General features: G+C 32.1%; 1 protein-coding gene across 1 annotated transcript; it reads right to left on the bottom strand.

The window, feature by feature from the left end:
• Nucleotides 1-3,121: 3,121 nt before the first annotated feature.
• LOC145290610 (uncharacterized) lies at nt 3,122-53,929 on the bottom strand. Its single transcript, XM_080136498.1, has 4 exons — nt 53,373-53,929; nt 16,750-17,147; nt 8,282-8,402; nt 3,122-4,569 (listed from the first exon to the last, which is right to left on the bottom strand). Exons 2-4 carry the CDS (start codon nt 17,112-17,114, stop codon nt 3,655-3,657), a joined length of 1,401 nt encoding a protein of 466 aa, XP_079992624.1. The 5' UTR covers nt 17,115-17,147; nt 53,373-53,929; the 3' UTR covers nt 3,122-3,654.
• Between the last annotated feature and the right edge of the window lie 18,160 nt (nt 53,930-72,089).

Here is a 72,089-nt window from a genome sequence, read left to right on the forward strand (position 1 = left end):
CCTGAAGATGTCCTCTGAAATAAGGACGAAACGTTGATTATTTTAATAATTTCATTCGGTTTTTTCTATTTTTCTCAAAACATATATATATATATATATATATATATATATATATATATATATATATATATATATATATATATACAATGCCAGGAAAATAATAAAAAGTTAGTCGAAAGCTTAGAAAATAAAGATATTTCAAGATAAGACGTCTTTCTCGATTCTCAAGGTTGATCTACTCGGTTGACAGAATTAGCTGCTCGTAGTTATATGGTAATGTGTGAAGTTAAATGTTCATATTTCTCTCCTACGTATCAGCTGCAATTAGGCACAACACATACAGGAAAAACAACAGCAATGTTGCTCGAACGACTTATGTTCCTCCATGTTTTAATTTTCTATTCTCTCACATGAACGCAAAAGTTACACATAAGCTTTCCATTGTCCCCCACCGAAGAGGAGATAAATAAAACAAAGTTTCGAAAATCTGCGACTGAAAACAATCAACTTATCTGCCAAAGAATGATAATTTCCCTCTCTTCCTCCTTACGTGTCATTTAAGACTCAACTTCCTGTACACGTATATCTTATACTACTTTTACCTTTAAAGGAAATTATGTAATACTAAACTTATGTGGAAACTGGCTAAACTAATTCTATCTTACAAAACGGCATTTAAATACAATTACACTTGCTTTGAAGAAAAGAATTTATTTACTTTGCATAAATTCGTTAGAATTTTTGGAAGAATGATGAACATATCTGATAAACTTATTCAATTTAAATTTCTTTGATTAAAATGAGATTCTATTTAACTACAATTTACTTTAAATCCAGAGTTAACAGTTAGGAGTTAGTGGCAGTCATTTTCTTGTGTTTTTCAGACACTACGACCCCACGTGATTTGTACCCATTTAGAATTTTTCGGTTGTCGAAAAAGTACTTCATACACCCGACATAACAAGCCTCAATCGGGTGGTTGCACATATATTTTTTAATTATTTTTTCGCTGAAGATGAGGTATACCTAAAAAATTCAAAAACATAACAAAACAATACCACCCTGGTTCGACACGTTCGTAAATAAGAAAATTATTGAAAATATTTCAGTATTGTCATTATTTTTTTTTTACCTTGTCTCGTACTTAACGGTGTTTTTCTTGAAATCTGCATTGTCATAGCCTTCAAACATAACTCCTTACACAGCATGCACAATGTTTTAAGCAAACTACAGTATCCCCTTCATATATATATATATATATATATATATATATATATATATATATATATATATATATATAACAAGTTAAAACCAAAAGTTATGTAACTGTTCAACGAATTTTTTTCTATATGTGCTAAAACGTTCCATATTTTAAAATAACTTCTTTGGGGCAAGACTTTATATATATATATATATATATATATATATATATATATATATATATATATATAGAGAGAGAGAGAGAGAGAGAGAGAGAGAGAGAGAGGGGGGGGAGAGAGTAACCGAGCGAGAGTCATGCGATCTACAAAATTTAAAGCAAGAAACTTATTCGCCGTGAGCTTGTTGACTGTATTCGAACATACATTTACATACGTTTTTTTTTCACGGATACTGAACACTGTCAATCTACAAATATAACAACTATTATAACGATATCTATCTATATATCTATAAAAACAGAGATGTGTGTGCCACAGACGATTTCTGATTGGTTAATCCAATAATCACATCTCCTAAAAAAGTATAGTTCTTACGCTCTTAACTTTACCATAAAATATTTTGGTCTTATTTATTGTCCATCTTGGAAGGGTTTAATTTTTTTCTAACTTGCGATTTACAACTTAAAAAAATACGAAACTAACTTACAATCTAACAATCGAACCTCCGACACCACGGCCGCCATTATGAAACTAAACTAAAAAAAAAAAATACGCGCGTTCACTCGTTTTTTTGTGCATTTTTTTTTTGGGGGGGGGGGCTAATTTAGCATAATAGTGTCCATTTAATAGTATTATCTTGAAAAAATAAAAAAATAAGGAAAATTACCAAAAAAACAAACAAGAACAACAAAAGTGTGCCGTATTTTTAAAAGTTTTAATGCGTTATTTTTATTTGCTTTTTTTATTTCATCGGTGAAGAAAATGGCCAAACAGAAATTTTGAAGGCCAAATTTCGCGAATTTGGCCTTTTTTTTTAAGCAGTTTGGCCTTCAAAATTTCTGTTTGGCCATTTTCTTCACCGATGAAATAAAAAAAGCAAATAAAAACAACGCAATAAAACTTTTAAAAATACGGCACACTTTTGTTGTTCTTGTTTGTTTTTTTTGGTAATTTTCCTTATTTTTTTATTTTTACAAGAAAATACTATTAAATGGACACTATTATGCCAAATTAGCCCCCCCCCCCCCAAAAAAAAAATGCACAAAAATTCGAGATTTATGGTTTTGACGAGATAATTTAGCGAATTGTCCGGACTATTGCGAGATAACCATCCATTAGTTTTTCCTTAAATTTTGCCACAAATTGTATTTCATTACATAGATGTGCATAGTAACAACATTTTTTTGCCGAAAATTCCCGTTGCGTCTCCAGATTACATCGGTGAAGAAAAAGGCCAAACAGAAATTTTGAAGGCCAAACTGCTTTAAAAAAGGGCCAAATTCGCGATTTGGGAAAATCGATGTGATAGGTTTTCGACAGAAATTTGGCGATTAAGTGGTCAATATTCAACGATTTGACCTTTGAGAACTCTACCAAACTCCTCCTACAATTCTGGGTCTAAACAGTAAACACTTGATATTTTAGATATAGATTCCTTGGACATTGATCTAACTTATTAACTTTACTTGATCCCTAAACAATAAATGTTAAGAGGTCATAATAGGGGTCAAAGTTTTAAAAAATTGACCGTTTTTTTTTTTTCTCAGCATTAACCTCAAAACACCTGGGCAACGCCGGGCACCGATTGCTAGTATTTCGATAAATTAGCACATGTTCTCTACTCGGTCTTGACTAAAGTTATCTGACGGGCTTACTTTAGTGAAACCAAAGTAGTCAATTCTGCATATTTATTTGAATGCATATTGACCTCAGCGTATTTTATGTATGAGCACTTTATTGTATTTCTTTATTTTTGCAGCTCTCTAATTCATTCTTTTTCAGAGAGTTGTCTAATACATTATTGTATGGAATCATTTTTCTAACGGAATAGATTTCCTCTAGTTTTATCGTCTTGATATTTATACTATAAGAATCATCTATTTAAAAAATATTTCATGCATAAGTGCAATGCTTATTGTAAACAATTCATTGAAGACTATGTCCCATTTTACCGATGCTGTGAAGACATTTGGATCCACACTTATTTACCTATTGACATTTGGGAGAATATAATAATCTCGATATGAATTAAACATCGATTTTGTAGTTCATGTTGGTAACTCGTCGTTTTCGGCTTCGTGTTCATAAAGTCAGACATTATTACATCATTACATATAAAATTAAGAACTGTGTATAGCGTTATTCATTTGTGCAAATTGTAATTATTAATTTAGATCTGGTTTAGTTTATCGGATAAGCCATTTTAGGCACACAACACCTATTAATTATTAATTGAACGCGTGTTTCATACTTGATCCTAGCTCGTATAGAGCAGTTAGATCTGTAAGTTTCCTTTATGTACGACGAGTATCGGTCTACCATCACTGAATGTGTTCGAATTGATCCTTGGTCGATGACCCTCGTAGAGTTTCATCCGGTGAGCAGAATTATGGTAAACCTGCTCAATGGGTTTCGAGACGTACGTGTTAACATACTGTATTTGGTGAAAACTGTGGGGGCGCATTTTCGCCCGAGGGTTTTTCTTCGTTGATCCATTTTGCGCATTAATCGACCAGTTATCGAACTTAACCATGCGAGGTGGAACAGCTGGCAGTGTCGTGGCGTCTTCGTTGGCTTTATTGGTCTCTTCGTTGACTGAATCTGTCTTGAGAACTCTCTTCTTCACCACTTGTGCATAGACTGGCTCTTCGGAGGGTTCAGTTTTATTGGGAACTGACTCATTAACTGGGGCAGTTATGTCGGCGGTGTGTTCCGTGGTCGTTTTAGCATTTCTTGGCAGTGTCGATGCTTTCGCTTCTTCGTTTTCTTTATTCGTATGCCGGATCAAACTCGAAGGTGCCCTTCTTTGCATAAAGATAGGCACTTTAGTGTTGTCTGCTGTTCCTGCACGTGTCCGCACAGCTGGTGTTAACGTGCCATCGTTATTGACAAAGTAATATCTGTATCTGGATGGGTTTTTCGATGAAGCGTTGACCACGGTATACCGTCGGTTGTTCTGTTTAGTCACCTCCGTTGCGAACTGATGAACCTTTTCGTGGGCGTCAATATACTCCTGACGACTAATGGTGGCCGGGTGTTTCTTTAGCGTTTTTTGCTGGATTTCATTCACTTCCTCTGCGAGCTTTTTAATATCTTTCGACGTTTCAGTTTTGTTTTCAGTTACGGAAACCGCCACGTTTCCGGATGTTGTGACTGCGTCAGCTTCCATTGTCTTGGGAGCAGGTATTATCTAGTAAAAGACAAGAACAAACAAAAAATATATAACGTGAGAAGACATAAATGGCGCGTTGTAAATAACAGAGTTATATAAGAGTAATAGTGTTTACTCTTCAAAATTATTTCTTTTGCAAGTTTTACATTATGTCAACTTTGACTCGGCCTTTTTATCACGAAACACACACACACACACACACACACACACACATATATATATATATATATATATATAAGTCATGATTTTATATACTATACATATAGTAGTAAGTTATGAAAATATATGGCAATTAATTAGCACAGAATCTTCCAGGTTTCATTCCCGCAGGTAATCGTCAGGCTAGATTGCATTGTATGGAGATGAAACGTGTAAGATTCCGTGTAGCTTAATTACCATATATTTTCATAACTTACTATCTAGCTCTACTCATCTATTGAGCACCGTTGAACTAAAGAGAATCAAGACATCTTACGGTGGAGTGAGCTATGTCGATTCAACTTTATATTAATACAATATATATGTATATGTGTTTACACTTTTATTAAAATTACATTGTGTCATTCCTTGCGTCATTGTTCTTTGATGGGGGTTCTGTGCATGATATATTTCGAACCTTTATTTGCCCATTACGACTAAAAGTTGAACACATATCTGACGAAGGGAATTGTTTTCCGAAACATCATATCCTACGTAACTTTAATCAAGCCACACTGACGCATGTAAAGAATACAATACAATGTTATAAAAATCTAAAATAATGCATACGCTATGGCAATGTCAAACAGCCACCACGTTCCCCAGACTTGACTAGCCACGATTTTTTCTTGTGGGGATATATTAAAGAAAAAGTCTGTTAACAAATCCCAAGCCTTGTATTAATAAGACGTGAATCTGCATAACTCATTTCACAGTTAAGTGTATAGTTTGCTTAGTTTGTGCATATCCATTACACCTCTGAATTTTGCTGCATTTTATTAATTACTTTTATATAAATTCTAAACAATGCTTCAAGCAAGCTATATTAACTTTTTATCATGTATATGTATTTATATATATGTGTGTGTGTGTGTGTGTGTGTGTGTGTGTGTGCGTATCTATATGTATTATACGGCATAATCCCGTTGACACACTGATTCTTGTCAGATCACTGCAGATCCTGACTAATACCAGATGGGTGATCATTTGGAGATTTTAGGCGCTGTATGTGCTCTCTGCTCATCTCATTTGTTTCCAGTCATTTTGAACCTCCACTTGCCATTGATACTTAACGTGTAGTTGGAAATTGCATAACTCTTGCCACAAAAAAAAAATCCACGCAGAGGCACCCTTACAGTAGATATCCATAGTTTGTCAAGACTTAAATAAACTATAATATATATATATATATATATATATATATATATATATATATATATATAGAGAGAGAGAGAGAGAGAGAGAGAGAGATAATATATTCCAAGAATATAAATAAAGGCTTATCAGAATATAAGAAGCTCAAAATGTAAGACTGAAGCATAACATAAAATGAAATTTAAAACAAAATAAAATAAATATAAATGAATTAATTTGTAAGTTCAATAAAGAACAACATCATATAAAAATATAAAAAGAGGGGTTACAAATTATTTTTTTTTTACATTTCCTCTTTAATGTAACTAAAGCTAGATGTCGCATTTCCCTATATCTATAAGTGAGCTCCATTCTCCTTTTCTGATGAGAAGCATTAGGTTTCAAAATACCTAGGTATAAAAAGCGTGTATAACCCTTATTTCTATTAATGTTTTTTCATCATTGAACTGACAAATAAATTCATATATATACCTATATTTATCATTTTGTTTTAAATTTCATTATATATATATATATATATATATATATATATATATATATATATATATATACACACATATATGAATGACTTATATAATAACGTTTTATATACGTTCCAAATAGTTTGTTATCGATTTTATTTAACTCATACATGAGACCTGACAAGTACTACGACTCCGAGTCAAAATGTACTTTGAAGTTATGGTAATAAGTGTTGAATCATACTCTCTAGAGTCTGTTAATTGTGATCTAATTGACACAATTTAATCTCATACTAATCGGAAATGACTTAAATGAAGACATCTACTCACTCTTATGTAAATAGGCTTACCTTACTAGGGAGTCACCGCTTATTAATGCCTGTAAGCTACTCGAGGATAAGGATCAATGAATATTAGTTACCCGGTGAGACAACACCGTGATTATCAGTAATTGTCAAGATTGAGTAAAACTTGATTATCTAAGAACTTATTTACATTGGACTTGAAACAACTTTGATGTAGTCAGCTAATAAGAAGCCCTGCCGTATTGTGTTCGAAAGACGCGATGTTCAAGGGAAAACTTTTGCTCATGGAGGTTTCGTTTTCTTATAGACACAAGTAAGGAGTACGAGAAATTGTTTAGAGTAGTCTAAGTTAGATGAGTGTTTGTTGTAATTTTTTCTTACATGTTCGATCACAGATTGAAGCTCAATTAAAATTCTGCCATGAAAATAACAATAGAGCAGAGATGGATTCGCAATGTCTCTTCTGTGAGAAAGAAGTAGTAGGGAGATTTCGAAGCCAGTTTTGTACTCCGTCAAAGCAGGAAGAGTACTCTGAGCAGCCCCTCGCTAGATGTGAAAAGAATACCCCATCTTAGAACATATTTGATACTTATATAGGTAGGGATTGCGCCATCAGTGAGATGCCTTTTGGAGCGATGGAATGATCTATTTTTTCAGCACCATTGGCAACGGATTTGATGTCGAGTAGATTATCGTTGTTACAACATTACGTAAATCTTACAAAAAGGTTAACTATTCGCAAATGCGTCGCCTTCTATTATATGAACATAAGATTTTTAACTCCCTCACAACAAAAAAATCTCTGGAATTCTACGGCTATCAAGAAGATTCACAGAATTTAAAGTTGCTGTTTTTGTTTAAAATAGATAATATGTTTAAAGAGTTATTAGAATGTGCATTCTTTATCTGAAGTAGTGATTCTCAAATTTATAACCATGGAACGACATTTCAAAACTTTAATACATTGGACATTGGATGGAAATATATTCTGATGTTATTTTAAACGATGAGGAATTGTTCAGCAACTGCAGAACGTAACGTTTTACGGGAATGAAAAAGATTTTTTCTTTATTTAAATCACTCCAGACAATGCATGAAGCCACTTGACGTAAGGAGCTAAAAATACTACTTCAATGTAAAAAAAAAAAAGTAAATTAACTAATGATAAATGTTCTTTGGGTAGATTCCGACTCAGAAAACAGTAAGTTTTCCCTTTGTCAAAAACATCGTTTATGGAATGCGAGTATTAAAAAACAAAAATAAAGGAAACAAGAGTTTAAAATGTACTCAATGTTTACTTTTTACTATTTTGGGTCATGAAAATAATTAATTGATTACAAAACTATAGTAATTTCGCAACAATGTCCCAAAACATTTAACAAAGTACGTATTTGTATCATTTTAAAAACGATATGTGTAAGTTGAGTTCAAGAAAATTGATTGGCAGCAACAATGCTATAAGAACACTTATAAGAACACGTCGCAACAATGCTATAAGAACACTTACCGAACTACGTATTTAAAATATTGTAAGAGCGTTCTGTTTTAATTGGTTCTAGGAAAATTACAGTTTTCATTTTGAATGAGCACACATTTGTTTTTCCTACTAACCTTTTCAGCATCTTTGACGTGACCGTTTGTCTGATTATGAGGTTTGTCATTCGCAACAGAAGTAACTGCTGCCAGTCCATTAGTCGAGTTCCTCTCGTTTGGTCGAAAACTGGTTGGTCTTCTGAAAAAAAAGAAAGAAATCATAATAATTAAACATTTTATTCGCCGAAGAAAGAATTGAGACGAGAAGAAGAGTCAAAACTGGAAGTGTCACTAGGTACCAAAAATGGAATTATATGGAGATTAGTTAAAGAACAATTTTATCAGGGCTGTCTTCCAGAACCCTTACTCTAGCGATCGAAAACCAACGCAGCATATATATATATATATATATATATATATATATATATATATATATATATATATATATATATAGAGAGAGAGAGAGAGAGAGAGAGAGAGAGAGAGAGAGAGATGGGAGAGGGTGATTAAGATAGACATTTGAGATGTTATTTACGAATGCTTTTTATGTTGGTTAAAGGTGACGACTATACACTCGATGATTAAAGGTTCGATCCTTAGTCTGAGGGAGGTGCTAGCCTAGCCGCATTGAAGAGCCAAGATACAGTGAAACATTCTTCTATGGATGACTACATAAGCACCTCTTCTCGGATAGAGAACTGTTGTTGCGAACAGAACAATCTTCCACCACTTTGATGTCCTATTACAATTTTCTGGGATTTTAGCTGGTAAAAATAGCTGCTAATGGGTCAAAATGAAACAAAAATGCTAGTATTTTTTATAAAATCATTGCTCATCACCTTTGTATTTATCTCTACTGGTGTCACTGGAAATTCTTTTATGATACTCTGTCTTGTAATTATAATTTAGGAGAATTATTCCTTATCTCTCAAATCTGTTAGGGTAGCTATAGGCAAATCCTTCCTCTATCCATAAATTGCTAATGAAGGTGTATGGCTGATTGGTAATATAAATCTTCTTCCGTTCACAAAACATTGTTACCGCAAAAATCATGCCAGCGCTTCTTTTTCTATTAGTGCGTAGCGCTTCTCAACTGGTTAAAGTGTATGAGAAGCCTATCGGTTTCAGTGAAACCTCGTCCATTCCGTGTAAAACACATATCCTGCGTAAACTACACGCTACTATTCTATATGAACTTGCATCGGAAGCTACAACGATCTCATGATATGAGAATTGTCTTTATTTTCTCAAATAAGTCTGTCGTCTAAGTCAAGTCTTTATACTTCTTCAATAATTTGTTCAAAGGCGCTCGTAGGTTGTGCATATTTAAAATAAATGTTATAGTAAGTTGCTAACTCAAGGAAACTCTGCAAAGACGATATATTTTCTGGGGTTAACATATTCTTCATCGTGTCTGCTCTCTCTCTCTCTCTCTCTCTCTCTCTCTCTCTCTCTCTCTCTCTCTCTCTCTCTCTCTCTCGATCTCTCTTACTCTGGGTTGTGTTTTTTTCCATTCTTCTCTACTATTCCCCAGGTATTTAATTTGTTGCATAAAAACTCACGTTTTTCTTACTTTGTTTTCAAACCGTAATCTTAAATTATTTATAAATTATTTATAAATGTTTATGTTGCTCCGTAGTTTTATTAATTACTAAGATATCATCTAGATAGGTCGTTGCGAACTCTAGCCAGCGCCATCATTACTCCAAACTATACTCTCTCAAAACACTTTAATGTGAATTTATGCACAATAATTTCGAGCATTTTTCGTCAATTGAGTTCTGCAAATATGCGTTGCGCTTAAACTGTGGCCTACGTAAAGATGGCCGTTGCACTAATGTAACGTAAGCTGCTGATGCCACGGAATAAGGTCTGAAGACATGATCACGTCCTTTCAGAGTATCGAATTTACCAAAATTAAAGTAGCTATTTTCTTTTCCTAAAGACAAGGAATCATTTTCCATTTGAACACACGCAATTAAGAGACATTTTCTTGCCAGGGAAATACAGTACAGGAAGATTTTAAAGTTTATGTTTTTATCAAATTTTGAAATTGAAGAAAGCTACAACGATATGTGCTTTTTTTTTTTTTTAAAGAAATCGTTTTTCAAATTAATTTTTTTAAAAGTTTTTATCATGGTTATTTTTTTTCTCTTGTAACTATATTGATTTTCACTCTTCAGAGCAATGCATTTAAAGTATGTTTTAGTGAAAAAAAAATAATAATAAATCTCGTAGTCGTACACGTAAAAAACATATGCAAATGAAAGCTATGCCGGAAAAATAAATTAGCTGTCTTTATAAACAAGTGAGTACTAGCTATAAAAACAAACTATAGTTGAAGTTCATAAAGATGGAGAATATCTTTTTTCAACAGTTTTCATTTCATCGTTTCACGAGTACAATGTAACTTGCTATGATTTGTTTTTATTATGTCGGTACTTATGCAAAGAAGTTACCGTGTTGAAATGATAACCTTATTATTTAGAAACCTATTCTTAATATAGGGAGATGTTTAGTAATTATTCTGTACTAATTTCATTTGGGCAAACTTCCTAACATTTTCGATTTGGACGCATTTAACGATTCTGATATAATTCTTTTTTTTTTTGTTTGTTTGTTTTACTTTTTATTCTGCAATGCGTACTTTTATGTTCTATGTGGTGGCATTTAAAGCCGCTTTATATGGACAATCTCTGTTCCAATACATCTGCCCGCAACTAAAATATGCTTTAAGTTATAACTTTGCTTTTAACTATCAAATTTACTGGTGAAATTATTTTTTCTTGTTGCAGATTTTTCTCATGTGGTCACTCAAGACTGTTCAGTATACTTCGAATCTTGATGACCACTAATAAATCTTTGATATTCTTTTGTTGAGGTGTTTATTCTGGCTTATTTTCCAGTTTGTTAAAGATTCTCCTGTGAATTTCAGAGTCTCTGTTCGACACCAATCCTTTTGCACATACAAGATATCTGAAGTTACTAACACTTAATTACGATAACCTGAAGTTATTACAATGCTTATATACTATGCTTGTAAAAGTCGCAGAGCTTTCATTAGCCTTTCTTATAAGGTTTAAACATTCATACCTCTTGTGAAAAAGAGATGTTTTTAAACTAAATAATTTCGTCACCAATTGCATGGTCTACTGGAGCTTTGAGGTTAAATGTAATTTACAAATTCTGTATGTTCTACTGTGCACAATTTAGTTTTAACATTATGAACTATATATGCCTTCATGACACCTGAAATACGAGACAAAAGTAACCTTATCATCCGGATGGTACTTAAAAATTTTAATGGCGTTCCAAATTGTATTCTGAAAGAACGCACTTTTATCTGTGCCATTTTTTAACTTATTTGACAATTCATATAATCTGTTGAGTCCGAATGAACATCTCATGAAATATTTTATTTTGTCCAAGTTTTTCTTTCGGTAATTCTAATCTTTTTACTTTAATTTTATTTTGGTAGGATGTTTGTTCTGCCTGTCAGCTAGTTAATCATTTTGCTGATGCTTAAAATATTTCATTATATGCGCGTGCGCGTGCGCGTGTGTGTGTGTGCGTGTGCGTGTGCGTGTGCGTGTGTGTGTGTGTGTGTTTCTTTTCAGTCCACATAATTCGTCGTTTTTATTTACCATAAGTTCGTAATCTCTCGGTATAAAGAGGAAAAATATAATACGCCTATACAAACTTATTTACTTTGTTTATGAATCAACGAAAGAAAATATACTTTTTTGTATTTTCTTTTTCTTTCGCTATTGAAACTTGACTTTTCAAACTTTGTTTTGAAACTAATTCAAAACGTCATTTTTTCTTTTCGTGGTGGTGAAGTTTTTTGGGGTTTTTTTTTGGGGGGGGGGGTTCGCAGAATTAACACTTTGTAAAAATTTAATATTCTGTAAACCTCCTATCCTTTTGTTAAACAAATAACAAAGAAGGCCAGTAAACTCTTTTTTTTAACAAAATCAAACGATTCATTTGTACACACAAGTCCGGTTTTTCTATTGCTAGTGTTTGTACGTCTCGTTTATTTTTCACATTTTGAATTAATTCGAATTTCTTTTCATCAAGTCGTGCGACATACGTTCGAAAGAAGTATTGGACTGAATAAATTCGTGTACAGAGGCTTGTGAGATTTTCTCTCGCTCTGTGTGGCTCAAATTTGGATGACGTACGAGTAAATTCTCAACATTAGTGTTGTGATAATGTAAGTCTCGAATTGCTTTTCACGACTGCTATCAGCCTGCATGCTGGTAAAAATCAAGACAAATGGTGGTAAAGTTAATCAAGCTTATTAACAAAATTATGTTATAGAAGTAAGCGTCATGATTCTATGACCATAACTGCCACCAATAATGATATTTACTTCCTTTCTACCGCAGGAAGATGTAATACTGGATAGGAAGATGAGGATAATCTAGTCAGCGTCCCTAAAGAAGGAGGTATTGTGGCTTAGTAAAAAGTAAGTGACAGCACCGACAGTATTCTGCGGTCTACGCCACAGGCAATAAGCAATAAACTTACTTAATTATATTAAAGTGCTACTTTTTATGAGGATATCCCAAGGATAATGTAAACATGATCTTTAGGATACCCTCGTAAAAAGTAGTGCTTTAATAAGACTAGAGTCAATCGATGATTTGAAAAATGAAATTCAAATACAATGTCTCACAATTCTAAATGAATTGTTTAGCAATAGTGGGAAATCCATTGTTGAACGTTATCAGCTGTGTTTGGAAAATGAACGAATTATCAATTTATTAATTTCAATTATCAATTTATTTATTGTAATTATCAATTTATTTATTTTATTTATCAATTTATTTATTTTATTTATCAATTTATTCATTTTAATTATCAATTTATTTATTCAATTATCAATTCATTTATTTCAATTATCACTATATTTATTTTAATTATCAATTTATTTATTTCAATTATAAATTTATTTATTTTAAGTATCAATTTATTTATTTCAATTATCTATTTATTTAATTATCAATTTATTTATTTTAATTATCAATTTATTTATTTCAATTATCAATTTATTTATTTTAATTATCAATTTATTTATCTTATTTATCAATTTATTCATTTCAATTATCAATTTTTTTATTTCAATCATCAATTTATTTTAATTATCTATTTAACTCCTTAGGAGTGTATGTTTGGTAGGATACATGAACTTACACACAAGAAATGCATGAGTATTAGAAGGTCAATGAATGAGTACATCTTTTTTGAACAACCGGTATTAGGTTGGTGCAAAAATAATTTGCCCTCGTACTCCTTTCATAGTAAACTTCTCGTGTGGTTTTGCGAGGATCGGCTTCAATTAAGGCTTTACAATGTTCGTTATCAACCACAGTCGACCGGTCCCGACCGGTCCCGACCGTCTTCATCTTCGAGGCTCTCATCACCATTGCGAAATTTCTTGAACCACCGTTGTGCCACACGTTCGTTAGTGGTTCCTGAGCCAAACGCATCATTGATATCACGAGCTATATCGGCATGTTGAACTGGAACAAGAAAATCGCGCGGATTTGAATTTTGTTCGTGCTGTCGAAAAGCCTGCGAATGGAATTACACGATTCGATAAAGTGAAAAAGGCGCTTCAAAATTATATAAAACATGGCTATATATATCAGCGAATTAGTTCAGAAATCTATATATCTATAAAAGTGAAAATGTGTGTGTGTATGTGTGCGCGTGCGTGTGTGTGTGTGTGTGTGTGTGTGTGTGTGTGTGTGTGTGTGTGTGTGTGTGTGTGTGTGTTTATACTTCCCTACTAAATAACTCTGTCAATGTTTGGTCTACAGACTCAAAATTTTATATACGGGATATTGAGATTTAGGAAAATCTTTTTAATCAGGTTTCAACCAAAAATTTTGCTGTTCAGGGGTCAAAGTTTAACGATTTGCCATTTGAAAACTCTATCAAACTCCTCAGCCAATTTTCAGTCTAAATACTTGAATTTTTGTATATAGTTTACTTGGATATGAATCTGACTTTATAATTTGATTTGGGCCAAAAACAATAATTACTTAAGGGTCATAATTGGGGTCAAAGTGAAAATAAAATTGACCTCTGCGGTCTCTACGAAATTACTTAGCCAATTTTTCGTATAAACATTTGAAATTTTACATAAAGTGTATTCAGACATATGGCAAGCTTTTGAATCGGCTTTTGGCCGAAAGGTTGCCTGTCAAGGGGTCAAAGTTTTAAAAAATGTTACCTTTGCTATCTCTAGCAAATTATTATGCCAATTTTTGGTCTAAATATTTGAAATTTACATAAATGGTATTCAGACATGCAGCAAGCTTTTTAATCGGTTTTGGGGCGAAAATTTCACTACCAAGAGGTCAGAATTGAAAGAGTTGACCTTTGCGGACTCTATCAAACTTCTCCGCCAATTTTGGGTCTAAACACTTGAGATTTTAGATGCAAGTTACTTGGAAATGGGTCAAACATTTAAATTAGATTTGAGCCCAAAACAATAAATGTTTAGAGGTACAAGATTGGGGTCAAAATTAAAAAAAAAAAATTAACCTCTGCTGTCTCTACTAACTTTTCTCTATGGTAGTTAAAGAAGCCTATTATGAAGAAAGGCATTACGGTACATATGCACACTTTTTAATATATACATATGCATATAAAGTTATGAACAGTACATAAGGCCCGAGCAAAGCCGGGCTGAACTGCTAGTCATATATAAAAGTAAAATATGTGAAAAAACGATATTGTTTTGCACCAACCTAATATAACAAAGTTGTGTTTTCTTTGTAAATAAATAGAAACAGAGGTTTTTAATATGAATATCAATACATAAAAAATTCATAGGACTATATATATATATATATATATATATATATATAAGTGAAAGTGTCTGTGTGTGGGTGTCTGTGTGTCTGTGTACATTTCCCTACGCAATAACTCTGTCAATTTTAAGCCTACAGATTCGGAATTTGATATACAAGGTACTGAGATTTGGAAAAATCGATGTGATTGGTTTTCGGAACGAAATTTGGCGATTAAGGGGTCAAAGTTCAACGATTTGATCTTTGAGAACTCTACCAAACTCCTCCTACAATTTAGGGTCTAAACACGTGAAATTTTAGATAAAGGTTCCTTGGACATAGATCTAACTTAATAACTTTATTTGCGCCCTAAACAATAAATTTTAAGGGGTCATAATAGGGGCTAAAGTTTAAAAAAATTGACCTTTTTTTTGTTTTTGTTTTGCTCAGCATACACCTCCAAACACCCGAGCAACGCCGGGCACCCATGCTAGTATATATATATATATATATATATATATATATATATATATATATATATATATATATATATTTATTTATTTCGACGTCTTCTCTTCGTTCAGTTTCAAGAGACACTAGATACTCCCTGTAAGAGTAGCTGCGCGCGTAATTGTGAGGTAGGGGTTGCACAATCTACAACCACACCTCTCCTGAATCGGAACTGCTTAAGTTCAGTAGCAAGGAGAAGTGCTAGACTAATGGAAACAATGATGATATCAGCGGAATGCACAACAGCACCTGGAATTCCCATATGGTCTCCCATTTTTGTACTGCCCAGGTTTAACGTATCTTATATATACATAGTACATATTTATTAGTACATGATAGATAGATAGATAGATAGATAGATAGATAGATAGATAGATATCATGGAGTGATTTTTTTTACATGAGTGTCACCACTTTTCAAGGCCCAGAGGCCACTCGAGGATAAGGGTTAATAGGTATACATTAGTCATTGTGATTTTAGCATAGTAAACAGTGGGAATTTTGTAACTTGGATTACTTAGGGGGACGATTCAATTAGAACTTGTTCACATTGGACTTTTTCTTTTTTTTTTCATAGGTATCAACACATTATCAAGGCCAAGAGGCCACTCAAGGATAAGGGTTAAAGAGTGTACAGTAGAAATTGGACAATATAATAATCATTAGTAATGAAAATTTGTTAAATTTGATAACTTATATGGAACGGCTCATCAAGAACTTATTTAAGTTAGACTTGAAGACAACCATATTGTAGTCAGCGAATGATATATAGTAAAATTGTACACCTATAAACAAAAATAGTTTTATGGCACCTAAAATTAATATTGGAATCATCCGTGGATAATTACGTCGTAACATTCAACTAAATTCTTCTGGAGGTTGAGGTTCAATCCTGAGTGCGAACGATACTTAAAATACAATTGCAAATTATTTAGAACTTCTAACTGACGGAACGAGAGCATACTACACGTGTGGATTAAATAAAGCGTTCCGTTCGAAATTTCGTGCTGATTCCCGAGTTTGATAGAAAGATTCATGAGTTTCAGAAGATACACTTGAAGAAAGTCGGAAGTTATATCAATCGAAACGTTGTTAAAATAACACCCAAGATGAGAAACGTAGTCTGAACATATCAAATAATACGAATAACAAAATAACTTTGTAATTCTGAAAATTCAAACGAACAAACAAATAAAGATGTTTTATAACAAAAACTCGAAATAACTCTTACTTGTAAGTCAGTGTCCTATAATAATTGACGATCCCAATGGCGTTCATCTCCTTATCGCAACGAATGACAACGACTTTCAGCAAACTGCCACTTGGTCCGGGCATTACACAGAAGAAACACATGGGGAATCTAGGATTGGTGAACATGTTTTTGATTAACGTTAGCGGTGTTTTTTGTTCCGATCCAAACTTCGGAATTGCTGTTATCTTGGTCAGTTTCAAGCCATTCCGGTCTAACCTGACTTTCACCTTTGTCCCAGTACCGGTATCCAACATTGTTTTGAGCTGCTCATAAATGTTTATTTCCTCAACGAAAAACCACGTCCCCACCTGTAACGCTTTGAACTGGACCACATCGTCACCCATAATCACTCTTCGGCTTCAAAGTCAGCAAGGTTGCTATTAAAGAAAAAAAAAATTAAAATTATTTATTTTAGCATTTGTTATTAATTTCATTTTTATATAAATCATCTCAACTATAAATCAAATAAATGTTCAAGAATATGCAATATAAACGCTTTTACTATTTATGTACGACAAATTTAGACATGACAGACAAATCTAGGCACGACAAATAACTCCTGCTGTATTTTGTTTTGTTTTTCGCTAAAATATCTTTTTAAAAAAATAAGCGATTTTTTAGACTTGGGTCGGGGGGTGGATAATATGTAAAAAATAATACGAGTCAAACATAAAAGAAAATTAGATTTGTTCGCTTGATTAAAATCATAAATATATTGTTCTTTTTGTTTGTTTGTTTGTTTGTTTGTTTGTTTGTGTTTTGTTTGTGTTTTGTTTGTTTGTAATAGTTAAATGTGTGTGTTTTTATAGCACATGTTTATCAGGGAAATGGTAAGGAAAATTAAATATATCAATAAATTATTTAATTTCCTCCAATTCTTATAATTCTTACAAAGCTTTTTAACGAGAAAAAAACAGCATGTCAATGCGTCTACATTAAAATCGGTTACTTCTTGTAAATCGAATGACGTGCCTAGACATCACACGGATAGAAAATCACTAGGAGCAATTTGTCGCGTCTTAATTTGCCGTGTCTTAATTTGTCGTGTCTTAATTTGCCGTGTCTTAATTTGCCGTGTCTTAATTTGCTGTGTCTTAATTTGTCGTAAAACACCAAAATAAACATGCAGAGGAGATCCTAAATATTTCGCCGTAAATCCTCAGTAATCCTTCTAAATTCGTTTGTGATCAGTATTTCTGGATTTATCCAGTTTATTCAGACGGTATTCTCTGTCCATGTTTCTTCTCGGCGGAACAGTCTGTCAGGACATTCGACAATCAGTCTAAGAGAGTATTTCGTTCTTGAATAGGAGATGACCCTGCATCTGTCGTATGGTTCTGCATAGCTCTAAGAGATTCCACATTGTCAGATCCTAATCGTTCGAGACACTCATACCGTAAAATGCCGATAGGACTGCTGGGGAATTTTTGTTGGCCAGAGTGCGTTTCACCTTACATGACATTGGATCTCACCTCCTTGAAAAGTAATTTCATTTCACTTAAATGTTAATTACCGGTGTCCGAGAGTAAAAGTGTTAGCCCGCAAAACCAAGTTTGGCTTTATTGACTAGATTCGAATCTCCCGATCAGCAGTAATCATCACTTCCTACACTGATGATTGAATAAGTATAAAACACTAGTGTCTGTATAAATAAAATTGTAAACATTTATTTTTAAATATTATATATATATATATATATATATATATATATATATATATATATAGAGAGAGAGAGAGAGAGAGAGAGAGAGAGAGAGAGAGATAAATAGATAGATAGACAGATATATAGATATAAATGAAAGACGAATTCGCTATATTCCAAGTTTATATTTTATTTATTTTCAACAATCTTTCTTCCATTGAGGTACATTTTACAGATCCGTTTCGTTTATGCGGAAGAATCAAATATATTTATGTTTATATTGAGCTTTTCATTTCTGTTATAATATTTAACAAATATAGGGATTCTAAGCATAAAAGGATTGGTATACACCAAGAATTAAATATAATCGCAAAAGCGTTTTTTTTCCAAAACGTGTGTGTGTGTGTGTGTGTGTGTGTGTGTGTGTGTGTGTGTGTGTTTACTTTACTCAGAATAAGCTTTTTTATACGAGAAACAGTTTTCACTTGGTGTAAAGGCAATACTCTTAGGCTAAGAAGTAGAGCTAAGAGTATATAAACAATGAATACGTATTTCTCCTACTGTTAAAGCGAGTTTATCGGCGTATAAGTAAAATACCGAACACTGCTGGTCATGGTTGCAAGTCTCCGAGCGTTGAAATTTCGGATCCCCACATGGATACACTTGCTACGTCTAGTCAGACTGATAATTTGTGATATGACAAGACAACTTTTGGCTACACATTTACATTTAGTTTCAGCTATAGTAGAGTATCACCGACACAAGTTTTGTTTTTTTTACAGAGGATAATGAACATTTTCTGAAAGACCTTTGATCACATGGTATGGGTTCTATTCAGGTATGTATTTATAATGTACAAAGTGGAACAATAAAATTTATGCTATAGAAAAAACGACATGATTTCATTTCCGTTTAATGAGAACCGGTTTTCGTTTTCTTTTTTTTTTTTTTTTGTCAGACCCTCTACTAGTTGGTCAGTTGTGTACATATCCCAAGAGCGATAGAAGCCTTCTATCATGTCTGAAAGTGACACAATGTTCAATGAGCGAGATCGGAGATGCGCCGCTGTACAACTCATGCTGTCTACCGATCCAAGTTATGACAGTAGTATCATTGCCAACACCCTCAAAATGCATCTCTGGATTGCTATGAATAACAGGGATGTACTCAGGGTGATGAAAACAAAGTTTCCGGCCAAGGTTATGGTCTTTGGTGTGGTTTCAAGGGAGGGCCACATCATGCCACCTTACAAGTCGAAGTCGGCTTAAAAGTCAACACCAAAGTGTACCTGGATTTGCTGAAGAGTATTTTGATTTGCTGGTGCAATCAGGTGGACGCTGGCAAACCCTAGGAGTGGAAGCAGGACTCGAGTCCAAAGAGATTAAGGCTTGACCTCAGAAGGAGTGCAAGCCTTTGTACCTTTCTCTCTCCGATCTGAACCCGCTGGATTACTTCGTTTGGTCATATGTCGAGAACATCACCCATATGATCTATGCGTGTGTGTTTTTTCTATGGGTAAATTTGTGTCTGTGTTTGTTTAAATACTATACCCTTAGGATGTTATATATATATATTCAGAATGGCGTCCGTTTTCTTCACTTCAATAAAATTTAGATTCAGAATGGCATCCGTTATATATATATATATATATATATATATATATATATATATATATATATATATATATATATATATATATATATATTCAGAATGGCGTCCGTTTTCTTCACTTCCATAAAAAAATCTTTTTGTCATATCGCACCAAAAATTAAAAATTCGTGGGTTTATTTTCGTAGAACGAAGACAAAACAAAGCACAGACGTAACTGGGTTTTATCTCATTACTTTTTAAACTTTATTTTGTCATATCGATAAATATGCATCGTCATTTGTTTTGTACAATGGAAACAAAACAAACACAAACGTAACTGAACTTGTTAAGGCGAGAACATGGTCAAAAGGAAATAATTCTCTCTTCTGTAAAGACAGAGTTGCCTCCCCTACTTTAACTCTGATATAACAGTTATCGCGTATGCATCTGTTTCCTTTCGGCTGTTGTCGTTCTACGAAAATAAATCACAATCAATAAGCAATAATCGGGACCGAAATCAAAACTTATGAATGGAGACGCTCTGATATTATTGAAGCTCTTTTCTTAAAACTGCAAAATATTTCTCTAAGCTAGCAGAGACACCCAGCGTAGACCGGTCATAAAGTACGCTTAAACATGATATTTTAATTCTTGCATATTTCCCATATATTATCGATTTTTATATATGATAAAGTTGCGATTTCAAAAAGAAAAAAATATATCCATATAACTTGGGTGCATCAGCTTGAATTGAAACTGAGAGCTACAATTATAATTTGCTGATTTCTTTCTGTCCCCTGACGAGAAGAATAGCAAGAATAGCATTCTTTGAAACTCCGCTGAATAAGGACTTTATAAATTGTTTTATGGAGTATTCAGTCGAACAATAAATTTGATTGTAAATTTCAACTTACAGTTTTAATTTCTTTTCTTTTATAATAAGCTCTACTCTCTACTGTGTGTGTATTGATATTTTCTATTTCGTTGGTATTAAAATATCTATATATAAATACTATTTATATTAGATTGAAGTTTACTATTGCTTATATCAGGTAAACATTGAATCTCCTTTGATTTCTTTATTTTTTCATATATATATATATATATATATAACTTGAGTTCCTTCAGCTATAATCGAAACTGAAACGAAAACTTATGAAGAATTCTTGATAAAATTATTTAGAAAAAAATAAATGACATGAGTGCCACGAGCTATAATCGAAACCGGAACCAAAACTTATGAAGAATTCTTGGTAGAATTATTTATTACAAGAAATGGAAGTCCATAACAATTAAACGACTCGGATGTAAGTGTTACACAGAAAATAAATAACACACACGCTATCGTATTAATATATAGATATTATTTTATTTTCGTAGAACGCCCTCCTTCGCTTCGATACTTTTGACATATCGCAGCATACAATAAACATTATGATTTATTTTCGTGGAACGACAACAGCCGAAAGGAAAAAGATGCCATTGGATTTTAATTCATTTTCTCTTTTAAATTAATCGCCTTTTAGATTTAATTCTTATCTATTAAACTTTATATCTATTACAGACACACATGAGGAACTCTCAAACAAGGAAATATTAGAGACTAGCCTGAGTGCCCGGCGTTGCCCAGGTGTTTGGAGGTGTCTGTTGAGCAACAACAACAAAAAGGAAAATTGCGAGCGCAAAAAAAAGAAGTAGCAGACAGGCAGGCAGGTTCGAACCCATATGAACTATTGCTCCCATCGCCAAACCGGGAGTGACGTATGTTTAAATTAAGGCTAGACAATTGAAAAGGGGCGATGACTTTCGAAAAAGCAGCCCCTCCCTGTAGAAAAGTGGCTAATTGAGGGTGAAGGAATTAATGTTTGTGGCCAATTTTTCGATATTTGTCGTTCGAAAGTTCGAGCTTCAAAATAGTACCGATCTTGTGAAAATCCGTCACCTCTGTCGAAAGTTTTGCAAGACATACATACACACGTACATACATACATTCATACATATATTTATATTATAGATAATAACTAAATTTATATTATAGATAATAACTAAAATCGAATACTTTCTACGTTTGAAAATACTATTTATAAGTTTTAACCTTTCTTTTTTAAAAAATGCGGAGCTGATACTTTTTCTAACGGAAATTTTAGTGCTGACAGCTTCATTTTTTTTCATCATCTAGGAGGAGAAGTAATACTTCATACTGTACGATTTTGTTGTTGTTGTTGTTGTTGTTGTTGTTGTTGTTTTTCATTTGTGATCACTTCAGAAAAAATACAATTTCAATAACTGACGAGACGAAAATAGGAATTACGTTTTTGTGGCCAACACACTGAAATAACTGATATAAATTATATAAAATGTTCCAGTTCAAATGTACATGCAAAACAAGATTCCAGGTTAATTTCCCACTGGGAAACACACGTGGGGTTAAACATAAAAAATTGAAACAATAAAATAAGCAAAGATAAAAGAAAGCTTAGCAATTTTATTAGTTTTTATATCTCTTTGGGCAACGCCGGGAAACGAGTCCTGCTAGATCTACTTGTATACTTTTGTTTTATGGCTCAGCTGTGAACTAAAAATATCGAATCCAATTTAAAAAAATAAACAGAACTTTCTATCAGGTTCTTCTTTTCATGTTTGCAGTCTTTGGCGCTGGTATATTAATAACCCTTGCTCCTTTTAGAAAGAAAAGAAATATTTTCGTTGACGTGGGTTACTGGTATTTGTTTTGTTTTAGTCAACAAAACGTTTCAATTTGCCCGCCCGATCAGCTTCGTGCGTAACTAAACAAATGTTGAATAGGGAGTCGAACTAAAAGGACATTGTAAAGATTTGTCATCGTCAGAACTGACACGATCATTGCGATGTGGTTGATCGACATTTTGAAGGGCATTTTTTTCGATATGTAAAAAAACGCGTCTCAAATTATTCGGAGCGTAATTTAATAATGCATACTACGTATCCCTTTCAATAACTTATATCGACATCTTAGAGAAAAACTAACATTGTTCGATATATATATATATATATATATATATATATATATATATATATATATATATATATAGATAGATAGATAGATAGATAGATAGATAGTAAGATATAAAATATATATGGCAATGAAGCTACATAGAATATTCCGCATTTCATCCACGCTAGGATACATCAGGCATAAGCTTGATGAATCCTAGTGTGGATGAAACGCGGAATATTCTGCCATATATATTTTATAACTTACTACCTAGCACTACCTACGTATTGAGCACTGTTGAAGTAAATACTTAAAGTTTACGCATAAATTTATACTTTTGTATATTAATTAATGTGATTAAATGAAGTAGTCATATATATATATATATATATATATATATATATATATATATATATGATATATATATGATATATATGCATATAGAGAGAAATAGATAGATAGATAGATAGATAGATAGATAGATAGATAGATAGATAGATAGATAGATAGAAAATCATACAAGAATAAAAGTATAAAAGTCCGTTTTCAGTATTAAAATCTATTTGTGATACAGTATACCTTTTATTTACATTAACCAAATTGTGACCCAACAAATAAGCAAATAGGCAGGAATACGACTTTATTATAATAGATTCTAGTAATATATTTAGATAAACAACGAGTCCGAGAACTCAGAAAACATGATTGCTTCATTTTTCGTCATTTCTGACTAAGGTATACACTAGTATTTTGCGTGGATGTGTTTTGTCGCTACCTTGATTTCAATTTAATCTGGCCATATATATATATATATATATATATATATATATATATATATATATATATATATATATATATATATATATATATATATATACTAGCAGGAAGACCTGATTGAATGAGGATCAGTGAATTTTCCACACTTCCAATATTATTATTGTGATTGAAATCGCTGAAATCGCCCATTTTTCAATCGAATCGATTGATTAATTGATTTAATCGGATACCCACTGCGGTGCATCCGGATTCAGCTTTAGATTCCTTACCGCAGTGACTTAGTCCATAATACATTGTAGTCTACATTGCACTGTAGAGAACCTACTATCGATTTTATAATTTTTTTTTATAATGGCTTTAATTTTAAAACACAAAATTAAAGTATCATAGTTCAATCGTGATCTAAACAGAAACATTCATCTCGAATGCGCCCCTGTCCTATCACAGAACTTGCTGTTGATTTTATAAGCCAGGTCATTCTGCTTTTCGTTGATAAAATTTCTTAAATGCACTTGTGATATTAACTTACATTAAAATCGGACTGTTCCTTTTTTTTCATCTGAGTTTTTCGATTATTGATTAGCGATTTTCGGTATTTATCGACAACATTCTGATACAAGACCTGTCTAAAACACTCCCAGACACAATATATTTGTGTGAAATTTTAAAATAATCGGCCCGGATACTTCAGAGTTCATAGGGATCAAACTCACACTGTGCCTTTATAAATATACTAGCAGTTCCACCCGGCTTTGCTCAGGCCCTATGTATTGTCCATAATTTTATAGGCATATGTATATATTAAAAACTGTGAATATGTATGGTAATGCCTTTCTATATAATAGGTTTCTTAACTACCATAGAGAAATGTTGGTAGACTGCAGACGTTAAGTTTTTTTTTTAACTTTGACCCCAATTTCGAACCCCTTAACTTTTATCGCTTTGGGCTCAAATCAAATTTAAATCTCTACGGTTTCAGGTGAGAATTGTTTAATTCTACCCAAAGCTGGCCAGAAGCTTACTTGGCCAAAAACATGGTGAGACGACAACTACGGAAAGCAGTGGATGCAGTCAGGAGATTCAGAGTTCCTATCTCGTCGCGGTTACCACCTGACGAAGGCCAGAGGAATAGTTGGCCGAAACGTCGTGAAACAACTAAGAAAAAATGAGGATAATAGTCCGCAATAAATAAATAAAAAATTAATAGCAGAAATTTATTAAAATATAAATGTAAATTGCTAAAACATTTCTTAAAACATTATGTTCATTAATTTTCACCAGAGGTAATTTAAGTAAAATCTATTTGTTTGTCAGTTTTATTTCTAACACACACATATATATATATATATATATATATATATATATATATATATATATATATATATATATATAAGATATGTATACACAAATTAGAATTAATAAATTTACTAATTTTTATATAGAACATTTTGGTAGAAGATTCATAAATTAATTAAAATTATTAGTACGAATAGTTGGATTTAATAACTGTTTGATAAAAATTCAATATGGCGTAATGAAAAAATATAGAGTTATTGGAAACTTCTCTTCCAATTGTCGAATCTTAATCATGTCAAATCACACTTCATTTCCTTTTGACAGATTGATTGTTGCTATTTCTTCTGATGAGTTAAGGGCATAATAGATTCACTGATTGATATAATGATTAAGTGATTGATTTTGTGCTACGAAACAGATACTGTCAAGAATTGTATGTCCTGAATTAAAGGAATAAATTATAAGATGGTCAACATCATGAACTTTGGAGTATAAATTTTGTCATTTATTCTCTCTCTCTCTCTCTCTCTCTCTCTCTCTATATATATATATATATATATATATATATATATATATATATATATATATATATAAACCTTTTACGACTCAAACTCAGGTTTCAAGATAAATAACTTTCTTTGTCTTTCCATATAGAGCATAGATGTTAAGACGATTTGACGGGCCAACTTGTGCATCTTGGAAAAACATGGTTCGTGCAATTGTAACTCAGCCACTTTAGTATATCCCCTAAAATTTGTGTATGTACATTGTAAAGCATATTCTAACTCGTAACTGCAACTTTTGGGAACTAAACAACATCTCCTTTCTTATTAATGTTTCAATGCTTTTACTACTCAACGGGTACCATGTCATTGTTATGTATGTAAATTTCTAACAGGCCTTTAATTCGTGCATAGTTCATCAACAGACTATTTGAGGTGATATGCCAGATTGATAAATTTGTTTGGGTATATTTTACTGTTTCCTTGAATCTGTGACGGTGAAATGGAATAGTATAATTATACGTGATCGTGTAACTGTATAAAGAATTTCTCGCTGCTGCTGATAACGTGATGATCCCGATTGGTTGATAGTTTTAATACTACTAAAACATTAGTTTTAGAGTCATCAATTGATACTAAAAAAACTAGAGGAATTACTAAATGGCATTTTGGGGAAATTTCGGATGAATTACTTAACACCAGTTTATTATTATTTTTAGAGTTGAATTGAGAAAGGTGATGCCCGACCGACCGTCTGACTGAAGCAGCACTCACCCTAAGTGAGTTGAACCGATTGAGCCCGAAGGAGGAGGTTTAATAGGAATGTCGAATTTACAGGGGTTCCCCAATCGCCGTCAGTGGAGATGACGACGTTAGGTTTTTGTAGTTCTTGTACATCTCGACGTCCTCCTACATACAGCACTTGGTATTCCGAAATAGACACCCATCTCATACTGATCAGGATCAACATTCGGTGGTGTAACGGGAACCGATGTGTCAACGTGATTTTCCCGTAAATTTGCTAAACTTTTATGATTAAAATTATTGCTCACAGGAATCAAGAGAAGTTTCTATTATATTCACATGAAGTGGTGTAGTGGTTACCGCCTTGTGTGTGTGTTTTTTGTTTTGTTTTGTTTTGTTTTTTTGTTTGTTTTTGTTTTTTTTTTTTTGACATAGCATACAAAATTTCAGTTTCGTCAGAGATGCTGTATTATTTTCCCTAAACTCTTAAACAAGATATGAATTCATGCTATCACTTAAGCTGTATTCTAGCCTAGACTGTATTCTCAAACTTTCTCAATCTACGAGATCAATTCATCTCTGAAATAAGCGTTAGCTGTCACGTTGCATATATCGTGCACCTGTTTTACTTCCCTGACGAGGAGGGTGGATCATTGTATCTATAATGCACCATTTTTTAAAAATAAATGCACATGTCGAGATCGTCTGATAAACTTGACTGTCATCCCAATGAACAGGGGAATATCACGTGTGTCTACGCACGTACAAGTGAATAAATGCATGCGTACATGGGCGTGTGTCACCTTTTTACAACAAAAAAGAACGGAGAAATGTGTTGAATCATTCTTTCACGCATCGACAACTCCCTAGATACCTGTTACCCCGAAGAAAACCAGCCAAACAGCTTCGGGAGTTATTGATTAGGTTTTAAAGAAATACATAAAATGAAGCCATGCGAATAGAAAAATATGCCTGAAACAAAAGGCCAAAGTGTTTGCACCGTCGCCGGATATTACTTGTTTTTCTTTCTGATAATAAAATGTATGAAGTACATTTGAGAAATCGTTCTAAAAAGTGTGATTTCATAATATGATAAATAGCACTCGGAGATGGTAAAACTCCACTAACACCCATCAGTATCCCAGCCTAATCCACTAAGTAGCATTTAACTTGCATCACTATTTATTTCGTCAAAAATAAATTGTTATATTTTACGGCATATCAACCTTTCCAATTTGTTTAATAGCGAATCTTATTATTTTGGTAAAAGCCTGTAAGCTTCAATGTCTTAATATTTCCACATGTTTATTAATGGCGTACGCTTTACCTAGTGATTCATAAGAGAAATGTATGTATTAGTGATGGGACGATTCCAGTATCTTTTTACCTATTCCGATACAATTACCGAGTCTGTTCTATAGTTACGATTCCGGCACAATTACTGCTTTCAATTCCGATTATTTTATCTTTAAATATGTAAGCATAGAGTTTCGCAAACGTAAAATATGTGAGGCTATCTTTAGATTTTAGTTTTACTGATATAATAAAATCACTGAATATCTATCATTTTATCATTAGTAACGTCAATGGTAAATTAAGTTAGAAAAAAACAATTAAAACGATACTTTTTTTTTTTTTACAAAGTAGTCACCAATTATCAAGGCCCAGAGGCCACTCGAGGATAAGGGTTAATAAGCATACAGTGGTCAATAGGACAATGTCATAATTGTTGGCAGTGGAAATTTGGTAAATTGGATTACTTAAGGAGAATGGCACATCAAGAACTTGTCTACATTGGACCTGAAGACGACCATACTATAGTCAGTCTGAAAGCAGGCAAATGGAAGAGAGTTCCACAGGTGTGCAGTTCCAAGAAAGAAACATTGTTCATGGAGTCTACATTTAGGTTTAGGCACAGATAAACAGTGGGGGAAATCATTGATAGTGTTTTCAACTAGACGAGTGTTTCTTGTAAAAGTTTGGCAAGGAGGGACCATAGATTGGAGCTCAGATGAGCACCTGCCATGAAAATAACGATAAAGCAGAGAGAGGCTCACAACGTTTCTTCTGTAAGAAAGAGGTTGCAGAGAAGAGAAAAGGGCATCCCCTACGGCTATGAAATCTATTTTGAACTCTGTCAAGGCAGGATAGGTTAAATTCTTTGAATAGTACTCCTTATTTGCAATCCTCTAATCGTATTGGCCTTAGTAAGTGGCGATTCATCAATAAAAAAAATCTTTTTATTTTTAATTCTATCAGTTTTCAATTCAGATGAAGCCTGTGGTCTATCTTAAATTAATGGTCTACTTTCCATATGTGGTCTATCTAATATCTTAAATTAATGAATCATACATCATATCAATTTTGAGGAATTCAAATTAAATTTAAAAATTCAAGTTTTATTAAAAGTACTAATAGGACCAATATGTAACGTAACTTCAATCACCCCCCCTCCGTGTCCGAGTGCCTTATTCCTCTCTCTGGATGCAGATACATATAAATTGAGTCGGCATAAGGGAAATAACTGAAAAAAAAATCCGAAGTACATCATAATGTTAAAAGATGTGCGTATGCTGGAGAGCTAAACATTTTTATTTAAATTCTAGCTGATAGAACCAAAGTCATGTATATTTTTTTTTAAGTTTAAATCATTATATATTGGGTACAATGTAATAATCAATAGAGTATTGGCTCTATAATAATAAATATGAAATCTGCATAAACTAAAATATCATATTTACGCATATTTTATGACTGGGCAATGCCGGGTGGCTTGCTAGGATTAACATAAAACATCCGGTATGATGGAAAAATCTTTCATAATTTTGGGAGACCCTCCCTCCCTTCCTTCTCAAATATCCATTCGACTTTTCTTTTATGAAGGAGACCTAGGGAAACAAAAATCCTCGTTCATTTTAGTGTGATTCAGATGATGCGAAAGATTTACTTAAATTTTTACAATTTTACTCATGAAGCTCAAACTCTACATAAGTTTTAACTTATTCTAAACCTATAACTTCAGTAATGCACGGTTTATTTTGAGACGTTTCTCATCTTTGCAGTATATTTTTGACTGCTTTGAAGGATTTAGTAGAACAGACCCCTTCCAGTTATAAAAGGGTATAAAGCTATCGCAGTATTGCAGGTGCTCCAACTTGTACCTAACATAGATAATATATTGTCACCGTTGTTTTTATGTTATCTTTAAGCCTATAATGGAGTTAATGTGTGGAGTGAAAGGCCCATCCCTCTCCAGATATTTTAGGACTCCATTAATAGTGTACACCTTCCATCCAAAATGATGAGAACGGTCACACTCGTTATTTATCTTTATATTTCATATGAAATTATAGAAAGAAGTCAGTAATTTAATTGTTCATATAAAATTATAATTTCTGGCAATTAAGAAGAAAAAAAAATTATTGACTTTATTATAGAGTGAAGGATTTCTTTCCAAATTCATTTCAGTCTGGGATGGTTGTCTGGCTTACTATTTGCTTTGAGACTATTAACGTGTTCGAAACGTAGATAGGTCCACATAAATATTGTGCAAATGTTTATATAATTTTTACTTATAAATTTCCGGTTATATGTATTATAATCAAAGATTAAAAAGGCAAACAAAAAAAAAAAAGAATTTAACGAGGTTTATATAAGAGTGCTCAATAATAAAGCGAGCAAGATATATATTTTTCATAAAAACAGTTCTATTAACATCGCTACACAATCATGACAATGTTCGAGTCAACAGCCACGAACAACTAAAGACTTCATCAGACGATAATAATCCTTCCTTTTGAAAGTTCAAATTTGTTATGAAAGGTTATCGCCTGATGAAGTCTCCAGCTAATCGCAACTATCGAGCGAAACACCGCCACGACTATGCAGCGATACTAAACAAAATGTTTATATAACTGGTATATGATTACTAGGGCCGTGATAACAGAACACTCCCTTCATCCCTCCAACTCTTGGGCACATATCCGACACAGACACAGTCAGCCGGGAACCACATCCGTCTATAACGGATATACACTCATTCGTATTATTTGGATTCTTCAGGCTACTATTCTCATCTTGAGTGTCATTTTCACAAAGTTTCGGTCAATGTAACATTCGATCTTTTTCAGATGTATCTTGTTAAACTCGGGAATGTTTTAAAGAATCCAAACAATACAAATAATCAATCCTAATCGCAAAAATTCAGAAACCTAATACATTTTGCCATCCAAAAATAAGTTTTAAAATATCCGATTCCGATACCTCGAAAGTTCTGATTTTTCTCATTTCCCATTTCTATTAATCGTCCAAACTAATCTCTTTTTTCTTTTTTTTCTTTTCTTTTTTTTTTTTTTCTTGTTATTCCATTTTCTTTTTCTTTTTGCTGGAGATGGAACATCCCTCAGGATGGCAGATATTCATCCGTTATTTCGCAGAATCGAATCCTTAAGTGCAATTGTTTTTACATATCTAGCATTTGACTCAACCAGTATATTTGCTTTTGACGTTTTTGAAGTTCGTTTCCGCGAACTCGGTAACTCTTATGATTAGTGAAATCATTTAAATCTTCCAAAGATTCCACTTTTCGTACATAATGTCGTATTTAGTTCTCTTTTCTTTATACCATCAAATATAATTCACTGCCATACCCAGGACGTACTTTATAACTTATAATAGATAGTACCTCACTGTTTGTATCTGGGATTAATGACAATTTAGAGGTAATTTGACGCCACTTATGGCTCGAAAATTAGTGTCTCATTATCGAATACAGTTTTATAGTATCGGCAGGAAAAATTGTCATCAATTGTAATTATTTGTTAATTATATCGAGAACCCATTTCTATTTAACTATATTTGATATGCTATTGCAGTTGTTACTTTTACAGTTAAAACGTAACACATTTAAGCATTTTTCCATTTCATTAGGTTGATCTAAAATATAAAATGGTAAACAGTAACAAAAAATAGAATTATTAAATAATAACGGATGTATTGAAACAAATATTTCAATTTCTAATGGCTTGTGCTGCTGGCTTAACAAATCTTCTGTCGATAAAACTGTCGGGGTTTTATCCACGCTTGGAATATTTGTCTGTTTAGCCACACAAAAGAACTGTGATACAATGAAACGGTTTATATATATATATATATATATATATATATATATATATATATACATATACACACACACACATATATATATATATATATATATATATATATATATATATATATATATATATATATATAGTAGCAAGGTGTCCCGACGTTACCCGGGATTGAATGAATGATGCTTAACGAAGGTTTCACACTCCCATATTTTTTATTGTCATCGAATTTTTCAATTGAATCGATGGATTGTTTGCTCTAGTTTGAGACCCATCGCGGTGCACCGGATCAAATACCTCTAAAAGTTTCCAATACATTGTAGTCTACATTGCACTGTAGAGAACCTACTGTTGATTTTATAAAATTATTTTTTATATATAATGGCGTGAATTTAAGTTTAAAATGAAAACGTCAAGTACCATGGTTCACTAGTGCTTTAAAGAGAAACATTCATTTCGAAAACGCCTCTACCATAACAAAAAACCTATTGTTGATTTTATATGTTGAGCCTTTCTGCTTATGTGTTAAACAGACTTCTCACACGCACGTGTGATGTTAGGCTGTATAGAGTGCTAACTTTGGTCAAGATTGTCTGTTTCTTCTTTAATTGGATTAGTTCAATTCTAGATAATCGATACTTATCAAAGACATTCCGATACAAAACCTATCTAAGAACACTGCCAAACACATAAAGTACCTTCGTGTAAAATATCATAAAAATCATACAGACAGACATACCTGCATACATACATACACACATATATACATGCATACATACATACATGATGATTGCAACGTCTTGTCAGACGAGTGCTACTCCCCCAGACACTTAAAGTCCATGAGCCCAAAAATGACTTCCATCGCCACAGGACCATCTTTATAGACAAATGCCTGAGGGAGTAGCTATACACAGATGATGTTACAGAGGCTTAGCTTTGTACGACAGCTAAGTCTCTCTCTCGGTTCAAAATGTTGAGATCCAGCAACAAGCAAGAGCAAGAGAGCCAGCAACAAGTTAAACTGCAGACCAGCTTAATGCGGGTACTGGTCTCCCGCTTTATGTTTTTTTTTAATCAGAGATTTGCTTCTCCTAGAATGGTTGCCTTCACCACGGCTTACAGGAGCCCTCTCCACCCCAGCACACACATACATACACACAAACACACACGGAGCTAGTTGGCCGTTGACCCCGAAAAAGGGTTCATTCGCCCTTTGAAAGGTCTTGTTTTTAATCCTTCAGGGAGACTAGCCGCCATCCTCACCAAACAAATCTGGTGAGGGAACCAGTTTAGTCGCCGGTGATCCAACCATGTGGCAGGTAGTGCTGGGTTACATGCTACCAGTAGCATATGACATGACCTGACTATAACATACATGCATACATACATGCATACATACGTACAAAGTTACATTTATGTAATAGTAAAGATACATATGCACCTATAGAGAGAGGCATAATACCATAGCATATACATAGGAAAGATAAAATACGCCAAACGCTTATGTTTCATTCCGAATTAAGTCATTGGCTAAATAGATAAAAACACTTATACGCACACACACACAATACACAGACACACAGATGCATATATATATATATATATATATATATTCTAAATACATATATATATATATATATATATATATATATATATATATATATATATATATATATATATATATATATATTCTATGCTAAACGATCTAGACTCCAAAAATTTGTTTTCAGGTAAAAAAGTCAAACATATTTTTTAGATTTCGTATTTAAACTTGAAAAAAAAAATTTTTAATCAATTAAAAAAAAAAATAGAAGATCCTATTCCTAAAATATTTCTGATAGAGTATCAACTGAAAGTTTTAATAATCAGTTTCATAAATAACTAGGAAGAAAAAAGAAGAAATTACGAAACTAAAGCTTTTGTTATTCAAACGAATGTTTTCTCGTCGTACAATAATATAAATAATCAATATAATTCATTATACCTACATCCATTGAAATGAATAAGTTATTTTCTTAGTGAATTTTAATAATATTTTATGTCAAATAGATAATAAAGAGATAGTAATATTCAATGAGTATTATATATATATTAAATCAATATATATTAATTTGACAGTTCACATTTCCATCCAGCTAGGAAATACTAACGCACTTTTAAAGCTCATTGAAGGTAACGTGTTATTTGTTAATTATCAATTTATTTAAAATTATAATAACGTATAATAAATAATTTAGTGTGTTTATATGAATATAAACTCAATGTTCATTTAGTTAAGATTATAATATTCAGATTAATCTGAATTCATATTTTAATTTTATTTTAACCATACAATGTGGTATATACCTAATAGGTAATTATAATGTTAGATACTAAAATCAACTTATTCAATTTATTTTTTTTAAATCTAAGCTTTTTAAATGAACAAAAACTATGATTTAGATAACCTCGTTATAATTCTCATATTTTCTGATTACTGGAAAGCGATCATTAACATTAATTCCAATTAGAAGTTAGTAGAAAAATATTATATTCCTTATTAAATCAAGCTAACTATGGTTATGCCTAAGTTCTGAATCATTAATAACATTAATTTTCTCATTTTATAGTTATCTGAAAAGAATTAATTTCTACTTTACTTGTTTGAATACTATTTATATGAGTTTAAAATAGGAAAGTATATGCTGTATACTGTATTTCAAATTGAACAAGTTCTTTTTTTTCTTTTGTTAAATATACATTTATTTGCTTTACATAATATCGACCACTTTAATCTATTTTATTATTTTTGACTGATTCTTTAACTTATTTATCGCAAGAGGTAAGAATTTTCCAGACTCAGAATTTGACGGCATTTTGAAAGCGCTCAGGTAATTTCTGTATTTTTCATCAAAAGTATTTTCAGTTGATATGACATGAACTTTAGTATTATCGATCGTTATTACGTAATATTTATATATCATACTTGAAATCAAGCAATTTCCTCTTAGTGGGCAATTATTCCCATTATGACAACTTCAATTAGTTTCGTTGCATTAGTCGTAGTCATGAGAACATGAACGTTTGCCAGTTATATTTTAGTATTATTGTATTCTATTATAGATGCAGCTAGACTTTTGGAAGTAGAAAAATGTTTAATAGTATTTTTATTAGAGAGTTGACCCAATCTACTCTCTCTCTCTCTTTCTCTCTCTCTCTCTCTCTCTCTCTCTCTGTATATATATATTCAAGTCCAATGTTAACAAATTCCTAATGAACCGCCCCCTTAAGTAAACACTTCATCAAATCTCCACACTAACATAATGTACTTGCAATAACCCTTATCCCTGAGTGGCTTCCGGGCCTTGATAAGTGGTGATCACTGTGTAATTATATATATATATATATATATATATATATATATATATATATATATATATATATATATATATATGAACAATGGCATTTTACATTTCAATGACCAAATATTTTATGACACTATCGCTTCCCCGGGAGGGTTACTTGATTGAGGAACGTGTTGGGAATGAAACCAGCTCCCCAGGGAATAAACGATATTCAACGATATTTAACGATAGGCATATGTACGACACATCAACAAAAACGGGTCGATATGTCGTCGGCTATAACTGGCTGGCATGGGTCGCTTCTTCATTGCGTCGTTACAGGCATCTTCCCATCGTTGGCATTAATGGCATGCTGAAATCGAACGTGTGTGCAAAAATTGTGAAAAAATGCACTTTTATAAAAATATAATTTATTTAAGATTTAACAATGAGGAGCATATTTTTATAAAACCAGTTGAAATCAGACGCATGCTATGTCGCGTCTGCCGACCCCAGAATGCAAGCGTCAAACTGTTTAAAACAATGAAATTATATTTAATTCTCTCTATCTTCATTGAAAGAGATAAAGGGGGAGTAAAAGAGAGAAATAGAAAGTGAGAGAGATGCGTTTTACGCAATGTTTTGTTTTTGAATGCTTCGTTGACGACTTCTCCCGGTTTGACCTTCCAAATTTTAAGGTCTTATATCGTTTTGCCTTGCTTCAATATCATAAACTAACTCTCATTCTTGGCTTGAGTCATAGCAGAACATTTTCAAAATCACAAACACCTGTTTAACGCATTTACACCGCACAAGTGCAAATCAAGTTAGGCACAAGGTTTATTAATGTAGAAGCCCCCAGCTCCCTCAAAAGGGGCTACGTCATTGTGCCACAATTTATTCATATTTGACTTATTGAATTAAAAATATTCAATATAACTCTTGACAATTTTTCGTGCAAACCAGGAATAAATACAGAATTCCCAGGATCTTTCGCTAATGCAGTTCATTAGAAGATTGTCAGATACGGTCTGGAGAAAAATGCTAAAATCCTGTTTATTTCTGGTAATTACATTTCCATAACCCTTGATATTGCCGATATCAATCAATGTATAATAGAATTTTAACTATAATAAATGTATTAAATTAATGTACATTAATTGACTCCTGTGTTCTATTCTTCGTAACCTAGTTGGCGTTGCCCGGGATTCATTAGATGCAGATTTCAAATTAATTTGAATCAAAAATAAAATAAAAGATAAAGCCAAGCACAAAATTAAAAAATAAAATAAATAAGTAACTCGTGCATATGTGATACATACGTACATAGAAAACCAAGAAGATCATAAAATTTTATTATTATAGAGAAAAAAATTATGGAAAAATTTTCAATAATGAATCAAATGATATAATAGACATTAGACATATTTAAAACTGCGAGTTTTTATTTTATATTTGGTTCATTATTTTATATTTTCGCCATCGTTACAATCTTCCTAACCGGAATGATACTAATTTTAAAGAAATTTAATCCAGAAATATGGTCTATTCTAAAAGAAAAAAAAATGATTCCCAGAAGCAAATATCAATATGCCAATATGCGATGCGATTTGGGTCGAAATTCTAAAATATGGCAAAAAATCCATTTAGTAAATGTAATATAGGTAATTTAGGAATTTAAGTTTGTGAATTCCTAGTAAAACGCATTGGTCGGAAAACATTTTTTTCTGAAAAACTAAATGAAATGATGGTTGCATTTTAGTGAGCAACACCCATATCCGCTTTATATGTGTGCTTTAAGAAGGGGAGGGGGCCAACAAAATCAAACAGAAAGGTACTGTTTCAATTATGAGGTAAGTTATTGTTAATATGCTTGCATCTATATTTGTATACTAAAGAATGCAGTCAGTCAAGTGTTTTCTTAGCTAAGTTAAGAGAGAGCGAGAGAAGGGCGGAGGGAGAAGTAAAAACTGACTTCACTTCAAAATATTATCGATAGTTAGATTTGATCATGATTTAATTATGCACCTTTAGTAAAAAAATTATTAACGTCAATGAAATTGTGAAAAACTGCCATTATTTCATATATATTACGGTATATTACATTACACTGGCCAACACATTTTTGGTGCTCAATGTCTTTAAGCTGATGTAGACTAATTTGGCAGTGCTGATTTCGAAAATTATATTAATTTTTCTCATTAAGTCAAGTTGTTGAGATATTTGCTATTAGGCGTGTTTATATATAAATATATATATATATATATATATATATATATATATATAGTAATTTATAAAATATATATGGCGATTAAGCTACACTGAATATTCGACCTTTCATCCACTATAGGATTCGTCAGGCTTATGCGCATAAGCCTAACGAATCCTATAGTGGATGAAACGCCGAATATTCAGTGTAGCTTAATCGCCATATATATTTTATAAATTACTAACTAGCTCTACCTACGTATTGAGCACTGTTGAAGTAAATACTTAAAGTTTACGCATAAATCTATACTTTCGTATATTAATTTTATGTGAGTAAATGAAGTAGTTATATATATATATATATATATATATATATATATATATATATATATTAGCTCCATAATTGCAATTATAGGTAGTTATTATGATGTATGTTAATTGATTACAACATCACAAACCTTAAATTAAAAGTCAAACTTTCTATACAACGAGTTGGTAAGAAGTGAACACTTAGTAAATATGCCTACCGATTGTAGCATGTTTTTTTTTTTATTTCTGGATCAAAGTAAGGTTTATTCTCTTGATGTTAGGAATGCATTTATAAGTCAGGCAGGAAATAATTAAACTGCATTATTTTACTTTCGTTGCAGATTTTTGGAGCAAAAATAAAGCATGGCTACATCATCTCCTAGGCGACGTTGTTTGTGTTTTTCTATATTTGCGAGGAATACATGTTGCAATCAAACAGGAAAGGAATCAGTGAATTGGTGAAGTGTGCTTATCTTACTTAGTTCAAAGTGATGATGGGTGATCAAGATAAGGCATTGGTACTTCATATTATATACAAGCAATGTGTTGGACATCTTCGACAGTGGAGAAAAAAAGATAGAAAGTCACTCTGCTTTGGTATTCCAATGACCTGGCGTGAACCGAAAAACCATTTCGATGACTGTTATTTTGTGCAGTCAAAACAAAGGGAATCAACTGGAAGAACGGGAATTCGTTAGTTTATCCAAACCTCAAATCTGCAATTAAGTCAATTCTACACGGCAATGAGAACTTAATGATCTGACTAGAGATCTCAAGCTTTTCAAAGAATCTTCTGAAGCTTTAGTTTCAAGACTCAAAGAAAAATATCTACTTAGGATGGAACTCTCATACCCTTCTACAGAAAATGTCATATTGAATTCTTGCCATATTTCACTCAGGAAAACAACATAGTATATTGCAACGAGATTGTCAGCCCGCTGCAGTAGCTTGGTGTCAAACGGTATTAATCTCAAGATTGGTGCCTCCTATTCACATGAAGCTTGGCATCGTGAAACAGATTGTGAAGGCTCTTGAGAAAGATAGCGACTGTTTCAAATATATTTGCATGAAATTTCCAGACCTAACCATAGAGAAATTAAAAGCTGGAAGTTTTTATGGACCCCAGATTCGAAATTTAATGAATGGCTAAAATTTCTGTAATTTTATTAATCCCGCAGAAGTGAGTGCCTGGACGGCGTTTACGAATGTAGTAAAATTTTCCTTAGGAAAAATAAAGACGCCAAACTACAAAGACTGTGTGCAAATATGAGCATCAAGTTACATTTTTGGCACAACCATCTTGCTCGTTTTCCTGAAAATCTAGGTGATGTGAACGACTAGCAAGAGGAGCGCTTCCGTCAAGATATCAGCGACATGGAAGTTCGCTATCAAGGTCGTTGGTATGCCATCATGCTTACAGACTACTGTGATCTATCAAGCGCGATAATGTCAGAGCCCCCCTCCCGCATTCTGAAAAATTAGTAAAAACGCAATTTAAGGATAATGATATCTATGCTAAGCATTTTTACAACTTCCAACTTTAATTGCGAATATTTTGGTTAAATTTTATGAATATGTGTCTTAAAGTTACATAAAAATATTGTTTCTTCGATTTGCCTGTTTTTATTGTAGCTATCAGCTCGGTACAGAGGTGGGGTATACCAAAGTAGAAAAACTAAACCTGATAGAAAAAAGTGACAGCATTTCTAGAATCAACGCCCTTAAATAAGGTAAAAACATTAAAACCATATTAATTTTTTGTTAGCCGGTGTTAAGGGAGAAAAAAAACCAACCCCATCAAAAACAAAACTCTATTCGAAAAAGATATGGGGAGAACGACAGAACCATAACAGAAATGCTGAATGGCTAAAATACATGAAAGAAGAGCTACAACATATAAAAGAAGGAACCGTGAATGAAATCAGCAAGGAGTCCCTAAAGAAAACCATACAAGTTCTCCAACACGAAGGAAAAAAATTAGCCACCTGATGTACATGGACGATCTGAAACTTTTCGCAAGGACCGAAAATGAACTAGAGACACTAATAAACACTACCAGGATCTTCAGCCAGGATATCCAAATAGAATTTGGTATAGAAAAATGTGCACTAATAGTTATAAGAAAGGGAAAACTGGAGACGATAGAAGGAATGAAACTACCCAACGAAGGAGATGAGGGCACTAGGGGAACAAGACGCCTATAAATATCTGGGAGTTCTGGAAGCAGACAACATCAAAACAACAGAAATGAAAGAGAGAATTGGAAAGGAATACCTCACTAAACGAAATTATATAGCAAAAACCCAATAAAAGGTATCAATACATTGGTAGTATCATTAGTAAGATACACTGTTCATAGGGTGAACCAAAGAAGAACTGAGACAGCTCGATCAGAAGACCAGAAAACTCATGACACTGCACAATGCACTACACCCGAAGGACGATGTTGACCGACTCTGCCTGAAAAGGAAAGCCGGCGGGCGGGGACTGGTACGTATAGAAGACTATGAATAACACAAAAAAAAACAACTAGAAAAATACATAACGCAAAACACTGAAAGGATAATTATGGCAGCCAGAAACACTGAAAAAAAAACAACAAAACAGAAAACAGAGGGACAAAGGATAAAACAAGAAAAAAATGGAAAGAGAAACAACTACACAGAAGATTTGTAAGGGTGACAAAAGATGAGAATAACGAAAACACTTGGACATGGATAAGAAAAGGACACATAAACAGAGAAACTGAATTCCTAATAACGGCAGCACAATATAACTCGATAAGAACCAATCACATTAAAGCGAAGATCGACAAAACACAAGAAAAAAGCAAATGCAGACTCTGTGTACAAAGAGGCGAAACGATAACCCATATACTAAGTGAATGTCGCAAACTAACCCAAAAGGAATACAAGAACAGGCACGACCAAGAGAGAAGAGAAGTACACTGGGAATTGTGCAAACAACAGCATCTCGAACACACAGATAAATGGTAAAAACATAAGCCAGCAACAGTAACTGAAAACGAGACTCACAAAACCATATGGGACATGGATATACAAACGAATAAACCCATCCAAGCAAGAAGACCGGATGTCGTAATAATTAATAAGAAAGAAAAGTCCTGCCAATTCATAGACTTTCCTGTTCCATCTGACCATAGGACAAATATCAAAGAAAAGGAGACACGGAACAAATACACAGAGCTAGCCAGAGAACTGAAATGGATATGGATGATAAAAAAAATCAAGATAGTATCTATAATAGTAGGAGCACTAGGAACAATTCCGAAAAATTTGAAAACAGAATGTGAGAAATTGGAACTAGAGGAATGACTGGAAAGATACAATGAATAACAATAATGAAAACAGTTGAAATATAAAAGAAAACCCCTTGAATGCGGGAACTAATACACATGAGTCACACGCGCGGACCAGACGAACTACTGCAAAGACAAAACATGAAGAAGCGTTACATGGAATCAAGAATATAGAAGATACTTATCTATAAGTTCCCTATCCCTCCCCGATCCCCTTCAGTTACCCAATCACCGCCTCCCACAAAAAATGATGCCAAATAGCTGAGAAGGGTCAAAATAGATGGAAGGCCGAGGAGAGAGCACTGATCAGACCTCCGTTGCTCAATTGCGAAGAGAACTGGGACATTCGGGGGGGGGGGGGCTTATTGCCACTCAAATTCTAGTGGAGATGAATGGCCACTGCTAGCGAGAGATCGATTGTGAGCGGCTGTTGCGAAAATGCAAATTCATTTGCAAATGTTATCAGAAGAGGTGGAGAGCACTGGAAAACTGGGGAGACTTGTTGTCACTCAGCTTCCAGAGAACACCACAAGCTGTTTTTAATGAGAGATCCTTTATGACCTGTGTAAAAGCTCCTTGTGATCCAATAATAATAATATATATAGTTGTATTCCATTTTGTAATTATAAACTTCTTAAAAGTTGGATTATGTAGGTGTTAAGTTTGCGATAGTTTAAATTTTGTGTTTGTGTGTGAATTTAAACTGTATTGTTTATTTTTACTCAAAGCTCCTTTAGACGACTATATATATATATATATATATATATATATATTATTTTTTAAATATAATTATCCACTGACACATGTTTCGTCGTCCACGACGAATCAAAGTGGCTGAATCTAGCGAGATTCGAAATCAGCACCTCGTAATAAGAAGCCTAAACCTCTACCACGCGGCTAACCTCGCCGGACTACTAAATGTATCACTTTTACTTAGATGTTTTTATTTGTTTTTGTTAGCGATACTTTCTTGAATGAATTCAAGTATTTATACGAAAGTGCATTTTTACCTAAATGCTTGTTGGGAATAATTTTCCCATTGACCAATCTGGTACCCCCTTTCGTGGACGATGAACCACGTGTCAGTGGATAATTATATTTTAAAAATAATATATGCCGCTCCCCATTAAAGGGAGTACCAGATTGGTCAATGGGAAAATTATTCCCAACAAGCATTTAGGTAAAAATGCACTTTCGTATAAATACTTGAATTCATTCAAGAAAGTATCGCTAACAAAAACAAATAAAAACATATATATATATAAGGTATTTTAAAATATGTTAATACGAGGGTCGCTCCAAAAGTAATGCCTCCTATTTTTATTCCAACCGATTGGATCAGAAGGGATTGTCAATTGCATTGTTATGATGGCTGAATTATGCATTCATGGTCTGAAACTTTCATCTCTCTGTTGAAGATATTGACGATGTAAAACTCTAAAAAGCAATCCTTGTCGTTGACCTGTGTCAAAATCAGGCACATGTCATTGAGTTCCTGTCAAAAGTGTATTGAGAATTGTGGTGACTATATTGAAAAATAAATTCTGGGGCACTAAATGTAGCTCGATTTAACAGCACCGTAACCGTCTTCGTAACTCTTCAACTTTTAAGTTAAAAAATCAGAGGCTTTACTTTTGGAACGATATAATGGTGGAGAGAAACAAAACAATAAAAGTAAAATTCACAAAAATTCTTTAACTTTAAATTCTTGTTTGCGAAAACACTGATAAATAATAATAATAAATTACTAGCAGAACCCGTAGAAATTCCACGGTAGTTGAAATATTTTTGAAACACAGTATAAATAAAATAAATAAAAATAAAATAAAACAAATAACGACGAATTTGAAACAATTTTTAGAAAATCATTTCATAACCTTTTAAAACGTAAAAGAATTGATTTTAAAAATTAAAAAAAAAATTAATGAAAATTTAGGATTGATATGTAGTTTGCTTGAAGCATTGTGTGGGATAGGTGTGTTGCAAACACATTGTTTTGTTTTGGGTTTTTCTGAATAATTTAAATATAAATTATAAAGGAACAGATGTCAATTCACTTGCACATTTTTTTTAAATTTTAAAATGAAACTATAATCAATAAAAACTTAGTCTTCTATCAGCATAACTTTATTTAATTATATAATAAAATATCCAATTTAAAACCGTAAACAGACAGCCATGTTTGTTTGTTTGTTTTTTGTTTTTGAAAATTTTTGGATAAAAATTGTTTTAATGATTTTTAAAATGTGCTTCAATTGCCGCTTTAAACCGTTCAGTGCTTTTTGTTTGTGCGGTGTTCAGCACAACAGAAAAAAAATTTCCCCATCGAGCATCTCTGATGTGATCCCTGATAACATCCCGGTAAGCCTTGTTGTAGTACCTTGTCGTTTTGAGCCGTGGCTCTTCAACTTCGGGTCGAGAGTTTAGGGTAATGTTTATCATTATCACAGCGTGATCAGAATTTTCGAGAGTGCAATAGTCATTTGTTACACAATCTTCAGAAACGGTGGTCAGAAATATGCCCAGAATTGAGGCCTGCTGGTCCTGACGATCTGGGAGACGAATCACAAACAATCCTGTCTCTGTTAATGAATGTGATATAGAAAAGTTATGCTACCAGATATGTTATTGTAGTTAGAGTAGCCTAGTCAATTAGAGTCACCAAATACATTTACTTGGGCGCTAGTGTCTAGGGAGCGTGCTACATATATGCTGTATACCATGTATACAGCTAGCAATCACCGCACAACACACACACATTATATATATATATATATATATATATATATATATATATATATATATATATATATATATTATGTACAGAAAGTTGTTAGAGGAGACAAGTCATTGGTACCGTCGGTTTCAAGCCCGATGATTAGGACTTGTCTCATCTAACAACTTTCTGTACACAAAATACAAAATATAAATACGCTCTTATATTTCGGATTTTCCTTTTAATGGAGCACTCTGCTGGATTTCTTTTTCCAAAAAAATCTAATCATACATATATATATACATAAACACACAAACACACGCACACACACGCATATATATATATATATATATATATATATATATATATATATATATATATATATATATATATATATATATGGTAAGATATGAATTTTTCAGGCTTTATGAGTTATTATGGAAAATTATGTCACGCTTAATCACCATATATATTTTAATAACTTACTACCTAGCTCTACTCACATATTGAGCACTGTTCAAGTAAATCAAGGTAAACATTGCCCCCATGCGTTTCGTTTACGCTAAAAGAGAATAAAATCTAGGTTTATTTTCGAAAGGCTCGAAACTCTCACATTCCTTATCGTCCTCTAATCCTCACGTTCCATGAACAACATTTCTTACAAAAGAGAAAATAATTCCTATTTTCTTAGTTAAAATCTATCTATCTAACACTTATCTTTGACTAGCTTTATTTTTTGACCATCAATTGGTATTTTAGATCCTTACATCAAGTGTTTTTCTGGGGCGATGTTTGTATATAAAAAAACTCTAAGTTGTTATATTGTAAAACGGACCAGATGAAACTAAAGTCTTGTGCCAAAGTAAACTGCCTCTAATTCATTTCACTTTGTTTTTTGTTTTTTTGTTTTTTGTTTTTTTTTGGGGGGTTAATAATCTACGTAGTTTATATGCCGTAAAATAGACGAAAGGAAACGAGGTCTAGTGGCAAACACAACTCATCAAATACTGTCTGTTTATTTTGGTAATCGTTCCCTAATGTGTTAAAAGGATTATTTGTTCCCTATTAGAATGGGAGACATCTGTAATTTGTGTACAGCTTTGAAAATGCTGAACAAATACTCTGAGACGGTGAGATGGTGAGATCAAAGGTAGACTGGTCAATATTCCAACCAGAGTAAGCAATTGATTTGATTGAAAACCAAGCGATTTCACCGATTTCGATGACAATAAAAAATATGTTGGTGTGAAACATTCGCTGATATCATTTAATTCCGGGCAAGTATCAATATAATAAGAGTATCAATAAAATAAGAAAATGACAATATAAAACTATATACTAATGTATAGTGATTTATTCATTTATTCAATAAAGAGAGTGCATCAATTGGGGTATAGTATAAATAAAACTCTTTATATCATGGTATTTCGAAGCCTAATGCTTCTCATCAGAAGAAAAGAGAAGATGCTAGGTAACATAATAGGAGTGAAAGGTCAAACGATTCTTGCATTAGGAGTGAAATAATTGTGCCGTGAAAAATAAAAGCAGTCTCAATATTTTATCTCTCTTTTAATATCAATGTCTGAGCGAGAAAAACTCATTATATATATATATATATATATATATATATATATATATATAAAATGTATATGGCAGTAAGTAGTAAGTTATAATATATATATATATATATATATATATATATATATATATATATATATATATATATATATATGCTGTTGTAGCATGGCCCTTACTTTAAAATTGAATTTCTACAGTTCAAGCCTCTCGGATCCATACGTTTTCTAGTACTCCGTCGTAAAGGAACAACCAAAATATTAAGAGATAAATAAAAATCTGACTCGGCATGTATTCCTTATTTAAAACAGTGTATTTTCCTTATATTTTCAAAGTCCTTTCATACACACGTGCTTTTTAAAAGTCTCTGTCTTCGCTACATCACACCGGCGCCAGCCAGCGCTTTCTCGCAATTGTATTAACACGTCCATCTTCCCTGTCAAGAAACTTGCTCCTCCTTCGTCCACGTGGAGTATTTTTCTTTCCTTTTCTTGTTATGCAAACTCGCGCACACTTGCTAATTTGCATACATGTTTTAACGTCTGCTGCTGCTAGTATTTTCGCTAGTCAGCTATGCTTCGGCTACTTCTGATATTTTTACATGCGCCCATACGCGCTCTGTTACACTATTTCAGAAAAATCGATTTTAATCTTAAAATTTTCTAAAACTTTGTTATTTATTATTTTAATCATGCTAGCAACGAACGTTTCAACAGATTAGGTATGAAGATAGGATGATAGTGCAAACAATGTTCAAATACACGAATCAAATTGTCAACCGGTTTAAACAGCAGACAGATTTTAATAACGGTAACTAAAATTGATTAAGGTAATCAAGTAAGGTCCAACTAGCTTATTAATCATATAGATAAAATTCTAAAATTTAGCGGAATATAAATAAATCAGTTTTAAATTAAAAGCAAACGACATTGCGTGAGGTAGCTTAGGAGAAAATTAAAAGCAGTCGCCTGATCTTTACTTTTCAGGGGAGGTAATTCTAAATGGTTTCATGGGTTAATGGGCCATAGAAGGAAATATAGTTCTGTAAGATTATATATATATATATATATATATATATATATATATATATATATATATATATATATATATATATATGACTGACAGTGAGATCACATCGACAGTAGGATTAAAACGCCAAATTCCTGTCACGTATAAAAGAACAACGGTTTCCTCATATACTAAATATGTATGTGCTATTATTGTGCTAAAATTAACTAATTTGCATACTGTTTTGTAGAGGGGCATCTTATTACTTTACTGTTCGTTCTCATTGAATCAGTGAATAAATTAAAAATGTACTTAATCAGTTGTAGACCTATATACTTTTAAGAATAAATATTTTTCTAAAAAATAGGAAACTAATAATCAAAATTAATTTGCATATACTAAAAGAGGGATTTTTTAATAATATACAACTAATATATACATTTTTTTCTGGAAAATAACTTACATTAATAGTTCAGTTATGTTAATCAGTTTGAGTTGAATGTGTTTTGCATTCCTTGAGTAATGTTATTTTAACGACTATATAAACATATTTCCATCCCATCATCACAGGGGGAAAAACTTATGAAGAATTACTTATTAGGAACTTTTCATATTTCTCTCAAAGTATTCAACAAGCGAATCCTCTTTTTTCGCAAATAAATATATATTATTAAATAGTGACATATATGTTTCATGTTCACTTAAAATCATCAGTGTGGCTAATATAACTGTACCGCTAATTGAGCGGTTTGAACCTTGGAACTGATTAACTTCAATCTTACATTTTTAACCAGTCTATCACTGTTGCAGTTATATTTAAATTTAAGAAAAATAAACCTTGTATTTTATTTATGGAAGGAAGAACGAGCGTAACGAAGTAACAGAAAGAAATAAAATTAAAGAAAATGAAAAAGAGAAAGAAATAAAATTAAAGAAAATGAAAAAGAGAAAGAAATAAAATTAAAGAAAATGAAAAAGAGAAAGAAATAAGAAAGAAAATAAAGAAAATGTTGCAGGAGATAAGAAATAAATGGGGAGCCTTTTGGCCAAGATCAAAGTGTAGTATCTGTTCTTCAGATGCTGCCCTTCCATTTCTTGTTCACTTTCGGTGGAGGAGAAGTCCTTCACGACTGAGACAATCTTTTATTTTTGTACCTTTTCTCCACGTTAAAAAAACGACCTGGTGTCTAACTCTGTCCCGTTGGGTGGGGCATAGTAAATAGGTACTTATAGATGAATCTGTTATGACGTTATTTTCATGTATATGTAAATTAAGGCCGTTAGCGTAATAGAGATATGAAAACAGTGCAATAAAAATCGAGACTTATTTTCAATTCTATACAATTTCCAGGCATTTCACATCCCAAAAAAAAGAGGAAAAAATAAAGGGGAATAAAAAAAACAGAGTAACTACCAATAATTAGACCGATATATCCACATAAAAGTTGATATATATTTGATAGTTTAATGAATAGAACAGTGTGACCTCAAAGTAATTGTTTTAAATTTAAATATAATAAACATATTTGCTGAAATGTTCACAAATGTATTTAACAAATAAAGATTCAGATAGTATTTCTCTAACATTTATAGTAAATATGTTATTAAAATTTCATTTACAATTTATGAAGTCGAAAGTAACCTAATGAATGTCTCACTGAATACATGAGGATTTATTGCAAGTTGAGGGAAGAAAGGAAAAAAGACTTTCGTACGGCAAGAGGACGGTTTGACACTGCCATTTTATTTTTATTTTTTGTTCCCTTTCGATTTTATAAATCGATAATAAACCGAAATCATTTTTTTAATCGGCACCAACATTGTAGAGGGAGTCACGAATACTAAGTATTTATTTAATTTTTTGTTTGCTTTGGTTTAGTATTGTATATTTTCTCACATTTTGTAAATTTGTATTCCGATTGTTGGGACGCCTCGCCTTTAATTTTTGTTTATTTAAATGTATTCGTTTCTTCATATTTAGGGTTATTTTTAATAACATCTTACATCCATATCCTCGTGCGAAGATTAAAATCAAGACATAAGGCTACTACATTTTAAGTCTAGAATTATTATTCCAATTGTAAGCAAAATTCTTATTCCAATCGTGATACGCAATTATATTCGTAGTGTCGCCCGTAATAAGGATTGGATTTTTAACCTCTAGAAGACTATCATTTAGAACTGGCAAGTGCTCGACTAAGCTCCAATCTATGGTTCCTCCTTGCCAAACTTTCATAAAAAACACTCGACTAGCTACAACCGTTAAAAACGATTTCCCCCACTCTGTATCTGTGCCTAAATCTAAAACGCAGATTACATGAACAAAGTTTTTTTCCCGGAACTGCCCGCCTGTGGAACACTGTTCCACTGGCCTCCTTCACGGTTTAATACAACATGGTAGCCTTCAAATCCAATGTAAACAAGTTCTTGTTAAGCCGTCTCCATAAATAATCAAATTCTACCCAATTTACACCATTAATGATTACTACACTCCAACCTTACATTCATTAATCCTTATCCTTGAGTAGCCTTCGGGCCTTGATAAGTGGTGATCCCCAAGTAAAAAAAATGATTATTACTTATATCTGTTATACTAGGGTGCCTTACTTATTGCTTAAGACTTCTACTTGGCTAGAATTGATGGAACTATAGCAAACTATCCCTCGTGTATTAAATAAATGGTTCCGTTCGAAATTCCGTACAGATTCCCGAGTTCAACAAGATACACCTGACGAATGTTGAAGCTTACGTTAATCATCTTCATCTAAAAGATACCGAAACCTAATTCCAATTAATTGCAAATTGTACTTGTATGTTCTTGCAAGCGTGAAAGTTTTGACTATAATTTAAAATTTAAATAATATAAACAAATCTAAAACTATAGTTTCAAAAACTCAGTAAATATTTTTATTGGTGCAATACGCTGATCCGATTTTCTATTTAATAAAAGCAACTTTGGAATCTGATTTAGCTGAATTATGGAATCATTTCCAAAAATGTCATACTTTATTCGGTTATCAAGAATGAAAAGATTTGCAGTGCATGAAGCAATCTTCGACAAATGCAAGACCAAGACTGATAATAATCGTTTATACACAAGAATGTATCAAATCTGTGCTGGATTTATAGGCAAACATTAAAATTGATAGAAAATTATTTTGCTGTGTTTTATCATTCTGATTATTTAATTTAAATCAAACAAGAATCATAAGACTTTTTGTTTATTTGTTTATTATATATGTGATAATATTAAACAAAAAACAATCATTTTGTATAGTATTGGTTCTTTTCGTCTATCACTCTCCCCCTCTTTCTCGCTATATTTAAATTATAACACTTATAAGTTTACGTATTATTCACAAGGTTATTTTTTATTTGTTAAATTTGGAGAAGAAAATTTCTGTTAAGCTGATAATTAACAAACTTTAAATATAAATAAAGTAATACCTAAATGCGATATAATTTATCTCAGTGCCAGTATTAGTTTAGTTTGCTCGTCCGGTTTCGAACATTACTTTAGTCTAGCTACACTGATAAGGCGTAAAGATGACGAAACACGTGTGCGTGAATAACACACACATATACACTTTTTCAAAGAATGTCAGATACGCATACACATAAATGAAAACAGATACACATATGCATAAATACACGCGCATAAATCCTCAATTTAGAAAATATAGAAAATCCGCAATGATACAACTGTAACGATCAATCTTATTTACAGATAACAACAGCTCAATACTTGTAGGGCAATTTCAAAGATTGAAAACATTTTCCGGAAAATGTTCCAAATAAAGAACATATACCAAAGGCAACATAGTTGTTTACAGCGGATTTCAACGGAATAACCCGACGTTGCCCGGAACTAAACGATAATCAACGAATTTTTCACGCTACCATATTTTTATTGGCATCGAAATCGGTAAAATCGGTAAAATCACCCATTTTTCAATCCAATCCAGAACTCCACTGCGGGGCACCAGGAAGAAATTTCACATCCCCCACCACAGTGACTTAATCAACAGTACATTGTAGAGAACCCATTGATCATTTTATAAAAAATATTTTTATATAATTACTTGAACTAAAGTTTAAAATGCAAATGTCAAGTATCATAGTCCAATTGTGCTCTAAACAAAAACATTCATTTCGAACTCGTCCCTGTCTTATCAAAGAACCTACTGTTGATTTTATATGTCGAGTCCTTCTGCTTGTGCGGTGATGAAACTTCTCAAATGCACTTGTGATGTTAGGCTGTATAAGGTTGTTAACTTTAGTCAAGCTCGGACTCTTCCTTCTTTAATCGAACTTTTTCGATTATCGATTATCGATACTTGCCAGACGCATTCAGATACAAAACCTATCTAAGAACACCTCCAGACATATTAAGTATATTTATGTGAAATTAAAAAAAAACATCGGCCCAGCTGTTTCGGAGTCCATAGAAAACGAACTCATACACAAACACACACAGAGATATAGACAAAGTGCATTATATATATAAGTAGGGATTATTTATTGTACGACTTAAAATAAATGCTGTTTTGAAACAGTTGAAACCAATATAACTTTGTGTGTGCTCTTTATTTGGAATTGATTTAATTTTTTTTAATCGTCGAAATCTCTCTTATATATATATATATATATATATATATATATATATATATATATATATATATATATATATATATATATATAAATTGGTATATTTAGGCATCATTTTTTCATTCAAGCAAATATTATTAAATGCAACGAAGACACTTTGCTTTATGATTCTTTCTTTTTTTCGATTTTCCATATAATCTTTTTCGTATGCATGCATAACGTAGTAGCTATTGATTCATGTTTTAATTCTTAGCAGCAGAGTAACAATAAATGATAAGATGATTCGTGGACGAATTATGGAACTTTTATTAATATTTTTGATTTTTATATAAATAAAAATCAAAAATATTAATAAAAGTTCCATAATTGTTGATGTCACGAATGCTTTCGATTCATCCACGAATCATCTTCAGGTGTTGAAGTAAAAGTGCGAAGGAGCGAAAATGAGAATTAGAAGTGAAAACTAAAATATACAGTAAACGGCGTTAGGTGATGATAAGTGAAATTACTCGTGCGCCACCACTGAGAATCGAAACCCAAACGTTTAGCTTATCATTTATTGTTACTCTGCTGTTAATGACTGAGTTATGAAAATATGCTTGCTGCGAGGCTAAAAATTAAAACATGAATCAATATCTACTACGTTATGCATGCATACTCGTAATGCCAGAGCGTTCGATCTTCACCTGACAAATTTCATTTTTTTTTAATTTCCACACTTTTGTACAGATTTTTCCGGGCTTAACCCCAAGTGGGTTCAAATACCTTATATATGTAGTTTCATGTGTGTAAACCAGAAACTGACAAAGAAGTTTGGTAGGCAAAATTACTTAAACAAAAATATATACGCATACATAAATATATATGGAAATAGTTTTGTGTTTACTATACATTTTTTACGCAAATATTATGCAAGTATAAATCATGTAGAATATCTGCATGAATATAATTACACGTAATAGTTAACTAAAGATGATCATCCCATAAGAAAACCCGAAAAAAAATAATAGGTAATTAATTAAAGTTAATGTTTAAAAGAATATGCAAATTAGCTAGATCTTTTGCTAATGAATGCAATTCCACAACCCATATATAACAAAGTTGTATTTTCTTTTTAAATAAATGGAAAAAAGGTTTTTAATATGTATATCAATACAAATAAAAACAAATATGTAGGAGTATATATATATTGACGACTGGAGTTGACACAAAGTCAGTAAACGTGAGAAAAATCCAGTTCACTCAGAAGAGATACTCTGAATTGATACCTTATCTTTGCAGATTCTCCTGGAAAGTTATATTGTCTTTTAATGGGAAAGGAATCCCTAAAGTCATGAAACTTTTAAATAAACGTTTTTGTTTTTTTTTTTACTTTTATCTTAATGCTATTTAAACTATAATTAAATTAAATAAAATTTTAAAGGTTCTCAGACTTTAATCAAATTTAGGTTAAACTACACGAACGTTTCGAAACGTTTCTAAATTCTAATTTCGCAGTTTTCACTATTCTCGTATTTTTTTTTCTCCTTTTTCTTTTTGTATTGAACGTCCTGATATGTTACGCTTTTTGAAGTGGTTATTTTGGAAGAAAGAATTCTTACTGATTTAAACTTTAAGCAACAGACTGAAAATTATATCAATGAACATAATTTGCATTACCATAAACTTAAATCCTTTCAAAATCCAAACGTCAATCGTATGAACTTTATTTCCACCCAGTCTTTAGCAGAGCAGCATGAGCATTAATTTCTTTGCATCAGACCGACTGGAGGTTCTGAGTGCCTAACATTATTACGAACCAGTCCTGAAAGGGGTATTCTAAAAAGAAAAAGTGAGATAGTTACCATAGTCAGGTACAACCCGAAGGCCTTGATTTAATTAGCTACTACACCTAAGTGTATTGGAGAGCGTTACTCCTTTCTCGGATTACTGAACTAAGCCTAGATCCTGGCTTTACACTGCTGAATGTTTAGCATGAGAGTACCAAATACCATTTATAAGTCTTTGATACGATTTGACCGATGATGGAACTCTTATCAACCGGTTTGCTAGTGAACACTCCTATCGTTATGGCAAATTGGTCGGTAATTGGTATTCGAACTAGTTGTAATATAAAAGGTATATCTCTATATTCATGTGTATTTATACGCGGTCTTTAGTATAACTTTAAACTATATTCTTTGACAAGGTGCCAATTTGGTAGCTTTGAGGAGTATAAAGTAATTCCTTAGTTGCCATTACTTCCAGCCCCACTTTAATCCAGAGTAGTGGGAGTATCTGGCAGGACCCCATCTATAAGTTAAATAGACTATATACATATAGTGTGTAGTCTATTCATCTACAACATATATGCCAATAAAACAAATTACTGTACAAATAAGTTTTATATAAACTAGAATCTATTAAATATTTGAAAATATTAAGAACTTGAAGCATAAAGATTTTTACCAAACAATCTGGATTCGTCACTAAATGATAAAAATTGGATTAATATGTCGCAAAATGAATCAATACAGAATTGCTTTCTTTTATAAACCATGATCAGTTCTGTACTTATTGCTTGCCTTTTGAGGACAGATTGATGGACATTCGTGGAAAAATACAGTGCAACATTCTCACTAACAAATTACACTGAACTATCGATCCATTGCCAAGTTACTTTTACCTGGACCATCTCCGCAGAGACCTAGGTAATCATTTTTAACGTGAATTGTTTTTAGTACATATGTTTTAATGACTGCAAAACAACTAAACAGCAATCAATAGATAGATAGTTATATTAACTAGCTATCTATTGATTAATGTTTAGACGGATAAAACGATAAAGTTTTAAAAATGTCATTCAATATTAATTTTTAATTTTAAAAAATACGAGCAAAAATTGGAATTATTAACTTACCTGATTTTGTGAAGAAGTCTTTGTCTAAAAGTTAGGAAACTAAACAATTTCTGATAGAAAAATGATATCAGTATCAAGTCCTTGGAAATTATGTTCCCCACCTCGAAGTGCAAACCACACCAAAATAAATGTTAAAAGAAGAAAGAAAAAAATTATGGGGTGGTGGTTAAAACCCGCCCACAAAATCTAAGGGAAGTAACTCTCTTAATTTTTTTCTTTTTATCAAATGTAATAGATTTTCTTTTCGCAGATGTATTCTATTTCCCGTTGTAAACCTGGATAGAAATCCTAACTTCGTAATCTCATGTTATAAGCTTTCAGTAGAGAATAAAGTATGTTGTTGAAAGCAAAGGTTTCACTTTCATTAAGTGTCCTGGGCTTTTCTCTACGGTTTCGTCTTTAATAAATAAAAATGAAATTTTAAACTCTTTCTGTTTTGTTTTGTTTTTTAATTTCTTTTAATTTTTTTTCTTTCTTTTCTTTTTTGGACAGCTTATACAGTATCGTCTCTACTGAACCGAATATTCTAAATATAGGACTGACTTTTCTTTTTTATTCTCCTTCTTTGTTTATTTATTTGCTTTTTTTTAAAAAAAAAACCTGTTTTTCCACATGTTACCACAAAATGTGTCCTTTGTTGTCATTCGGAGCTCCAATGATTACACCCAACCTCTTTCGTTTGGTTATGAAAGTGACGCCTTAAAAATTTACCCTGTTGAAACATTGTTATTATTTGCATTGACTCTGTTTAATTTAGGCGTCAATCACATATTCTTAGTGGTCACCTGTCAAGTGCTATGTATACGGAGCAGACTCTTGTAATAATTTAAAGACCGCTAATCTTTGATGGTGTTTCGTCTGAAATAAGTAAAATATTGTAATATGTATAGTCTATCAACCTCTCTCAACCTCTCTCTCTCTCTCTCTCTCTCTCTCTCTCTCTCTCTCTCTCTCTCTCTCTCTCTCTTTATCCATATATTTAACTTCGCTTATCTATCTACCTATCTATCTTTGTCTATTTACCTATCTTAACATACAATTTTTGGACAGAAAAACTAATCGGATGCAGAAAATATGAGTTCGTTAATATTTCTATGAAATAATGTCCATTGTAGGTTTAATATATAACTAGCCCAAAAGAGATTAATTAATACGTACTAATAAATACTCAGAAAGGAATTCTATACAAATAATAATCCCATACAAAATAATTCCATACAAATAATAATTCCATACAAATAATAATTCCATACAAATAATAAAAATTACATATTAGGAAACAATCTTTAATTTGCTCCTTCAGTCCAGTACTTCTCGGCAAACTATGTTCTTTTTGCCCTTTCGAATGTTCCCTTTTTACGTAACGTTTCGATAACTTCTTTTCTCGGTGAAGAGCTGCTGCACATCGAAACTACTATGAGTTTCTTTCTCACACTGATCGTATATTATTATAATGATATTCGAAAACGAGGCTACATCAAAGGGAGGTCACCATGGTTTCCAGATTAGCCTTTTTAAAAGACAAATTTCGCGAATTTAGTCTTTTTGAAGCAGATTTTTCAAAGCGTAACGTATGGACTAACTAAGGAATGAAAAAGTAAAATATTATATAGATAATCAATCCCCCCTCTATTTTTCTTTTTCCTTCTCTCTCTCTCTCTCTCTCTCCCTCTCTCTCTCTCTCTCTCTCTCTCTCTCTCAATTATCCTCCTTCTTCGTCACATAATTATCACCAATCTTCCTTTTCCCTTTTTTTCTTCTTTCTTCTCCAATTAAACTATAGCCAATCTTTTTACTTCGTTACAAAACAACTAACGCCCTTGGTCATCTCTTTTCTTGCATTTTATACTCTCTCATTCTCCCTATAATTCTTTACTTCCACAAACGTACGCCATTTTTAATATGAGATTCATAAATGAAGACAATTTTTCTCATCACAGTTTCTTTTTCCATGAGTTATGGTAAGTTTGAATTCATCTTCCTTTCATTCGTTTAAACCACACAGTGATTATGTTATCACTACTACTACTACTACTACTAATAATAATAATAATAATAATAATAATAATAATAATAATAATAATAACAATACTTCAAAACACAAAAAGACTGATCATCAAGGCAAGAGGCGCCTCCAAAATGATCAAGGTAATAATAGTTTTATATAAACTAGAATCTATTAAATATTTGAAAATATAAAGAACATAGGCATTAAAAATAGTGTAATGAGGCGATAATTTAGTGGGTCAGTTTTTTCGCCAGAATTCTTGAAAACTGATACAGCAGAAGCAATTTTCAGTCAGGAAAGAAAATTTCAGGAAGGCATTTGTTGAAGAGTTTGGAGAAAACCGGGGCATCCCCAACGGAGCATTTTTTTAATAGCATAGTACGGATGAAATCAGGACTACACGCCTTTTTATGGCATAACGGACATGGAAAATGGTAATTTATAGATCATCGAGTGTGACTTCTGTCCGCAAATGGAAATTTGGGAGGGGTGGTTTATTGGGTCTAAAGTGATGTTGGAGGCGAACCGTCGGGCAAGCATGTTTGCCTTTTCGGTTGTTGTACAAACAACTTTATGTTTGTTGGATAGTGGGGAAATTGTTGATTGCACATCATTTACTACACTGTTATAAATTTTCCAGTAATCGCGAGTTCCTAATTTCTGCGACCCAATGCGTTTTCTGGTGACTTCAGAATGCCTTCTTTTACAATTATTTCTAGTTTCTATATACTTTTGTGCATGTAAACAGAGTTTATATAACAAATGTCTCTAACGTTGTGATATATACATTGTGTGACGTCTAGTGGCTAAAATGTTCCTTTATTGTTGTATGTATGTGTGGGTTTTTCATGTATAATAAAACAATTCATTAACATTGTCTGTGTAGCACACAGTTGTCTATGGGCATTACACAATCCTCGGAAACTGTGGTCATAAAAAGGTCTAAAAGTGAGGCTTGCTAATCGTGTCGATCTGGAAGACAGATTGGGAATGTGACTGTGTTAGGAAATGGGATATAGAACAGATATGTTTGTTGCTACCAGCTGGGTCTGTGTAACTGGACAAACTAAGCCAATTGTTGTGGTAGACATTAAAGTGACCAAATTCATGTACTTGGGCGCTAGTATCTAGGAAGCGCGCTTTATCTATGCTATCGTAGACATAGTTGATTAGGGTTCAGTTCTAGGCTGAGGGAAAACGGTATATAAGTAGCTAATGCTGATTTAGTCTAAAGTACATGATCGTCTGAATCTAGTTTGGATTCTATAGTCAAGAAGAGAGAGATTTTCGAATAGAGAGCCTAAGTTTGTGCATACGTCTGTCTAACTCCTTACGGAAACGTGAGATATAACCAGATAAGTCGTTGGGGAGAATGGAGAAGTATAAGTCAGTTGGTAACAAAGACCATGATAAAAATCATTGTAATATCTATACATGTTCCAAGAAAACTGAAAATAGATTCGGAAAAATGAAAATCGGCGCCATACAACGCATGGCAATGGCGAAAACAGTCGAAATATTAAGGAAAATCCTCTAGTACGAAAACCAGCGCACATATCCAATCAACACTAATCAACCACAGGTAAATTGAAATCGAGACAGTACAAAAATATACTTTATTGTTTCACGTATATAATCTATCTTTATACCTATAAAGTTGTATTTTTGCCATAGTGGCATTGATATTAAAACCCCACTTTTTTATTTAAAATTATTAAAACGAACTTCGTAATATACTCAATCATTGATATGCGAACGACTTAATGGAGGTTAACTAATTTGCATATTCCTTTGATAAACGAATGTTCATTAATTAATTATTCATTCTATTTTGGTTTGTTATTAGACTAGCCTGAGTGCCCAGCGTTGCCCGGGTGTTTGGAGGTGTGTGTTCAGCAAAAAAAAGAAAACGTGGTAATACGAAGGCAGACTCGAACCCGTACTGCGAAGGAGGAAAAGAACGTGAAAAAAAACGTGACGTCTTTGCCGTTGCGTCCATTGCCAAACCGGAAGTGGCGAAGTTTAAATTAAGTCTAGTCAATCGAAAAGAGGGGATGACTTTCGAAAAAATTCGGCGAAAAAAGCGACCCCTCCTTGTAGTAAAGTGCCAAGTTGAGGGTGAAGGAATTAATGTTTTTATCCAATTTTTCGATATTTGCTGGCCAAAGGGTCAAGCTTCAAAATGGCACCAACCTCGTGAAAATCCGTTACCCCTGTCGAAAGTTATAGGCAGACAGACAGACAGACAGACAGACATAATACATTCGTACATACATTTAAACAAGCAGGTAAGATTTATATTATAGACTAGTGGGGGTACCCGGTGTTGCCCGGGTGTGGTGAGGTGTGAGGGGTAAATCAAAATAAAATGGAAAATAAAGAAACACCTTGTTTAAATATTATAACTTTTTATAACTCGGAAAAGCATGAACAAAAAACAGCGAACGTGATGCAAAATAAAGAATAGGCGAACGAAAAAGAAATGGCATAAATAACTCTGTTTAAATGTTAAAACTTCTTTAAAAAATTGGAAAAACAAAAACAAAAAATAGCGAACGTGATGGACATTAAAAAAAAAAAACGAATGTAAAAATGGCATTAAATAACCTCTATTTCAATATTAAAACTTAAAAAATCGAAAAAAGAGTATATCTAGACTCTAACGTGCAATCTTAAGATAACGACGCCACCACTATAACGACTGGTTTATTATCGCATAAATGAAGTTAGGTCGTTTTTTTTATATTTAAACTAATTTAAGAAAGAACGTTTTTGCGCATGTGTGTTTGGCTAAATTGTCATGAAGGGGCGATTTTTTGCTACCCTGTCCTTATAAGAAAGTGGTCAGTTGAGGGTGAAGGAATTAATGCTTTTAGCTAATTTTTCGATATTTGTCGACCGAAGGGTCGAGCTTCAAAACAATACCAATTTCGTGCAAATCCGTCGCCTCCGTTGAAAGTTTTCGGCAGACATACAAACATACATACATTTAAACAGATTTCCCCCTTTATATTATAGAGTAGCCTGGGTGCCCGGCGTTACCCGGGTGTTTGAGATAAAATGAAAGTGGTAGTATGCAGGCAGGCTCGAACCCGTATTGCGAAGGAGGAAAAGAACGTGAAAAAAAACGTGAAGTATTTGACGTTGTGTCCATTGTCAAACTGGTAGTTGTGAAGGTTTAAATTAAGGCTAGAGAAAAGAGAGATGACTTTCGAAAATATAAGCGCAAAAAGCAACCTCTCCCTGTAGAAAAGTGCCCAGATGAGGGTGAAGGAATTAATGTTTTAGCCAATTTTTCGATTTTTGTCGTCCGAAGGGTCAAGCTTCAAAATGATACTGATCTTGTGAAAATCCGTCGCCTCTGTCGAAAGTTGTATGCATACATACATACATACATACATACATACATTTAAACAGGTAGGTGAGATTTATATTATAGATGATGATTTGTTTCATTTAACTATTACGCTTAATTCCATTTATGCATATTTTCTATGTAGTGTATGATTGCGTATCATTTATGATGAAATAGTTCTAGCATAGTATATATATATATATATATACATATATAATTATAAAACTCAAATGACCTTGTAACGAGTGATGTAACCCACTTTTCGGTTTACGACATTCGGTTGCGCATGCGCGCATAAACATTAACCCATAACAACGTAAACAAATAAACACAAATCGCTTCTTTTGCAGATTTTGACCTGTACACTGTAATATTAACGTTATTATTTCGAAATTATTATTTAACATGGGAAGAGTGGAACTATTTTTTTTATTTTGCAACTATTCTTTATTACAACTATACTGTATTTTCTTACAACTAGACAACTTTAACCCGTTGACAAACATAAGGACAATTGTAGTAAAGCCAAGACTACTACTATTACTACTACTCTCTATCCGTCCCTTTTCCTTTCTTCCTTCTTTTTTTATTTTTGTTTACATTTCTAGATACAAAATCGTTGTGTGAGAATTTGTTGACACATTAACTAATCTGTTTCAATATTAGTTTTATTTTATTTTATTTATTTAGGTTTTATTTTTTTTGCTTCAGTTTTATTATTTTTTTTTTTTTTTTTTTTTTAGATTTTAAGTTTCTATAACTTGGTTGAAGTATTCCAATATGGGTTTTTCATTCTTATATTTCTCATCGATAGGTTCATGTGCGTTTTTGCTGCTAAATGACTTTCGTCGGCGTTCGATTCGTAGGAAAATTATGTTTAATTTTCGATTTTGGGGCGATTATTCGAAAAAATAGGTAAATTTACACGAATAGGGAGGATTTTTTTTTCATGTTTGAGTGATCCGTCCGTGATTTTTTTATTTTAATATACTTTCATAAAAATTTTTCTGTTATGTCAAAAAAAACTATTTTCTTTACGTCACAAGTGTATACATGAATTCCATATCTAATATAACATAATGATCCAACGGATCACGGGTAGTCTAGTATATATATATATATATATATATATATATATATATATATATATATATATATATATATATAGTGGCTGTTGATCAGCTTTTTAACTTTGGCAATCAAAACTCATCTATGGAACTTATGGATACTTTTCGTGGTTTCAAAAGTTTTATTGAGGAGAGAAAGTTCGTCCATGAGGGTAGAGACTAAAAGAAATGCTAAAATTAATTCCTTCTTACTTAATTTTTAATTTTTTTTTTCTATTATTTGAATTGTTTGGACTGTTTCGTCTTTGTTGTTTTTTCCACAACTTTTCGGCTGATATAACCTCCGATCGTCTTCAGATGCATTCACACTGGATGTTATTAGTTGATGGTGAAAAATAGCGTCAAGTCTATTCTTTTTGATATATAAATCCAGGTACATTCTGTTTTTATTGTTTTTTGTTTGTTTTTTGTTTGCTTGTTTGTTTGTTTGTTTGTTTGTTTGTTTGTTTGTTTTATATGATGTTTGTATATTTTTTAGATGAGGCTTGATAATTATTTGTTTGAACTATTATTCTCATATTGGTTGTTTTTTCACAACGTTTCGGCTGGTGTAACCTCCGACCGTCTTCAGATGCATTTACACTTGATGTTATTAGTGAATAATACAAAAATAAATTATCAAGCCTCATTTCAAAAATTGCCGACATCCATCAGTAAAATTTATGGTATGGAAGAGACTGGATTTGTATCACCGCGTGCCACTGTCATCAGTTGACATCGTGAATCATTTCATACCCCCTTTATCGGTATAATTTACCGTGAAAATTCTTCTTTTTTTTACTCGTTTTTACACAAAACAAGAAATATTGCCACTTAGAAATGAAGGGCTACTATTTGGGGTCGTTTCTAACAGAGGACTGTGGAGAATTGAGTAGTTAGATGTCTAGGGTTTACATTACATTTAAACTTCTGCAGATTATTACAGTCAGGGAAGCAAGAAACAGGGAGATAATTTCAAAGTTTAGCAGTCCTAGAGTAGAAAGCTTTCCGGCATCTAAGGACCTCTACAGTGAAGGGGTGAGATTTTGCTGCTTGTCGGGTTATTTTTTTATTTTATTTTTTTTTTTTTACACAGTGATCACCACTTATCAAGGCCCGGAAGCCACTCAGGGATAAGGGTTATTGCAAGTACATTACGTTAGTGAGGAGATTTGCTGAAATGTTTACTTAAGGGGGCGGTTCATTAGGAATTTGTTAACATTGGACTTGAAGACATCCAAGTTGTAGTCCGGAGGGAAGCAGGCAGACGAAACAGAGTTCCACAGGCTTGCAGTTCTAAGAAAGAAGCTTTGTTCATGGAATCCGCGTTTTGATTTAGGCACAGATATAGAGTGGGGGAAATTTTTCACAGTGGATTCAGCTAGACGGGTGTTTTTTGTGAAAGATTGGCGAGGGGGGACCAGAGATTAGAGTTCAGACGAGCATCTGCCATGGAAATAACGATAAAACAAGGACAGGCTCGCAACGTCTCTTCTGTGGGAGAGAGGTTGCAGGGTAGAGAAAAGGGCATCCCCCACTAAGCCACGAAGTCTATTTTGTACTCTGTCAATGCAGGATAGGCTGTTTTTAGCAGCTCCTGCCCAGATATGGCAACAGTATTCCATCCTTGGACGTACTTGGCTTTTATATAGATAGAGAATTGCATCAGTAGTGAGATATCTTCTGGAGCGGTAGAAGGATCCCACCATCTTTTCAGCGACCTTGGCAACAGACTTGATGTACGTGTTCCATTTCAGATCAGGAGTAAAGGTCAAACCCAGAAGCTTGTCAAAACACGGGGCCTCACCCAGACGAGAGCCATCCATCACAATTGATGCCAGATGGGGATCAGAGCATTGATGATGTAAGGATAGGAGTTTGGTTTTGGATGCATTAAAGGTAACCAGCCACATCTTCCCCCACTGAACCACGCGCTCGAGATCAGAGGAGAGAGAATCAGAGAGAACTTTGTCATTTACAGCCTTTGATGTGTTGCCGTAGATGGTCGTGTCATCAGCATAGATGTCAACGAATGATTTAAGTATGTGTTTAGGGAGGTCATTGATGTAGATCAGGAAGAGAATTGGGCCCAGGATTGACCCCTGAGGGACTCCAGCATTTATATTGCAGGCCTCCGATTTTTGTCCATCTACCACTACTCTTATGAGCCTATCGGAGAGAAATGATTTAATGATTGAGAAAACATTTCCAGTTATACCGTAGCTGGAAATCTTGTGAAGTAGACCCTTATGCCATACCTTGTCGAAGGCCTTTGATATGTCAAGAGCAATTGCCCTAGAAAGGAAGCCTTTGTCAAGAGATTCACTAATCCTGTGGGATATAACCGTCAGCACATCTGCGGTAGATCTTGCAGAGCGGAAACCATATTGTGTGTCACTAAGAAGGTTATTCCTGTTGAGGTGGGTTAGTTGGGAATGTGTAAGTCAAGGTGGTAGAAGTGATATTAGATCATCAGAGCACATTCAATAAAAGTACCTGTAAAATAGGCACGTGGGTGCAACATTGCAGCGATAGGGTAGAAGTTAAAGCTTGGCCGATAGAGTAGAACCTATTAGATTTGAAACACTTTCTTTTTACTTTGTCTAAGAGTGAGAAAGTTGTTGTAGAAGCACCATCCCAGATGTGGCAACAATACTCCATGCATGGACGAATTGCGGATTTGTAAAGATATAGTATTCTCTCTTGGTTGAGTAATCTTCTAGCACGGTATATGATAGCAACATTCTGGGCTGTAGCCTGGGCAATGACCTCAACGATAAATTGAAATAATGTATTGAAACAATGTGTTTAATAGTGCAGGTTTTATAATGTGCAAGTAATATTTTATTTCCTGTAAAATAATTGTCATCCTCAGCTAATTTGTGTATTAGAGTAAAAAGAATGCGTTTTTGAGTTTAAACAGGGCGACACAATTCGCTTTTGGAACAGTACATTTTTGAATATAATAAAGTCAGAACTCTTATCATAGCAACACCAGTACATTTTTAATAACTTTTTTTAATTGCATTGGAATTTGGACGATTTCATTAAAATAAATGAGTGTGGGAAATGAAAGCGTACGTAGGAACAGGAAATACATGAATAGTCAAAAGTTGTGCTTTCCGTGATATAAGCGTTGTTTAAATTTGAAGATAAAATACGTATGATATATGTTTATGAGCCATTAGAATATATCATTACTAAAGAATAACATGGGATTCTATACTAACCATTTATCACCATGGCGAGGAAATATATTAGTGGCCTGCCAAGGCCACAGGGGAGACAACCAAGCAAAAAACACTAAGCGAAATTCATCTCAAAGCAGCAAAACTAAAGCTGACCTGCCAGGACATTATATATATATAAATGTATGCAAATTTGGGCATATTTTATTGGTGTGTACAATTCTTAACCTTTAAATGAGTAGGTTGAAACTATTATCTTAGTTTTTTTAGGTGCTCCATAATTTTGACCATAGAAAGTTATGAAAATATATATGGCAATTAAGCTACACAGAATATTCCACGTTTTATTCTCCTGGCGAGTTCTCGCGAGAATGAAACGAGGAATATTCTGTGTAGCTTAATTGCCATATATATTTTCATAACTTACTATAGTCAAACTCATGGAGCACCTAAAAAACGAAGATAATAGTTTCAACCTACGCATTTAAAGGTTAAAAATTGTACAATGGAAACTTCAGAGCAAATGTAATATATTTAACAGTAGATTGTAGTATTTATTTGCTTTAAAGTCTTTCCCCGATGAGTTTTAGCTGAGTTTCATACTAAATTCATTCCAATATTCCAAATGGTCCATTGTCATACTAAAGGCTGTTTCTAATTTTTCAAGTTATATTTGATATTTGCCAGTGCTATAATAGTATATTTAATTGAAAATGCTTCAAAAAAAGCAGTTTTCAGAGATTAAAATGACACAAATCGTTGCTTTATCTGGTAAAGGATATTCTCAGGTAGAAATTGCTCGGAAGATAAAATGTTCCAAGAAGGGAGTTCACACAAACACAACGATTAAAAATTCAAAGAAACAAATGCGTTCAAAAACAGAAAAGGACAAGGCCGTAAAAGTCTACAACCGCCAGCGAAGACAGATCTTTAAAAAGAGAATTCTTTGCAGATAGGAATAAAAGTTCTTCAGAGCTTGCTGGTGAACTTAAAAGGATTCAAACAAAAACATAGCAGCTCGAACAGTGGGAAGAATGTTATTAGAAGCGAGATTAAAAGGATGCAAAGCAAGGAAGAAGCTATACTTGTCTCAGGCCAACAAGAAAAAACGTCTGGAATTTGCAAAAATCATGAAAATTGGACACCTGATGATTGGGCTAAAATTGTTTGGTCTGACGAAAGTAATTTTGAGGTAAGTTAACAGCTTCTATTTTCTAAACTTTGAAAGAAACAATTGAAATTTTTATGTAAATACAAATTCAATTTTTTTTTAATTTGTAGCAAATTCTTATTTTTTTATCAGATTTTTTTACACCTCTGGATTGGTTTAGTCAAGGAGAAGTATTCCATCCTGATTCTGTGGTTCGAACTGTCAAATTTGGAGATGGAAACATAATATTTTGGCACTGCATGGCTTTTGTAGGCACTGGACAGTTGTACACATGCGAGGGCAGAATGAACTCCACAATCTTTACACACATTCTGGATTAGGTTTACCAAACTTCTTTGATTAAATATCTAACAACATTCTTCTAGCAAAGCAATGTCACATATCACACGTCAAAAGTTTAAATGGGTTGATTTGAGAAAAAAGGGATTACAGTAGGGAAAAGAGTGAGAATGCACAAATGTTCATCAAAAAATGAATTAGAATCCAAACTTCATGAAGAGTGTCAGAAAATAGATCCTACCACCTGCAACAATTTAACCAATAACGAATAAAAGTTTTTATAAACATAAAAGGAGGACATGCCAAATATTGATTGTTGTTAAAATAAATTCATTAATGTTTATTCCACTATTCTTAACTTTTAGATATATAAGTTAGAATCATAATTTCGATTTTTCATTGGTGATCCATGATGTTGATCATGGCTATATATATATATATATATGTGTGTGTGTGTGTGTGTGTGTGTGTGTGTGTGTGTGTGTGTGTGTGTGTGTGTATTACTATATATATATTATTACTATCTATTTATTATTACTATATATTATCTATTATTTATAATTAACGGTTTCCATGTCGTGTTAAATTGTATACTAGGTCTACTTAGTGATTGCTCGTCATCGTACATGCTGGTTCTTTGAGTCGTTCTTCTCTTTCTATAATTTTTACTTCGTCCCATGAAGGTAGGTAATTTCTATACCTGACTTTTCAATCTCTCAACATAATACAGCTTTTCGTTGTTTTTCTAACTTCACTTTTAGTGGATGACATATACGTAGGAGGCTTGTTTCTGGACAATCGATTTCCTTCTGAATACTGTCCTGCGTCATATGTATTACAAATTCTTTGGAGTTCTTCCGACAAGACCTCAATGTATGGCATACAAACTGTGATGAGTTTTCCGGTAATATCCTTTGGAGCTGATGTTTCTTAGAGCTGATGTCATGCTCTTTGGATAGTTGTTTCGGTGGAGGATTTCTCGTCAACTGTTCATCTCCTCATGATATGCATTGCTTTTGCTACATATTACTTTTACTATATATTGTTTTTACTAAATATTGCTTTTACAACATATTGCCTTTACTACATATTGTTTTTGCTGTATATTCTTTTTACTACATATTGCTTTTGTTACATATTACTTTTACTACATATTGTTTTTACTACATATTACTTTTACTACATATTGTTTTTACTACATATTGCTTTTACTACATATTACTTTTACTGCATATTACTTTTACTACATATTGCTTTTGCTACATATTGTTTTTACTACATATTGCTTTTGCTACATATTGCTTTTACTACATATTGCTTTTACTACATATTGCTTTTGCTACATATTGCTTTTGCTACATATTGTTTTTACTACATATTGCTTTTGCTACATATTGCTTTTACTACATATTGTTTTTACTACATATTGCTTTTACTACATATTGTTTTTACTACATATTGCTTTTGCTACATATTGCTTTTACTACATATTACTTTTACTGCATATTACTTTTACTACATATTGCTTTTACTACATATTGCTTTTACTACATATTGCTTTTGCTACATATTGCTTTTACTACATATTGTTTTTACTACATATTGCTTTTGCTACATATTGCTTTTGCTACATATTGCTTTTACTACATATTACTTTTACTGCATATTACTTTTACTACATATTGCTTTTGCTACATATTGCTTTTACTACATATTGCTTTTACTACATATTACTTTTACTACATATTGCTTTTGCTACATATTGCTTTTACTACATATTACTTTTACTACATATTACTTTTACTACATATTGCTTTTGCTACATATTGCTTTTGCTACATATTGCTTTTGCTACATATTGCTTTTACTACATATTACTTTTACTACATATTGCTTTTGCTACATATTGCTTTTGCTACATATTGCTTTTGCTACATATTGCTTTTACTACATATTGCTTTTACTACATATTGCTTTTGCTACATATTGCTTTTACTACATACTGCTTTTACTACGTATTACTTTTACTACATATTGTTTTTGCTACATATTGCTTTTTCTACATATTGCTTTTACTATATATTGCTTTTACTACATATTACTTTTACTACATATTGTTTTTGCTACATATTGCTTTTACTACATATTGCTTTTACTACATATTGCCTTTACTACATATTGCTTTTACTACATATTGCTTTTACTACATATTGCTTTTACTACATATTGCTTTTGCTACATATTGCTTTTACTACATATTGCTTTTACTACATATTACTTTTACTGCATATTACTTTTACTACATATTGCTTTTACTACATATTGCTTTTGCTACATATTGCTTTTACTACATATTGCTTTTACTACATATTGCTTTTGCTACATATTGCTTTTGCTACATATTGCTTTTACTACATATTGCTTTTGCTACATATTGCATTTGCTACATATTGCTTTTGCTACATATTGCTTTTACTAAATATATCTTTTAGTACATATTGCTTTTACTACATATTGCTTTTACTACATATTGATTTGACTGCATTTTGCTTTTGCTACATATTGTTTTTACTACATATTGTTTTTACTACATATTGCTTTTGCTACATATTGCTTTTACTACATATTGATTTTACTGCATATTGCTTTTGCTACATATTGCTTTTACTACATATTGTTTTTACTACATATTGCTTTTGCTACATATTGCTTTTACTACATATTACTTTTTCTAAATATTGCTTTTGTCACATATTGCTTTTGTTACATATTGCTTTTACTACATATTGTTTTTTCTACATATTGCTTTTACTACATATTGTTTTTACTATATATTGCTTTTACTACATATTGTTTTTTCTACATATTACTTTTACTACATATTGTTTTTACTACATATTGTTTTTACTACATATTGTTTTTTCTACATATTACTTTTACTACATATTGTTTTTACTACATATTGTTTTTACTACATATTGCTTTTGCTACATATTGCTTTTGCTACATATTGCTTTTACTAAATATATCTTTTAGTACATATTGCTTTTGCTACATATTGTTTTTACTACATATTGCTTTTAGTACATATTGCTTTTACTACATATTGCTTTTACTACATATTGATTTTACTGCATATTGCTTTTGCTACATATTGCTTTTACTACATATTACTTTTTCTAAATATTGCTTTTGTCACATATTGCATTTGTTACATATTGCTTTTACTACATATTGTTTTTTCTACATATTGCTTTTACTACATATTGTTTTTACTATATATTGCTTTTACTACATATTACTTTTACTACATATTGTTTTTACTACATATTGTTTTTACTACATATTGTTTTTTCTACATATTGCTTTTACTACATATTGCTTTTGCTACATATTGTTTTTACTACATATTGTTTTTTCTACATATTGCTTTTACTACATATTGCTTTTGCTACATATTGTTTTTACTACATATTGTTTTTACTACATATTGCTTTTAGTACATATTGCTTTTACTACATATTGCTTTTACTACATATTGCTTTTACTACATATTGATTTTACTGCATATTGCTTTTGCTACATATTGCTTTTACTACATATTGTTTTTACTACATATTGCTTTTGTCACATATTGCTTTTACTACATATTCCTTTTTCTAAATATTGCTTTTGTCACATATTGCTTTTGTTACATATTGCTTTTACTACATATTGTTTTTTTCTACATATTACTTTTACTACATATTGCTTTTACTACATATTACTTTTACTACATATTACTTTTACTACATATTGCTTTTACTACATATTGCTTTTACTACATATTACTTTTACTACATATTGCTTTTACTACATATTGCTTTTACTACATATTGCTTTTACTACATATTACTTTTACTACATATTGCTTTTACTACATATTGCTTTTACTACATATTGCTTTTACTACATATTACTTTTACTACATATTGCTTTTACTACATATTGTTTTTACTACATATTACTTTTACTACATATTGTTTTTTCTACATATTGCTTTTACTACATATTGTTTTTTATTCATATTGCTTTTACTACATATTGCTTTTACTACATATTGTTTTTTATTCATATTGCTTTTACTACATATTGCTTTTACTACGTATTGCTTTTACTATATATTGCTTTTGCTTATTATTGTAGGCAACGGACGATTCGAGTGGTTTTTACATAATAAGTTGTTGCATAAGTTCCCACCATTTTTAAGAAAATCAAAGAATTTAGCATCAAAAGTAAATTTGTGTGGAACTCAAGCTCCAAGTTTTTGTGTGAATCCCATCGACTGAAGATGGCGTGAAAGTGTAGCAAAATCACACTTCATCTTTTCACTCTATTCTCCACATGTCTGATGGCCACCTTCTTTCAAAAGAACCTTGATTTGGTCTTCATCTATCTTTATTTGTCTTCACTCGCTTTTGGACCGCAATTAAAGGCGGAAAGAAGAATGTGTCGAAATGTGATTTTTTTATCCACTTGACAATCCATGTGATGATTTTGAAAAACGAGAAAAAATTATATGAGCAAAAAACGATGATTATTATCTTGTAGAACAGAATATGTGCTTTCTAATGATATATAACACTTTGCCAAATATTAAAACATGTTTTAGAACAATTTTTTTATAAAACATCGGGAACTTATGCAACAACCTGATAGATAGTGTAAATTGAAAATTAGTTACTGTCCAGTGAAAGTTGCCTTTTGATATGCAGATGACGTAAACTCCTGACCAGTGCGAGTACATCTAGGAATGAGAATTTGTTATTATGTTCTTTTTCCATCGTGAACTCAATGACACTCAAGATTAGAGAAGTGGTCCGAAGAAAATAATTCCAATAGCCGAATCATCATGTCAAACATTCGAAAATGTTGGCAATATATTAATTTCACACATCGTTTCCAATCCTCTTAACGTTTTGTTTACTGCTAATTACTAATTCCATTAACATTTATTTTCAAGTGATATTTGAGCATTGATGATTGATATTAATTTAATAAAATAATTCAAAAAAATATATTTCATTCAGTCTATTATTTCATTCGACCAGGAAATTACGACTCAGATAGAATAATGTTATATTCCTATTAATATTCAGATGTTTTACATTAATATTTATATCATATTTTATTTATATTATATTTTTACATTAATATTTATATTTTATTTTTTTTATATTATATTTTTACATTAATATTTATATTTTATTTTTTTTATATTATATTTTTACATTAATATTTATATTTTATTTTTTTTATATTATATTTTTACATTAATATTTATATTTTATTTTTTTTATATTATATTTTTACATTAATATTTATATTCTATTTTATTTATATTATTTTTTTATATTAATATTTATATTTTATTTTTTTTATATTATATTTTTACATTAATATTTATATTTTATTTTATTTATATTATATTTTTACATTAATATTTATATTTTATTTTTTTTATATTATATTTTTACATTAATATTTATATTTTATTTTTTTTATATTATATTTTTACATTAATATTTATATTTTATTTTTTTTATATTATATTTTTACATTAATATTTATATTCTATTTTATTTATATTATTTTTTTATATTAATATTTATATTTTATTTTTTTATATTATATTTTTACATTAATATTTATATTTTATTTTATTTATATTATATTTTTACATTAATATTTATATTTTATTTTTTTTATATTATATTTTTACATTAATATTTATATTATATTTTATTTATATTATATTTTTACATTAATATTTATATTTTATTTTATTTATATTAGATGTTTACATTAATATTTATATCATATTTTATTCATATTATATTTTTACATTAATATCTATATTTTATTTTTTTTATATTATATTTTTACATTAATATTTATATTTTATTTTATTTATATTATATTTTTACATTAATATTTATATTATATTTAATTTATATTATATTTTTACATTAATATTTATATTATATTTTATTTATATTATATTTTTACATTAATATTTATATTTTATTTTATTTATATTATATTTTTACATTAATATTTATATTTTATCCGAAAGTTTGTCTCGAAAAAAAATTTTCTGGCTTTTGCGATATCTTTAAAAGTTGAATACATAATATAAAATGATTGACAGAAAAACAAGAAACAAACACATTGAATAATGCACAGTCACCTTTTGTATCATAACAAATACAATCGAAAATCAATACATCCACAACAATGATTATTGCCTCTTTTTTGTATGGATTTTATCTGAAAAACTTAAAACATATTCATATATAAACTAATAATCTTTAAAGTCCATTTACTGAATGTACACACATGTTTTCCTCTTTGTGGCGGGATACTTCTTTAGTTCTTTCTATCATTTCTTTTCTTCCATTGTTGCTAAATTCAACATATCAGCCCCGACTACCTACATCAGATTTCTTGTGATTCAAAAGCTCAGTTGTCTGTAAACTTGAAGCCCCAAAACCAAATGTCGGCTGCTACCTTCCAACTTATATTTTAATTTATCTAATTTAGTGTTTTATTTTTGTTTTGTTTTTGTTTCCTTTTTTTATTATTCAATTTTCACACCAAACAAGGCATAGTGCCACTTTGATGTAGGGGGCTACTAGCTGGAACGTAAGTTGCAGGGATATTATTAAAGGAGATGAGCAACAAGATGTCTGTTCACATTACACTTTAACTTCTGCATGTCAGTACAGTTGGGAAAGCAGAATCCCGGAAGGGAGTTCCAAAGTCTAATAGTTCTGTGGAAGAGACTATTAGAGTAGAAGGCTTTCTTACATCTAGCGATCTCTACTGAGTAGTGGTGGGATTTAGCTGCTTGTCGAGTTTGTCGGGGGTATTAACGTCGAGGGGGATTTGGTCGTAGATATTTTCTTCAAGTGGCGTCAAGATGTGAACAATCGTGCACGGTCAATGTCAACTGGATTCAAGTTTTTCTTCGGGATTCGCAGAATCCTTCCTGGGTTTCTAGCTTCATGGCTTCCTAGTAATGCAAAGTATCGCCTCGGCTGTTTTGTTTATCTCTGGCGCAAGTAACATAACTGTTGCTCTTTTGCTTAGCCTTTCTAATCTCTTTTCGTCTGGGTGGATATGCCCTGTTTATTCTCAGTCTCGCGAGGTCGCTTCTCATGAGCATATCCACACCATCTATGTGTAGATTGTTTACCGCTCCTACCTCCACTGTCCCGAACTCAATTTAGACTTTATATTAACTCTATTAATATGCACTTTTACGGGATCACCTTCTATCCATCTGGTGTAAATACACCAGCCGATTGTTGAGTCGGTTCTCCTCAACAGCCGATTTTTTGCACCAAGTATTGATACACGTCTTTATCTCTCAATATTTTTTTATTCGCTGCCGTTCTGCTATTGTCCACCTTTGATAACTGTCTCGTTTACATGAAGGGTTTCTATGGAAATCGCCTCAGACAAAGCATGAAGCTACTTGATGTAATGAGCTAAAAAGTACTACTTCAAGGTCAAAAACTTGCCAACGATAAGTGTTAGATGGAATAGATTCTGACCCAAGAAAACGG

Source organism: Euprymna scolopes, chromosome 2, assembly GCF_053919585.1.
Source record: "Euprymna scolopes isolate OS-2025 chromosome 2, ASM5391958v1, whole genome shotgun sequence".
NCBI classification, from domain to species: domain Eukaryota; kingdom Metazoa; phylum Mollusca; class Cephalopoda; order Sepiida; family Sepiolidae; genus Euprymna; species Euprymna scolopes.

Coding starts and splice junctions, on each gene's coding strand:
- LOC145290610 (XM_080136498.1), bottom strand. CDS start 17,114: ATGGGTGACGATGTGGTCCAGTTCAAAGCGTTACAGGTGGGGACGTGG. Junction 8,403..16,749: donor TATAGGACACTGACTTACAA/GTAAGAGTTATT, acceptor CTTTTTTTTCAG/AAGACCAACCAGTTTTCGAC. Junction 4,570..8,281: donor ACGTCAAAGATGCTGAAAAG/GTTAGTAGGAAA, acceptor GTCTTTTACTAG/ATAATACCTGCTCCCAAGAC.